The following is a 70,140-nucleotide window of genomic DNA, read 5'->3' on the forward strand; positions in this document are numbered from 1 at the left end:
CGGAAGACGGGTAAAAGAAAGGGTGTAAAGTGTCACTTGAAACCCCATCAGCCATAATGCTGTAAGCCACAGCACAGCAACATTTACATGTTTAGAAAAGAGGCTCTCACAGATGCAGAGAGGGAGGCAATTGGGGTGGGTGGGCAGCATTGGTGGAAGGAGGTGGCCTCTGGTGAAGGGACTAGTACTGTGACATTGCACACCTGAAACCCGATAATGAATGAATGACTCTGTGATTTCACAGCGACTTAAAAACTGAATAAATTTGCCTTTGTGCCGCCACGTGAGATCGACCCCGGAGGCAACGGAACCACTTTGGACACGAGCGGCGCCCCCAAAATGCCTCCAAACTGTGTGCTCGGAGCTACTGGCCCAGGCGCGGCCAGCGGGGTATGGTCCTTTCTCTCTCTGCTCTTTCTTTTTGAACGCAGCGAGGCAACAGCCGGTTTTTAGACTATGCAGGAAGCCCAGGAAAGCCGATGGGGCGGGACTTCCGGATCCGCCCTGTGCCGATGATATTTAAGCACAGAGCCATGTGGGGACGCTCCTTTGTGCCGCCACGCGAGATCGACCCCGGAGGCAACTGAACCAGCAGCAAGTGATGCAATTACCAAAAGAATTTTCCCTGGACTTCATATAAAAATCCAAATATCTCTTGATTGTCAGCAACGTGTAAATGTTCCTTTTTGGCAGGGCTTACCGTGGGGGGAAACTCCAAACAATAGTACTGAGTTTTTTGTTGAAGGGTAAAAGATTGTAGCGATAGAATTTTAGGCAGAATTTTCCCTGGACTTTATATAGAAACCCAAAACCGCGCGGCCGCGGCAGCCTAATGTCATCTAATCACCAGCAATATGAAATGGTTCTTTGTAACGGGTTGGACTTTGGGGGGACCATAATAGGGTTAAAGTTTGTAGTGACGTGTAATTTCTGGCTGTACTTTCCCTGGACTTTATACAGAAATTCAAAGCTGCGAGGCCGCTGCCATGGCCGCGCAACCTATTGTCATTTAATCATCACCAATATGAAATGGTTCCTTCTTAACTGGTCGGACTTTGGTGGGAAATCCTAACAAGAATAGTAAGTCTCTTGCTGAAATATTGAAGGCAATCAAAGTGGTAGCCATCTCTATAGACTGAACTAAGCCATATCCCCACGCTGAGAAGAAATATCCTTCTTTCTCGGGAAGAAACGCAGCATGGCGTTAACCATAGTATGATGTCCATTAAGCTGACACGGACCTGGTGGCGTGGGAATGGGATACAAGGGAATAAATTATTATGTACTTGGAACAGCGGGACGCTGGTGGAACCTCGAGCTGGGGCCGATACCAGCGTATTACTTTTGGTTCCAGAAACTGCTGGCAGACATTCTTCCAGACTATCAACTAAGCCAGAGCCCCACGCCGGCTGATGACGGGAAATAACCATCTTTTTTGGTTTGTTTTCCCTTTGTCAGGCAGCGTGGTGATTACTAAACAGGCATGATCTCGGTGGCGCGGGACGAGGGGGGAAAAATAGAAAAGTTATGTAACAAACAGCGGGACTTAATATCTGTACATTCTCAGCAATGGAGAGCTATCAAATGCTTCCTTGACAGTAGGACTGTCTTTTCTTTTTTGGGGGGAAACCCTAGCAACAATCCAAGATAAAGCGTAAACGAAGTGAAATTTATCACTTTCAAGGGTGGGGACTGGGGAGGTGGGAGGGGGCGGGAGGTATAATGGGGTGGTTGGTGATGGAATATGGGCACTGGTGAAGGGAAGGGTGTTTGAGTATTGTATAACTGACATAATCCTGAGAGAACTATGTAACCCTCCACATGGTGATTCAATAAAATTTATAAAAAAAAAACTGAATAAATTTATTTAGAAAAACAAAGTAGACATAGTGGATCACCCACGGGGCTGACCTGGGACACAGGCCCAGCAGTTGCCATAGACTCTCCAGTGGGACCCCCATGTGTCCTCCCTCACCCCTCCCCCACCAAATAAAGATTCTGCTCTCAGTAAGACAGCCCAGGGCTCAGGGCTGTGCAGTCCAGAAGTCCAGAACCAGTGACAAAGTCAGAATTCATTCTTCCTGTCAAATATGTGTAAGAATCTCACATCTAGGGCTGGAGCAATAGCACAGCGGGTAGGGTGTTTGCCTTGCACACAGCTGACCTGGGTTCAATCCCCAGCATGCCCTATGGTCCCCTGAGCACCACCAAGAGTGATTCCTGAGTGCAAAGCCAGAAGTAACTGCTGAACACCTCCAGGTGTGACCCAAAAAGCCAAAAAAAAATTAATAACTTTAAACAATAGTCTCACATCTGGGGTTTGAGGGCTGGCTCCCTGGCCTCAATCACCCACATTGCAATCATGAAGTCATGAGTTTGATCCCTGGTGCCCCCACATGTGCTCAGGGTGGGTCCAGTGCCTCTGCAGACGCTGAATCCTGCCCCGATGATGCAACTGAGTGTGATCACTGGGGCACAGGCAGGGGTGTGCGAGCACCACGGCTCAAGAGTGGGTGCCCTGGCGAGCCCTGCTGGTGAAGACTGTGAGCACTGAAGTGCCCAGCAGCAGATGACACTGTGAGCACCACAGCAACCCCCAGGGAGCACCACAACCAGCTCGTGTGGGAGCCCCCCACCCCAGGGAGCACCTGGCTGAGTGTGGCAGTACCGAAACCCACATGTGTGGGAGATTCAGCCCTTGCGGAAGCAGCAACCAAGGGAAGGGGAAGTTTTCTTTTTATTTTTTTTCCACTAATTCTCCATTTGGGAGGAGGCCACACCCAGTGGTGCTCAGGGACATGTGATGTCACTATTAAGCTGAGGTTTCCCTCATTGAGGGTCTTCACTCAGCCTTCCAAGCTGCAACCCCGGCCCTTTTGGGGGGACCACGGTGGTGATCAGGGACTGCTCCTGGCTCTGCACTCAGGAATCACTCCTGGCGATGCTCAGGGGACCCTATGGGATGCCAGAGATCAAAGGCAGGCTGGCCAGGCACCTTTCCCACGGTACTATGGCTCTGGTCCTACAGTCCCACAAATCTGGGGAGTTGGGATAGAGTCACAGGGCAGCAGGCAGGGCACTTGCCTTGCACATGGGAGACCTGGGATTTGATCCCCAGCAACACATTTGCCGTCCCCCCTCCCCGAGCCCTGCCAGGAGAGATCCCTAAGCACAGATCCCTTAACACTGCCAGATGGGGCCAAAATTTATTTATTTATTTCACTGTCACTGTATCACTGTCATCCTGTTGTTCATCGATTTACTCGAGTGGGCACCAGTAACATCTCCATTTGTCTCAGTCTTGAGATTTTAGCAGCCTCTCCTTACTCATCTTTCCCAACGATTGGAGGCTCTTTCAGGGTAAGGGAATGAGACATGTTATTGTTACTGTATTTTGCATATCGAATAAGCCATGGGGAGCTTGCCAGGCTCTGCTGTATTTATTTATTTATTTATTTATTTATTTATTTATTTATTTGCCTTTTGGGTCACACCTGGCAATGTACAGGGGTTACTCCTGGCTTCGCACTCAGGAATTACTCCTGGTGGTGCTCAGGGGACCATATGAGATGCTGGGAATCAAACCTGGGTCTGCCTCGTGACAGGCAAACACCCTACCCGCTGTGCTATCACTTCAGCCCCTGGGGCCAAAATTTAAATGGAAGAAAAAACAACAACTAGAGACTCTATGACATGAGTCTATGAGTCAGAATCACCAGCTAAGCCAGAGTCATCCCTGATCAGGATTTCTCCCTCACACAAAGGGATAAAGACAAAGAGTGAGGGGGTATGGCGCCTCCTAGCAGGTCAACCTGTACCTGCAGGGCAAGGACATCAGCAGCCTGGTGGTGACGTCAGGTTTCCTGACACCCCAAAATTGCCACTGTGCCTCTTGCAGGACCCCAACAACTTGGGACCAAGTTTCCCAAGAAATTAAATAGCCAACAGTTAGGTATGTGGGAGTCACACCCACAAACCACCTCTGGCTCAGCTATACAAGCTCATTTATCACCTTGCTTCAGAGACCCATAAACAAATCTCCAAAGAGATCAAAATCAGACCATTTAAGCGCATTAATGGCATGATTCAGAGACTCATAATTGAATCTCGAAGAGAACAGCACCCTCAGAGATGCCTCCCCACTCCCCACACCAGGCTGATTTCACTGGGATATTTAGTGGGGAGGGGCAGGTGTGTCCCTCCACCTGCCCCAAATGAACTCCGGCAACTGCCAGAATCCAATCCCCACCAGGCTCAGAGCTGACCTTCACAGGCTCATCCTGAGCTCCCCCCGCCCCCTGCTAAAAAAAAAAAAAAAAGTGTGCTGGACTAGTGACTGAAAACTCCAGGGTTCAAGAAGTTTGGGAATGGACTCCTCCCCCCATCTCCCTGCCCTCCTAGTTTCCTAGCAGTCACACCCAAGAACTGTCTCTGGGAGCCATTTAAGCGCCTTAATGACCATAATTCAGAGACTCAGAAATGAATCTCGGAAGAGAACTGCATGGATGCCTTTGGACCCCAAATTTTTTTTTTTTTTTTTGCTTTTTGGATCACACCCAGTGATGCTCAGGGGTTACTCCTGGCTTTGCACTGAGGAATTACTCCTGGCAGTGCTTGGGGGACCATATGGGATGCCGGGGATTGAACCCGGGTCGGCCGCATGCAAGGCAAACGCCCTTACCCACTGTGCTATCGCTCTGGCCCCTGGACCCCAAATATTTTTTAACAATTAGAATTCCAGGAGCACGTGATCACTTTTCATAGTTACACATATCATACTATTCATAACAAGCAATACAAAAGAAATTATTTAGCATCGCCTATGGGGCAAGTTTGAGAGGTGGTGGGAAAATTCGAAATAATAGTGGTGGGAAGGTGTGATGGTGGTGGGATTGCTGTTGAAATGCTGAATGTAATCAATTCTTGTGTGAACAGTTTTATGAAAATAAAATTTTAAATTAATAAACAAATAAATAAAGGCACCAATGGGGGTGGGGGAAGATAAAGGGTGGTTAAGTAGCCACCAACCCAGGAAACTGCCTCCACACATGTCTTCCACTGTAGTCACCTACGACACCACAATCACAAGAAACTCCAGACCACAAATGCCACAATGGCAAAGCAGCACAGAAAACCACCAGGCTTAGTGAGTGAAGACCTAGCCGGGAAGACTCAGCCAGTGATAATGAGCTGAGTAACCTCGCTGATACAATTCAGAGAGGAATTGTTGAAGATGCATAAGGAGCTCAAAGAAACAATGGAACAGCCCGCCAATAAAACACAAGAAGATGCGAGAGCATAAATGAGGAAACCACAAACAGCTAAGTTACATGAGATATTTTTTCCCCTTTTTGGGTCACATCCAGCGATGCACAGGGGTTACTTCTGGCTCTGCACTCAGGAATTACTCCTGGCGGTGCACAGGGGACCTTATGGGATGCTGGGAATCGAACCTGGGTCAGCCACATGCAAGGCAAACGCCCTCCCCGCTGTGCTATCACTCCAGCCCCAGAGATCTTTATCTAACAAACTATGTTTGATAATAAATTGTACTATTTCAAGCTGTTATAAAGAATATATATAGGGGAAAAATTAAAAGACTCTGACTTTGGGGTCCGGAATGATAGCACAGCAAGTAGAGCATTTGCCTTGCATGCGGCCGACCCGGGCTCGATTCCCAGCATCCCACATGGTCCCCCAAGCACCACCAGTGGTTATCCCTGAGTGCAGAGCCAGGAGTAACCCCTGTGCATTGCCGGGAGTGACCCAAAAAGCAAAAAAGATAAAGACTCTGACCTTGAGTTTCTAGGTTGTTATAGGCGAGGCACCCCCAAAATATTACACAGCCAGAGTTTTGTCTCAAATCAGAGCCTTCTTTTATTGAATATTGATGAGATAGACCATTACAAAGCTGTTCGTGGTTGGGTTTCAGTCATACAATGATCCAGCACCCACCCCTCCTCCAGTGTACATTTCCCACCACCAGTGTCCCCAGGTTCCCTCCCATCACCCACCAACAATGTCCCACCCCACCAGTCTCTCTCTCTCCTTTTGTGCATTATGTTTTGCAATACAGGTACTAGGAGGTCATGGTGTTTGTTCAGGGCATTCAGTGTTTTTATCGGAAAAGTAAGGCTGGAGCAGCTTTCCAATTGGGTGGCAGCTTTGGGGTGTGGATGTGACTGCCGAGGTTTCCGGAAGTACAGAGAGGTTGGGGGAGGTAGGTTAACTGCGGCTTTTGATCTCTTTTGAATTTATTTATGGGTCTCTGAGGCAAGGCCAGTAGAAGAGCTTACATGGTGGCAGTCCTGGTCCCCTCATTTGCCCTCCCACTCCCTTGTCTCCCATAGAAGGACCCTCCTGTCAGCAATCAAGCCCCCACCCAGGACAAGAAGCTCCCGACCCAGGACCCTGAATTCATCGCCCTGCAAAGGCCTTTGTCCATGTCAGGGACAGTCACAGGCTCAGGGATTAGGACCCAGAAGTCTGGGACCCATTATTCTACCCACCACAGTCCCTTGGGCCCTGCTCCAGTGCAGGAACCGAGAGTCTTCCCAGGGAGGGTGTTTCTGCACAGAGAGGATGATGGCGGGATTGAGGGAGGGACAGATGGATGAATGAATAGAGGAAAGGATGGACAGATGAACGAATGGGTTAAGGGATGGATGGATGGAGAAATGGAGGGAGAGATGGATGGGTGAATGGAGGGAGGGAGGGATGTGAGGGTGGATGATCTATGGTTAGGCATAAGGACAAGTGGATAGATGGACAGATGGAGGGTAGGTAGGTGGATGGATGAGTGGAGAGATGAATGGACAGGTTGACAGACAGACTAATCAGTGAGAGATGATTATTGGTAGGGCTTTCCAAATGGTTGTTACCACCCCTGGGGATGCTGGAATGACAGCTGAGAGGTTAGTTTTAGGGTTAGAGAGAGATGAGAGTAGAAGATACATACAGAACTAGATGATGAAATAAAAATGACAAAATTGGGGGGTGGTGCACACTCAGCGATGCTCAGGGCTAGCTCCAGATTCTGCACTCAAAAATCACTCCTGGTGGGGCTGGAGAGATAGCACAGCGCGTGGGGCGTTTGCCTTGCATGCCACCAACCCGGGTTCTATTCCCAGCATCCCATATGGTCCCCCGAGCACCGCAGGGAGTAATTCCTGAGTGCATGAGCCAGGAGTAACCCTTGTGCATCGCTGAATGTGACCCAAAAAGAAAAAAAAAATCACTCCTGGTATTGCCCCGGGTACCAGATGCAGCGCCAGGGTTTGAACCTGGATTGGCTGCGTGCAAGGCAAACTCCCTCTCTGCTGTACGATTGCTCTGACCGCCAAAGATAGTGGATTTAGATTGAAGGCAGATAAAGGTTGGTTTTCTTTATACACAGTAGGATAATTCTTCTGCATACCGTTCAGTCCCAATTTTTACTAACTAAAGTTTCTGGAAATCCAACGAGTCTCCTGGGTCGTTTTTCAGCCTCCTAGTTCCCCTCCCAGGTCTGGGCATTTCCAGCCACGCGCAGGAACCATACTCATGTCATGCCCGGATTTACCGCTAGAGGGCTCAGCGAGCTCATGCCGCTTGGCTTAGGCTGAGGCCAGGCTTGGCTCAGGCTGAGGCTGGGCCAGGCACAGGCCTGAAAGCAAAGCCGAGTGTGTGTGTGTGTGTGTGTGTGTGTGTGTGTGTGTGTGTGTGTGTGTGTGTGTGTGTGTGTGTGTGTGTGTGTGTGTGATGGAGACTGACCACCCCACTCCTCCTCCAGACAAAGTCCCCTGCTCTCTGTTCCCACGAGGCTTGCGTGCATTCCATCCCCCTGAGCACTGTCCCGGGTGATCCCTGAGCACATAGCTGAGAGTAGTCTTGGGCACCACCTGCTGTGGCCCAAGAACAATGAACAAACAAAAACAATACAAAGAGATGCGGGAGATGGCTCCGAGGGTCAAAGCATGGGCTCTGCCTACGGCGGCCCAGGGTTCAATCTCCAGTACCACACAGTCCCTGAACACCGTTGGAGTGGTCCACGACAAATAAAAAAGAAAAATGAATGAAGAAAAAAGAAATCCTAAGAGAAACGTCAGGAGGTGGAGAATTCCGAGGAAATGGGCTCAACAGGATCCTTGCTGAGGGACCACTGTCCTCCAGGACCCGAGGTCCAGGGCGTGGTGCGATGAGGAAGCTTATCGTTGCCCTGGGGAGGCCGAGGTTCTGGCTAAACTGACATCGGAGGATGCTTGCTGAGATGGTGCCCAGCAGAAATGAGCAGGAAGACAAAAGACGAGAAAGAGTTTAAGGCCTGGGAAAGAGTCGCTGTGGTGCTCAGTCTGGCAGCCTGCCAGTTGTGGGGTGACAAGACGTTGACTGTCCTGTCCTGGGATTTCCTGGCCAGCTTTTGCATCATGTCCTCCACGCTCAGCTCCATCTCAGCCCAACAACCTGCACCACAAAGTGACTTGGTCTGCGGCGGTAGAGGTAGCACAGCACGTGGCCAACCTGAGTTCCAGCCCCAGCATCCCATATGGTTGCCCGGGCAGGCCAGTAGTACCTCCTGAGAGCAAAGTCAGAACTAAGCCCTGAGCACTGCCAGGTTTGGCCCCCAAAACGAACAACAACAAAATAACCAGGTATCAGGCTGCCTCCGTTTCCCCACCCGGCCACTGGGGGGCGCCGCGGGTCCGATGAGAGCCCGGCCACTGCGCCCGCCCCGCGGAGGCTCCTGCGCATCAAAGTCTGGAAGGGGAAAGTCCTTCCCCAGCCGCGTGCGCAGGGGAATGAGTGGAGCCGCCCAGGCCCGCCCCGTGCTCCCTCGGGGCCGCCCCCACGGGGCCCCCAGGCCAGACGGAGCTGCGGGAAGAGCAAGTGCAGCCGAGAACCCCAGCATGGCCCGAGCCCCGCCGCTGTGGCTGCTGCTGCCGCTGCTCTGGGCGCCCACTGGAGCCTGTGAGTGACCCTCCCTGCCGTGGCCCCCCTCTATGCCCAGGGACCCTAGACCCCAAGGTGCCCCTGTTCCCGCCCCGCCCCGCCCCCCACCCTGCCACCCCAGAGCCAGCTACCTGGAAGCAGTAACTGCAAATCCCCAGGGTGATGTCCTCATTCTCTGGAGGATCTCCGGGCCAGTGACCCCTCAAAGTCCCGAGCCCTGGAACTTTCTCCCCAGGGTCTGCAGACCACCACTGCAGATGTTTGAGGGCCGGGCACATAGCTCCACTCCGGTCCCCAAACGTCTGGTTCTGGGGTGTCTGTTCACGCATGCACCCTGCTCAGTGACCACCTGCTGTGTGTCCTCAGACATTGCAGGTACCAGGGCGATCGCTCCCGAGACAGGCTGAGCTCAGACAGTTTTAGGATTTTGACCCCCTTCAAGGGTTCATGAGGCACCCCAGCTGTCCCCGGAAACCTGCTGGGTGGCGTTGGGGAAGGAGATGCGGAGGGCAGAATGGGAGCGTACTATCACTAAGGACTGCATCAGTGGAGTCAGGATCGAGATCGAGAGCCAAGTTCACAGTCCCCGACACGTGTACTCGGGGCCAGGGCGCGTCAGCGGGAGGCAGGAGCCTGGAGTCAGCGAAGCGTCAGGCGTTTCCCAGGGTGAGGTTGATTCAGTCTTTCTTTCCAAGCGGGCATTTGTCCCAGGAGCATCGGGCAGAGGGTTTTGTTCTCCTTGTCAATGTTGAGGACTGTCATTGCTGGGTCATCAGGCAGTTATTTCAGTTTGTTGTTACTATGGTTTGTTTTTTCCTTTTTTATTATTTTTTTTGGGGGGTGCGTTTTGGACCACATCTGGCGGTGCTCAGGGGTTACTCCTGGCACTGCACTCAAGAATCACTCCTGGCAGTGCTCATCACTCCTGGATCATATGGGATGCCAGGGATCAAACTTGGTTCGGCCGTGTGCAAAGCCAGCACCCTTCCCACTATGCTATCGCTCCAACTCCTGTTTTGATTTTATTTGGTTTTGGGGACACACCCAGAGTGCTCAGGGTGTACTCCTGGCTCTGTGCTCAGGGATCACTCCTAGCAGGACTCAAGGAGCCACATGAATCGCTGGGGATGGAACCCAGGTTGACTGTGTGCAAGGCAAGTGCCTCACTGCTGTCCCATCTCACCAACCCCTATTTTGAAGTTTCTGGCAGTGTCCCTACCATTACTGCAGAAGCCGAAGCACTTTTGTCTCCTGCCCACAGAGAGGGGGAGGGCTTCTTTTTCTTCATGTCCCCACCAGTACAGGTGGCAGTGATACCCAATAACCATCCTGATATGCATTTCCCTGATATTTCATCAGTGACGAAGAGTGTTTTTTGGTTGGTTTTGGAGTCACACCCAGAGATGGCCAGGGCTTATTTCTGGCTCTGTGTTCAAGGTTCATTTCTGGCGGTGCCCAGGGGACCATATGGGGCACTGGGGATTGAACCTGAGTTGGCTGTATGCAAGACAAGCACCTCACCCACTGTACCATCATTCTGGCACCTGACAAAAAGCATTTTTCACGTGTCTTGACCACCTGGATGTCCTCTATGGAGACTGTCTACCTAGGGCCTGGGAAAAGACTGAAAGGTTAGGGCACATTCTCTGCACATGGAAACCCTAGACTGATTCTCAGCACCTGAGTACTGAGCCAGGAGTAGCCCCTGAGCACTCCCTGAGGTGACCCAAAACCAAAGAAAAAAAAGTGACATGTCAGTTCAGCTCTTCTTTCGTTGGTTAGTGGTTGTGGGTTTGCAATACAGCAAAAATGTTCAGCAGCACCTGGTGGGTTGGAGTCAGCCCAGGCTTTGCAGAGGCCGGGGCTCAAATCTGACCTCTAACCTTATCCACTGTATGAATGCAGCTGCGGAGTCTGTGCCTCAGTTTCCCTCTCTATGAAACGGGACCAACAATAGAATTTGGCTCCAGAAGCTGCTGGGAAACTAAGTGCGATGTCAGGGGGACCCTCGGAACAGCTCTGATCTGTGGGAGCAACTCAGGAGGGGGTCACTGTCCTTATTCCTTTTTTACTAACTAGGAAGAAGGACCAGAGAGGCGCAGGAACTGCCTGAGGCCTCCCAGCAGAGTCTGAAAGTTGTAATCAGCCCCTCCTTCTGGTGCCAGGATCCCCACCCTCTCCCAAGCCTGAGTAATCAATATTCCCCTGGAATAATGATACCATTTTTGGGGCTGGAGAGATAGTTCATTGGGAAGAATGCTTGCCTGGAACCTCATTCAATTCCCAGCACCCTGTATGGTCACCTGAGCCCTGCTGGGAATGATCCCTGAATGCAGAGTAAATTCCAGACACCACAAAGTATGGCCGAAAATCCAAAATATAGTAACAATAACAGTAATGAACAATGCCATCATTCACTGATTCTGAGATCTAGCAGATGGCCCCTGACCCCCTCCTCTAAGTGGAAGGCACTGACGGACCGAGTCTGCAGTGAAGAACAATGAAGGACATATTTGTGAGTAGACTTAGCTGCAAAGTGCACGTGTGTAGGCGGTTTAAATCAGCAATTTCAGCCTCTTGACCATCAGTGGCCAGTGCACTGGGCTTTGGGCTGGGTGTTATAAACCTCCTGGATAGATCAGTAGTTCTCAACCTTTTTGTCTGCCCAAAGACAGCAGTTGCAGTCATTGGTTTAAAAGACAAATGAAGCTTGTCACACAGATGGAGAGAGTAGTAAGGCACTTGCCTTGCATACAACTGACCTGGGTTCAATCCCTGGCGCTCTGTATGGCTTCCTGAGCCCCACCAGGAGTGATCCCTGAGCGCAGAGTCAGGAGAAACCCTGAGCACCACCAAGATTGGCCCCGAAATAAAAACAACACAATATTCCTTAGAATTTAAAATACTGGTGATGCTGATGTCAATCAAGGAAATACGGTAATAATTAAAAACTGGTCCCAGCACCAAGGTAGATAGACTCAGCCGATGTCCCTGCCCTCTCTGCTGCCCCCTCCCCTCCCCCCCCACACACGCACCTGCGCGTGCGCACGCACACACACACACACACACACACACACACACACACGGCCCTCTATCCTCCTTAGGTGCAGGTGATCACCAAGGTGAGCAGCTTGGGGGAGAAAGGAGGCTCTTCGTGGGCTGAGCCTCATCAGCTATTCCCGCAGGGACCGAGAAGGTGTCGGTGGTGGCGCCCGCCGAGGTCTACAGCTTCCTGAGCTACACCGCGAAACTGCCCTGCAGCCTGCGACCCCTGGAACCCAACACCACAGAGGTGTCACAGATCACGTGGGTGCGACAGGACCGGTCAGGAAAACGACGCATCGTGGCTGCCTTTCACCCGCTGCGGGGCCCCCACGTCTCCGAACCTGACCGCGTGGAGTTTGCGGCCGCTCGGCAGGGCGCAAACCCACTGGACGCTTCGCTGATCATACGCGGGATGCGGCCCGAGGACGAAGCCAACTACACTTGCGAGATCACCACATTCCCCTGGGGGACGGGGAGCGCTAGCACCTGGCTCCGCCTGTTCTGTGAGTGGGGAGGGGCGGGGCCTGGGGGTGGGGCTAGGCCTGGGGGCGGGGCTAAGTGTAATGGGTGGGGCTATCTATAGGGCGTGGTGCATTTGATGGGCGGGGCTAAGAGTAGTGGGTGGGACTAACTACCGGGCGTGGCTGAGTATAGTGGGCGGGGCTAGGTCTGAGCCATGGCTAACTCTAGGGGTGGGGCTAAATGTAGTGGTTGTACTAAGTACAGGAATAGTGCTAAGTATAGCGGGTGGGGCTATACTTAGGGCTAGGGGCTAGAGCTAACTATCGGGGTGGGGCTAACTATAGGGATGGGTCTAAATATAGGGGTGAGGAGTTAGGTATTGGGGCGAAGCTAACTATAGGGGTGGAGTTAAGCCTAGGGGTGGGGCTAAGTGTAATGGGTGGGGCTATCTATAGGGCGTGGTGCACTTGATGGGCGGGGCTAAGAGTAGTGGGTGGGACTAACTACCGGGCGTGGCTGAGTATAGTGGGCGGGGCTAGGCCTGAGCCATGGCTAACTCTAGGGGTGGGGCTAAATGTAGTGGTTGTACTAAGTGCAGGAATAGTGCTAAGTATAGCGGGTGGGGCTATACTTAGGGCTAGGGGCTAGAGCTAACTATCGGGGTGGGGCTAACTATAGGGATGGGTCTAAATATAGGGGTGAGGAGTTAGGTATTGGGGCGAAGCTAACTACAGGGGTGGAGTTAAGCCTAGGGGTGGGGCTAACTACATGGGGCGGGACTAAGTATAGGGGTGGGGTTAGGCAGAGAGGGTGTGGCTAGGTATGGGGTGGGACTAAGTATAGGGGTGGGGTCAGGTATAAAGAGTGTGGCTAGCTACAGGGATGGGGCTATGTTTAAGAGGTGCTGCTACATATAGGGGGTGGGCTAAGTATAGGAGGTGGGCTAGGTTTAGGGGTGGGGCTGGGCATGAGGTGGGGGTCGGCATAGGGGTGGGGCTTCGGGGAAGGACGCGGCTGGAATCTGGAGGTTAGCAGAGTGGGGAGAGCGTGGAAAGGACGGCTCCTTCCCCTCAGAGATTCTCTGCTAACGGACCAGAGCAATAGAACAGCAGGCAGGGCGCTTGCACTTCAGTCAACTCGGGTTAGACCCTCAGCATTCCGTATGAAATGCTGAGACAAGCAAAAAAGCAAAAACAGGAGTCACCCCTGGGCATTGGCCCGCTGTGACCCAAAAAGCAAAAAGAAAAAGGAAATGTTCTCTGGGAAGGAAGAAAGAGGCAGAGTCATAGAGAAGGGAGGGGTCGCGGATGGGGGGGACGGTCAAGGGAGGGGTGCCGAGGGTCGGAGAGAGTGGACGTCCTAATTGGTTGGGAACAATCTGGGAAATTGTACAACACAGCCACTAACACCAAACCCTCACTATCTACACCCGGGCCACCAACACCAAATCTTCACTGTCTACACCCAGGCCACCAACACCAAACCTTCATTGTCTATACTCGGGCCACCAGCACTCAAAGCCTCACTGTCTACACCTGGGCCACCAATATTCAGACCCTCACTGTCTACACCTGAGCCAACAATACCACCACCAGCAAACCCTCGTTGTCTACACATGGGCCACCACACCACTGTCCTTCTTGGTCTCCTCCAGCTCATTGGTATTAGCCCTTCCTGCTCTCACTTTGCCTCTCCTTGGCTACTGTCTACACTGCCTCACCTATGTCTCCACACACTGCCTCCACCTGCTGCCTGGGTAACTCTGACCCAGCTGCCCACTGTCCCACACTGATGCCTCTTGTCTGCCCAGCAACACCCCAACCCAATCTGTGCCCCTTTCCGCATCTGCACCCGCAGACTTAACCCCCAGTTAGCTGCTGGTGACGATCTCAGAAATTTCCTGTCAGAATGTGGGAAAATTTCCCTAAGATTTGTTTGTAGCCTTTTTGCTTCTGACATGGTTTCTGGTTCTTTTTTAAAGAAATATATGTTTTTTATTCTATAATAATAAATTTTAAAAGAATACACCAGATACCTTTCCTTTCTTTTTGTGTTTGTTATGGGGCCACTCCTGGCAGTGTCAGGGTTCGCTACTGACTCTGCATTTAGGGATCAGTCCTGGTAGTATTCAGGGAGTCAGAAGTGGTTCCAGCTTGGAACATGCAAGAGGAGGTGGTGGAGGAGGAGGAGGAGGAGGAGGAGGAGGAGGAGGAGGAGGAGGAGGAGGAGGAGGAGGAGGAGGAGGAGGAGGAGGAGGAGGAGGAGGAGAAGTACCAGGGACCCACAGTTCCTCCTCCCAGGCCTCCAATTGCAGCCATTCCTGTGGGACTTGAACCCCACCTATGTGTAGGCTTCTCAGGGCGTCTCCCCTCTTTCAGCCTCGATGTTCCTTTTGTGTTGTTTGTTTTTCATTGTTCGAGTCACACACACAGTGTTCAGGGACCCCACTCCTGGTGATGCTCAAGAGGAGTGGGGTCCCTGAGGTGCTGGGGAATCAAGCCCCGGTCAGCTATATGCAAGGCAAGCACCCTCCCCTCTGTCCTATCCCATCAGCCCAAACTGCCTGTTGCTTTCCCAGACGCCCCCCAGGTCTCCATCTCCCGCTCTGATGTCCCCGGGCAGCAGGGCCACAAGAAGACCATCCTGACCTGTAATGTCCACAGCAACCCAGAGCCCAAAGGCTATGAATGGAGCACGTGAGTCCTGGGGCCTGACTCCCAGATCAGAGCGGGGAGGCTGGGGGACGGCCCGCTTGTCAGAGGGGTTAGTCTGGGGAATGGGGTCCTGGTCTGAGAGGAGCGATAAACAGAGCATATCCGGAGGGAAGTTACCTTTGGCCCCTATTAAAGCTGTCTGGGTGCGGGCAGGGAACATAGCTCTGTGGTAAATAGGTGCCCACCTGTGTGAGGCCCAGGGTTCACTCCCCAGCTCCCCACATCCACAGTATCCTCTCAGTAAAATAAAGGTGTCTTGTATATGCGGTTTTGAGGGGCTCGGCCAGGGCGGCAGGTACCCCAGCTCTTCATGGGGCCTGCCCTGTGCCCCGTCCTTACCTTCCCACTCCAGATCCTGGCTCCCAACTCAGCACTGGACTGTGCCCGGTCAAAGATCACCGGCACCCCAATAGGTACATCATTTGCCCAGGTCACAGCCCTGAGGGCCGGAGCGGGCACCATGGAGGCAGTAACTGATAATGGGCTGTTGGTCACGGGGACACTCCCCCCGAAGTGTCCAGGCTAAGAAGGTGGCTTTCCTCTGAGTAAGGCGTAAGCTCCAGGGAACTTAGCAAGTTCTCTCGGGGCCACCAGGTGGAGACAGAGGACAGAGAGAGCCGGGGACCAGAAGCTAAGGCGGGTGAGGGACTAGACAAAGGACTAGAAAGTTCTGGATGATTACTGAAGTCTGAAGGCAGGGCCTCAGCACCCCTGAGCTGTATAGGGGAGTGAGAGGAACAAGTACTCTAAATACCCTTCAACTTGGGTCACACAGGGGGAGGTGCTGGGTTCCTCAGTCCCTGTCACTCTGGGCTCCAGCAGAGGCCATGTTCTCACCCACCTGTGTCCCCCGCCCCCAGGACCACGGGCCCCCTGCCCCCCTCTGCTGTACCCCAGGGCTCCCGGCTCCTGATCCAGCCCACCGAGGAGTCCATCAACACGACCTTCATCTGCCGCGTCTCCAATGCTGTGGGGACGGGCCAGGCAGCCAGGAGAGTCTTGCTCCCAGGTGAGGACCAGGGGGGAGCCCGGAGACACCCCAGGAGGTGCTGCCCCTGGGGAAGGAGCCCTCAGCCATGAGATGCTCCCAGACTCCTGCCGAGGTCTTTACCTGGACACTCAGAAAGGCCTTTCCAGGAGCTGAAACCAAACTCTAGCTATTGTGGCTGCTAGAAGCTCCACTCAAAGTTGGCTGAGCAAAACAGAACAGTATTAAAAACTCACCTTCTTGGGGGCTGGAGCGATAGCACAGTGGGTAGGGCATTTACCTTGCACGCAGCCGACCCGGGTTCGATTCCCACCTTCCCATGTGGTCCCCTGAGCACCGCCAGGAGTAATTCCTGAGTGCATGAGCCAGGAGTGACCCCTGTATATTGGCGGGTGTGATCCAAAAAGAAAACAAAAAACTTTTTTCTTGTTTGTTTTAGGGCCACACCTGACAGTGCTCAGGAGTTAATACTCCTGACTCTACACTCAAGATCACTCCTAGCGGGTTTGGGGGACCCTATGAGAGGTTGGGGATCGAACCCGGATCGGCTGCGTGCTGGGCAAGCGTCCTACCCACTGTGCTATGGCTCTGGCCCCAGACATCAAAACTTTGTGTAGCTTTGCCCAAAATCTCAGGACTGGCTCTCATTGGTTCAGCTTAGGTCACATGATCCCCAGGAACCAGTCACAACAGTCATGCAGAATAGAGTGTTCTGATTGGTCAGCCGTGTTGAATGAACCTCAGCACTCTAAAGGAGTGAGAGTGGTATTTGCCCCAAGAATGGAGGGGCGTTGTTTGCTGGGAGGGGGTACCCCAACGTCTTCCATCTTAAGCCCCTGCTGCCTCCTCTTCCACCAGACCCTGCCAGTGAAGAGCCGCACTCCAACTGGCTGATGATCAGCCTCCTGATTGGAATCACGCTTCTCCTGGGCATCGTGGCAGTGTCTGTGTTTTAGTGCCGGTGCTTCAGCAACCCCGTGAGTGGCCTCCTCTCTCGAACATTCTCCACTCGCCCACCCAGCGTGAAAGTCCAGCGCCACGGTCACTGAGCACCTCCATGTCCCAGCCTCTGTGCTCGGCCCAGCACACTGCAGCCCACCCCAGAGTAGGAAGGAAGGGAGGGAGGAAGGGAGGGAGAGGGGAGGGAGGAAGAGAGGAAAGGAGAACCCTTAGGAGGAAATGCTTGGTCAGAGATATGAAATGTTAGCAGCTAGATCATAAGGCAGTTCTGGGACCCTATTGCTTGTTCCCACCATCCCCAGTGAAACTGCCTCATGTGCCGGCTGGTGGCACCCTCCTCCAGGAATTCCTCCCTCATGCTCCAGCATCACAGACCAAGCACTCCAACCCTGCCCACTCTAGGTCATGCTATGGGGGCACGTGTGTCTGCCCCATGGACTGTGAGCTTCTCGAGGGTAGGACTCTTAAGTTTCATGCATTCCCCTCCCTCCAGCACTAGGCGTGTGCTCCCCTGTATGAGTCATCCTCAGAGCCCGGCGGCCTGTGCTCAGTCTCACCGTCAGGCCTTACTGATGAATCACCAGCAGAGGATGGGCTCCCTGTGACTCAGTCTCTTCATCTGTAAAGTGGGACCTCCCTGAGCACTCAGGGCAGCCCTGACCCCTGCATGGAGCACACTGTCTCCCTCACCCCCGGCTGTGTCTCTGTGACTGTCGCTCTGTGGGTGTCACATCAGCAGAGTAGGGAGAGGAGCATGGGGAGTGTTGGTGCCCAGCTGGGTCTCCTGCCCCGGGAACATCCCTGGCGGGAGGAAACACTCAGGACTGACTGGGGAGCCCCTGGGGGTGAGAAACTGAGGCCCAGAGAGGGGAGCCCAGGGCTCAAGGTCACACAGCTCCTGAGGGTCAGGGCCAGACCCGGACCCCACCCAGCTCCCGAGGCCACACTCTGCTGAATGGATTCATGATGAGTAACAGGCCAGGACAGGGCTTAGCCAGCATCGATTATACTGATTTATAATCAATGACAGGGCCAGGATGGGGCTAAGTCAGGATTGAGAGTATTGGTTGATTCAGTCAGCTTAATCGATGGCTGAATAAATAGCAGTACTCCTGTCACTGTCACCCCGTTGCTCATCGATTTGCTCGAGCGAGCACCAGTAATGTCTCCATTGTGAGACTTGTTGTTACTGTTCTTGGCATATCAGATAAAAAAAGAGAGAGAGTATTAGCTGATAATTAATAATAAGGGAGGTGGGGCTCAGCCAGTATTGAGTGTTGATTGATAACTAGTAGTGGAGGGCAGCTTGGTGGTGGGGCTCATGACTTGCAGAAACAAGGCCCGGGGCCGGAGCGATAGTATGACAGGTAGGCGTTTGCCTTGCACACGGCCAATCCAGGCTCCGTCCCGGCATCCCATATGATTCCCCGAGCTCTGCCAGGAGTAATTCCTGAGTGCAGAGCCAGGAGTAACCCCTGTGCATCTCCAGGTGTGACCCAAAAAGCCAAAAAATAACCTGAAAAAAGCACAAAGCCTAGGATGAATCATGATGTATCAGTGGATGAAGACTCCCAATTCCATTGTCGAAACATGGGACCCAGGGGCTGGAGCAATAGCACATCGGGTAGGGCATTTGCCTTGCACATGGCCGAGCCGGGTTCAAGTCCCAGCATCCCATGTGGTCCCCTGAGCACCGCCGGGAGTAATTCCTGAGTGCAGAGCCAGGAGTAACCCCTGAGCATCGCCGGGTGTGACCCAAAAAGCAAAAAAAAAAAAAAAAGAAAAAAAGAAACATGGGACCCTGAAGGGAAGGGGGTGCCCATGTGGACAGCAGAGCTGGGGCTTAGGGTCCCAGCACCCCTGCACCCCTGGGTCTCCCTTCGCTGACCCCACAGCTTCCTCACCCGTCTCCTCTGTGTCCTCAGGTCCTGAAGAAAATTTGCAAGTTTGGGTAAGTGGGGGGTGAGGGGGCAGGAGTTCTGAGCCCCCAGCCCAGTCTCAAGGTACTGTCCCAAGAGTACCAAGTTGTCCTGGCAGCAGGGTGGGCAAGCGACCCTCCTGGGAGATTTACCCAGGAGTCCCCGGAGGGGGGGAAAGAGTCTGGTCGTTGGGTAGGTGCAGGGTCTGGGAATCTGCATTTAATAGGCGCCCCCTCTCTGGACCCTTCGTTCAGACCCCTGGGGAAGCTGTCCGGTGTCCAGCAGCAGCAGAGACAGGCCTGCAAGTCTGGGATCCCGGAGGGAATCGGGTTTGGTGGGCTTGAAAGGCTCAAGTGTGAATCTTCTTCCTAGGCTGCGCCTGTGATGCTGCCCCCGCCAAGAGCAAAGCCTGCGCTCCCGAGACAGACCGGCAGAGGGCGCAAGGCACCAGGGGCGACCTTTGACTGCCGCGGCCACGGGCCCCTCTGCTGGACGCATTCCCAGGAAGGAGCCAACCAACCTCCAGCCATGACCCCCAGAGTGGCGCTGAGAGCCGGAGACATTTTAAAAATTATTTATTTATGCTTCTGCTTTGGGACGGTCGGTGGAGAAAATTAAAAAGATTTTCAAGAATTTGATTCGGGGGTGCTGGAGTGATAGCACAGCGGGTAGGCATTTGCCTTGCACGCGGCTGACCCGGATTCGCGTCTCAGCATCCCATTTGGTCCCCTGAGCACCGCCATGAGTGATTCCTGAGTGCAAAGCCAGGAGTAACCCCTGTGCATCGCCGGGTGTGACCCAAAAATAAAAAAGAAAAAAAGAAAAAAAAAAAAGAATTTGACTCAGACCTTGCGTTTCTCCATCTCCGAACCTGCCAAGCCCTGAGTGACAAGCCCTGGCCACTTGCTCCGAGCCCCAGCTGGAAACTGAGGCTGGGCCTCGGGCCCAAACTGCTGCCTGGGGGCATTCGTGGAGCGAGCCTCTGAAAATAGTTCTGGCCGGCGTTTCTGCGCATGTGCTCCCAGGAGAGCCAGCGCATGGGGGTGACCCCCCACATCCCAGGGCTAAGGCCACTGACACGCCCAGAAAAGCAGAATGTGGTTTCCAAACTCAGGAGCAGGGGTGTGGGTGCAGGACAGATGCCCCCTGAGAACAAGATGCACACAGCCCAGCCCCCAACACATCCCATAAATGTTACACCCCAAGATTATGAGGGGGTCTTTGGTGGGAAAGAGGAGGGGCCGAGGCCGCAGAGGGTGTCACGGTGGGGGACGAGAGACCCTGATCTTAGGATGTGGGTGCTGGGTTCCCAGATACCTAGAGAGAAAATATCTGATTTTCCTCTTTCTGACTTTTGTAACTGGGTCACACGCGCTCCCCCACACCAAGTCAAACCCCATGAGGACATCGGGGCTCCTGCTAAGTGAGCACCACGGGGCTAGGAGGAGCGGGGAGATTACACACATGGATGCCCAGGAACTAAAATGTTTGTGTCTCTATTTCCCCTTGGGCCATTCCCCCCCCCCAGATGCTTAAGGTCACATCCAGCTGGTGGCTGGCGGGTCCCTTCTGGCGTGCCTGGGGGCTATGCAGTGCCAAGGATGGACCCGGACACTCTGTGGAGCGGTCATTCACCGCCCCAACCTTCCGACTTTTAAACTAACCAGTTTGGAATGATACACCAAAACAATTTTCCTGTGAGCCTTGTTTTGCTTTGTGGCCACACCCAGCGACGCTCAGGGGTGACTCCTGGCTCTGCCCTCAGGAATCGCTCCTGGTGGTACTTGGGGGACCAGAAGGGATGCCAGGCATCCAACCTGGGTCGGCCATGTGCAAGGCTAGCGCCCTCCCCGCTGAACTATGGCTCCAAGCCCACTGTAAGCTTTACTAGGGGGCGGGGGGGGGGGGGTACATTAACAAACCCAGTGTCCTGAAACATACACTCACTCCCACGCGTCTGCACCGCAGGAATCCGCACTTGGTATCTCAGGGCTGAAAGCCAGCTGGGGTGTGACAGATCGGGGCGGGAGAGGGGGGATGGGGGGGTGGACAGGCAGAAGCCTCTGAGTTTCCTTCTCCAGCTGCACAAAGCACCTGCATTCCTGGCCAGGGACCCGTTCACGACCCCCTATCTCCCTCCTCCCCTATATCACACCCCGCCCCCTCCTTTGCCCTCCTGCTCTCTCTCTCCCTTAGAGGGACCCTAGTGTCGGCCATCAGGGCCCCCCAGGATGTCCAGTAGAAGATCCAAAAACCCTGAACACTGTTTAGCCCCTGAATTTTTACTAAATGAAATGATATTATTTTCATCAGGGGGCCGTCTTGTTTATTTGTCTGGGGGTATATCCGTCGGTGCTAGGAGCTTACTCCTGGCTCTGAGCTCAGGGATCTCTCTTGGGGGCCTCGGGGAACCCTTCCAATGCTGGGATCGAAGCCAGGTTGCCCGCGTGCAAGACAACTGCCCTCCCCACTGTCCTATCGCTTCAGCCCCCGCGTCCGTGGAGATTCAGAGAGCCGTTTAGGTAATTTTTCCACAGCCTTGTGAAGGGCGAGCATTTGTGTCATACCGATATTTCCCACTGGAGGGCGCAGTGAGTTCGCTGTCTCTGAGCTCCGGTGAGGGCCAGGAAGGGACACGGGCCTGCAAAGGTCAGATCAGGTCAGAGCAAGAGCAAGAATCTGTGCGTGCTCGCACGTGCGTGTGTCTGTCCATCCGTCTGTCTTTTTTTTTTTTCTTTTTGGGGTCACACCCGGCGATGCACAGGGGTAACTCCTGGCTCGTACACTCAGGAATTACTCCTGGCGGTGCTCGGGGGACCATATGGGATGCTGGGAATTGAACCCAGGTCAGCCGCTTGCAAGGCAAACGCCCTACCCGCTGTGCTATCGCTCCAGTCTCCATCCGTCTGTCTTATGGACACTGACAAACCCACTCCTCCAGCCGACGTCCACTGATCTCTGTTCCCACCAGACCTGTGTCAATTCTCAGAGAAAGCGAAGTCGATCATCCCCTAAGAGAGACAGAGGAGAGATGGCCCAGCCTGGTAGGTGGGAGGTATCCAGGAAAGCTTCCTGGAGGAAGGGGCAGCTCAACTATAATGCAGTGTGAAGTCAGAGTAAGAGCATCGGGAAAGCTTCCTATTTGCACGTGAAGAGAAGTTCCTGTCTTATCAATGTGTCTGGCAGAAATGAAACAGGATGCAGAGGTGTGCCCTGTGGCGAGCATTCCCAGAAGGGCACATACTCTAGAGCGTAGACTTTGCCCCAGTTGCCAGGAGCCCCTTGGTGTGTCCCTGAGTCATCAGAGTAGAAAGTGGACCCAGGAAATGAGTTTCGTTTTCCTGGGCCTTGAGAGAACTTGGGACTTGTAAAGGGGTCCAAGGAGGGCAACAACTACTGAGAATCACCCCAGAAGTGTTGGGGGCCAGAGGACAGGAGGGAGGGAAAGTGCCCAGCTGTGGGGTGACCGGAAGGAGGCTGCCCTGTCCTGTCCTGGGGTCCCCGTGCCAGATTTGGGGCTGAGCTTTGGAATACAGCGAGGGAAAGTCTCACCCTCGCCTATGTCACCCCATTGTCTGCTCACCCCTCCTTACATCCTCTCAGGGATTAGGACCAGGCTGGTCCCTGTGGCTCCCCGGCAGGAGGGGCTGACCCTGAGGGTCTGGCTCTGCACACGGCACTCCAGGGCTCCCACCGGCCCATGGCGGCAGTGTCCAAACAGGGGGGCACAAGGGGGCCCAGCCCCAGGGGTCCTTCATGATCGCAGCCTCTGTTTTTTGTTTTTGGGGCCACACCCAGTCGTGCTCAGGGGTCACTCCTGACTCTGCACTTGCTCCTGGCAGTGCTCAGGGGACCATCTGAAATGCCAAGCATCAAACTGGGTTGGCGGCATGCAAGACAAATGCCCTCCCCACTGTACTAGTTCACCGACCCAGGATCTACTTTCGTAATTTAATTTTTATTTTCTTGGTTTTAATTTGGAGGCCACTCCCCGTGGTGCTCAGGGGCTGCTTCTAACTCCGTACTCAAGGATTACTCCTGACAGCACTTGGGGGACCATCTATGTGCCGCAGATCAAACAAAGGGCGCTGGACGCTAGGTGAAAGTCTTGCCCCTGTATTATCGCCCCCACCCAGTGAATATTTTTTTCTCTTTTTTATTTTTGGTTTTAGAGCCACACCCAGCAGTGTTCAGGGCTTACTCCTGGCTCTACACTCAGTATTTACTCTTTTTTGTTTGTTTGGGGTTTTTTTTTGCTTTTTTGGGGGTCACACCCGGTGATGCAAAGGGGTTACACCTGGCTCTGCACTCAGGAATTACCCCTGGCGGTGCTCAGGGGACCATATGGGACGCTGGGACTTGAACCCGGCTCAGCCATGTGTAAGGCAAACGCCCTACCCACTGTACTATTGCTCCAGCCCCTCAGGATTTTCTCTTAATGGAACTCAGGAGAACAAATGGGGTGCCAGGGATCAAATTTGGGCCGGACAATGCAAGGCAAGCACCCTACCTTCTCTCCGACTCCTCAGTGATCATTTTTTCTGGTATTTTATTTTTATTTATCTACTTATTTATTTCTTTCTTTTTGGGTCACACCAGGTGATGCTCTTGGCTCTGCACTCAGGAATTACTCCTGGTGGTGCTTGGAGGACCATGTGGGATGCCAGATGGAACTCAGGTTAGCCCTGTGCAAGACACTGTACTTTCCGCTCCAACCCCTCAGTGATTGCTTTTTAATATCACCTCACAGGTCTATTTGTTTCCTTGGTAACTTTTCTGTTTGTTTGGGGTGCCATGGGTGGAACCCGTGTAAGTATGCAAAGTTGTGCCTGGTGGAGAGCATCTTCCCCACCCTCCCCAGTAGAGAGGGAGGGGGACACAGCCTGAGGTGAAAATGACCAGTTAAATGCAGAGCTGTGAACATCTGAGGGGAGTGTAGGTGTGATTGATCATTTACATCTGGAAATTTACATAGATCATTTACATAGAACGTCATTAGCATAGGACATTCTCTTGGGTAGGAAAAACTCTGTTCCCCAGGGACATCTGCGCTGCTTTTATCTTTCCCTCTGGCTGTATAATTTGTCAATACTTGCAGGCAGGGATTTGGATAAACACAATAAGAGACAAAGATCCCAACTCTTAGTTCACTGGGTTCTGAGAGCAAGCAAGACTTTTACCATAAATCCCAGACTAAGTCCTCAGGCCAGTTCAGCTTGTCCTTCCCCATGGGGGTCCTGTCTCTTAAGCTGCAACTGCTTGCATCAAGACCATGCATTTATGTTTCTAGACTGTTCCATCTGGACGCCGGGGTAGCTTTGCTGCTCGCCCCAGGTCCATCCCAGTCCTAGACCTCTCTGTTGGGGTGTTAGGAACTACAGCAGCTGAAGCCTGAGTCTAGTAATTATGACCGATGCCCAGGAATTGATATGTTTCAGAGTTATGAACTCCCAACTATTAGAAGCATAGCATTAACGGTCTTTCTGTGTTTAACCAAAGAACACTGCTCTATAGTAGCACTGTAGCACTGTCGTCCTGTCCCGTTTTTCATCCATTTGCTCTAGCGGGCACCAGTAACGTCTCCATTGTGAAACTTGTTACTGCTTTTGGCATATCGAATATGCCACGGGTAGCTTGCCAGGCTCTGCCATGCGGGATACTCTCAGTAGCTTGCCGGGCTCTCCGAAAGAGATGGAGAAATCGAACCTGGGTAAACTGCATGCAAGGCAAGCGCCCTACCCACTGTGCTATTGCTCCAGGCAGCTCTATAGTAAAATATAAAAAAAGCTATAGGGGAAATAGAAAAGCAGGTACAAATATACAGCACTTCAAATACAAAGCACTTCAAACACAAAGTTCAGATTACTAGGAAGTTTCGTTTTATAAGTAATCGAGACTGACTTGGGGAACTGTGACAATGAGAGGTAAAACACAAAGGAAAGATTAAAGATAAACTTTAACTAAATGAGGGATGCTAGCAAGATCAGCATAAATTTCTCTGGGAGGAGGAAAAGGAGCAATTCACTGAGAAAGCCTAAAACACATGTTGGTTAACCAGTGCTGGCGTGGATGTGGAGAAAAAGGGACACTCCTTCACTGTTGGTGGGAATGCTGACTGGTCCAGCCTTTCTGGAAAACAATATGGACAGTCCTTTAAAAACTAGAAATTGAGCTTCCATATGACTCCGCAATACTGAGCAGTTTGGGCCATATAGCAGCAAAGGATAGGGTTAATGTTTTGCTAACTTGCTTGATTGCTTTCTGTAACTTGCTAAATTGCCTTCTGTAACTTGCTAACTTGCTTGATCACTCTCTGTAAAACAATACCTTGCAGTATGACCTAAGCTACACAAAACAAGGACCTGTTTCAGGAAATGAAACTGCCCAGATGCCTGGTAATGTCCAGGAAAGGCACGGACTTATGGCAAAATTTACTCTAGCAAAGCAGAATGTCACTGATGACCCCCCTTGATCCCGAAAAATGAGGATGTTGATCTAAGTGACCTGGGAAAAATGAAGATGTTGATCAAAGTAACCTTGGAAAAATGAGAAAAATGAGAATAATGATCAAAGTAATCTTATTTACTAAGGTGTATAAAAAGAGCCTGAACTCTGTATACAGGGCTCTCTTTCTCTCTCTCTAACCCTCCTCTGCGTAGGAGTGAGAGCCCCAGCGCGCTGGCCTGAATAAATCCCCTTGCTGTTGCAGAAAGAGCAGTTTCGGTTTTGTTCCTTCGCGCCTCCCCCGGGCAGAGATCTGCTCGACCCTAACAATACCACGTCTGGGAATATATCCTGAGGGTGCAAAAAAGCACATTAGAAATGACATCTGTACCTATATGTTCATGACAGCACTGTTCATAATAGCCAAAATATGGAAACAACCTGAATGCCCTAAAACAGATGACTGGTTAAAGAAACTTTGGTACATCAACACAATGGAATACCATGCAGCTGTTAGGAGAGATGAAGTCATGAAATTTGCTTATAAATGGATAAACATGGAGAGTATCATGCTAAGTGAAATGAGTCAGAAAGAGAAGGATAGACATAGAGGGACTGAGACTGACACCCAAGGACAGTAGATACAAGGGCCAGGAGGATTGCCCCATAGCTGGAAGACTGCTTCATGAGCGGAGGGGAGAAGGCAGACGGAATAGAGAAGGGATCACTAAGAAAATGATGGCTGGAGGAACCAGTTGGGATGGGAGATGCATGTCGAAAGTAGATAATGGACCAAACATGATGACCTTCTCAGTGTCTGTGTTGCAAGCTATAATGCCCAAAAGTAGAGAGAGATTATTGTGAATATTGTCTGCCATGGAGGCAGGGGGAGGGTGGAAAAGGAAGAGGTATACCTGGGATATTGGTGGTGGGGAATGTGCACTGTGGAGGGATGGGTGTTTGATCATTGTGAGATTATAACCCAAACATGAAAGCTTGTAACTATCTCATGGTGATTCAATAACATTTAAAATTTTTTTTAAAAAACCACATGTTGGTTAATATCCAATAACCCGGGACCTCACACATGCCTGTCAAGTGGTCCCTAACCCAACATTTTTATTTCTCTATCAAAAAAAGTTTTTGGAACTCAGTTTTAGAGATGAGAACAGGGAGGCAGGAGAATTATTGCTGGTTGCTTGGGATTGGTGGGCTGCAGATTGAGGAAACTGAAATCCAAGCCAAGGAGGGGGGTCACAAGCTAAAGTCCCCGCCCCCCACTCTGCCACTGCCAAGTTGGAGAGAGCAGGGGAGTGAGGGAACCTTCTAAAGTGGCCAATCCAAAGGGGAACTTGGGGGCTGGAGCAATAGCTCAGCGGGGAGGGCGTTTGCCTTGCACTCGGCACACCCAGGTTCGATTCCCAGCGTCCCATATAGTCCCCTGAGCACCGCCAGGGGTAATTCCTGAGTGTAGAGCCAGGAGTAACCCCTGTGCATCCTGTGTGACCAAAATAAAAAAGGTGGGGGGGAACTTTCTAGAAAGTTAGAGGGATGTTCTGGAACAAGAAGCAAAGTTGCCAGTGGACCAAGCAATGAGACAAGCAGGGAAATGGACACCTTTGGGAACCTGGAAATGTCCCCAGCTCTGTCCTTGAGCATATGACTGTCCCCACTCTGTCCTCTCAGTCCTCTCTGTCTGTCTATCTGTCCCCGGCTCCCTGCTGCTCCCTGACCATCAGCACCTCCAGACGTGGGTTTCCTGGGAATGCTCTGGGCCCCTCCCCAAGAGTGACCCCTGCAGGCCTGAGTGTCCGGATCGGGGACCCCTGCTGCACCCTGAGTCCCCCAATATTCCCTGAAGCAGGAGGAATGCCCCCTCCTGCTCCCAGCACGTTGCCGTGTCGGCCTCACAGCGACAATGGTTTGATTGTCCTGGGCTGTGGCCAGCACGGGGCTTAGCAGGATCAGAATTCAGCCCTGCACACCCTCCATGAGTGGACCTTTCCCGGGAGACTGAGGCCCTGAGAGGAGAAGCAAGTTTCTCACAGCAGCCCGGGGCTCTAGGCCGCTGCAGAAGGACCACAGATGGGTAGGAACCGGGATCGGTCCCAGCCCTCTCAGCCCAGCCACCAGCGTTAGCAGGAGTCCTGGTCTTGGCCAGAGAAATTGCACAGCCAGAGAGCATGAATTCAACCCCAGACATCCTATATGGTCCACCAGGAGCGATCCCTGAGCTCAGAGCCAGGAGTAAGATCTGCGCATTCCAAGGAAGGGAGGGAGGGAGGGAAGGAAGGAAGGAGGGAAAAAGAAAGGGAGGGAGGAAGGAAGGAAGGAAGGAGAGAAAAAGAAAGGGAGGGAGGAAGGAGGGAGGGAGGAAGGAAGGAAGGAAGGAAGGAAGGAAGGAAGGAAGGAAGGAAGGAAGGAAGGAAGGAAGGAAGGAAGGAAGGAAGGAAGGAAGGAAGGAAGGAAGGAAGGAAGGAAGGAAGGAAGGAAGGAAGGGAGGGAGGAAGGGAGGGAGGAAGGGAGGGAGGGAGGGAGGGAGGAAGGGAGGGAGGGAGGGAGGGAGGAAGGGAGGGAGGGAACTGGTCTTTGGGCGCACCTATTTCCTCAGCCGGCCAGTAGGGGGCGTCGGTGCGGGCGCAGGCCAGGGTTGGGGCGCCCAGTCGAGGCTGCAGACGATGTGCCTGAATTTCCTTGTCCCGCCCTTGGCTCTGGGCGGTGCCCGCAGGGTTTCTGGGCCATCATCACCATAAATAGCTGTCCCCTGGACGGGGCGACTTGAGGCCGGGAGAGACACCCCACTTGCAGAGGCGCCCAGAATGGTCCCGCCGCGAAGCCTGGCCTGGCCCTTGTGCCCGCTGTGCTGTCTACTTTTGCTGTTGCAGCTGTGGCTGCCTCAGAGGCTCCCGGAGGCCCGTGAGTGACCCCCACGCCCTGCGCTCAGGTCCCCTGACTTCCCCAGGCTGGAGAGCCGCCCTCCTTCCAGGGCCGTAGTCCAGCCACCCCGGGATTTAGGGGCAGTGGCCGCAGGGCCCGGCTTATAGCCCCTGGGATGGGGCAGCTCTAGCCCCAGTCTCCCGCAGTGGGGAATCGGTGTGGAGAAACAGCCTAGGGGGACCCCCGCAGGAGAGAGAGGGGGGCTCTGAAGAAGAGGGGATCCACCTCAGAGTGACCAGCAGCAACCCCTCGGGCTGCTGGACATTTCTCCCCAGGGGCCCCTTGATCAAATACCAATACGTGGAGGGGCCAGGGACACAAAAGTTCTGACCCAGCTGTGTAACTCTAGGGTGCCCGTTTCTGATGCACCCCATCATCATAAATGCACCCCACTCGGTGATCACCTCTAGCTGTCCCAGAGGTGGCAGGCCCCAGGGACCCTCCCGAGTTTCCTAAACTCAGAACAGGCGGGGAAGGTCCTTGCCATACATGTGGCTGACCCGGGTAAGATAAGATTCTCCCCCAGCCCTCACCACGACATATGGACCCCTTGAGGCTGCTGGGAGTGATCCCTGAGAGCAGAGCCAGGAGTAAGAAGCTTCTTGCAGAACTGGTCTCAAGGCTAGGAATTCGGGGCTGGAGCAATAGCACAGCGGGTAGAGGTAGGGCGTTTGCCTTGCACACAGCCGACTTGGGTTTGATTCCCAGCATCCCATATGGTCCCCTGAGCACCGCCAGTAGTAATTTCTGAGTGCATGAGCCAGGAGTAACCCCTGTGCATTGCCAGGTGTGACCCCCCCACACAAAGAAAAAGGTTAGGAATCCTGCCCATGAAACTTTGTATCATTCCCTGAAATATGAGGGATAATCCAGCTGTAGAGAATATTCTTGCTGCGGTGTTCATCTCATTGTTCTGGGTTTTTGTTAGTTGGTTGGTTGGCTTTTTGGGACACACCCAGGAGTGCTCAAGGGTTACTCCTGGCCTGTACTCAGGAATTGCTCTTGGCAGTGCTCAGAGAGGCCTGGGATTGAACCTGGGTCAACCGTGCAAGGCAAGCGTCTACTTGCTGTACTAATACTCCAGCCCCATCATTGTTTTAGTCTTTTTTTTTTTGGAAGGGGAGGAGTCACACCCCTGCAGTGCTTAGGGCTCAGTTCTGGCTCCACAGTCAGGGATCACCCGGGTGGTGCTGGGGGACCCTATGTTGGCCACATGTAAGGCAAGTGCTCTGCCCATTGTATTCTCTTTTTTTTCCTTTTGGGTCACACCCGGCGATGTACAGGTGTTACTCCTGGCTCTGCACTCAGGAATTACCCCTAGTGGTGCTCAGGGGACCATATGGGATGCTGGGAATCGAACCCAGGTCGGCCGCGTGCAAGGCAAACGCCCTACCTGCTGTGCTATCGCTCCAGCCCCATGCCCGTTGTATTCTTGCCCACACTCCCCACAGTAGACAAATCAGCCCCTAATCCCACCCCCGCCCCAGTTGACTCAGCCACTTTACCCCGACCCTTCACACACTATAGAACCTCTGAACTTTATTTTGCTCAGGGGACCACACCCAGCAGTACTCAGGGATCAGTCCTGGCAGGGCATGGGATGCAGGAGATGGAACAGTGTCAGCATCTTGCAAGGCCAGTGCCTTATCCACTGTACTAACTCTCCAGCCCCTAAATCCCCTGGATTAAGATGAACACCAGGTGGGCAGCCTGGGGGAGGGGGGCTCCTCCCCATCTTGAGTGTCCCCCCTTCAGCATGTCTCACTTCCCTCCAGCCCCTCCAGCCAATGAGGTGGTGGCCGTGTGGGCCCCCCGAGAGGTGCGTGGTTCCCTGGGCGACACGGTGACGCTGCCCTGTAACCTGCGATTTCCGGAGTCCAAACCCCAGAACGTGACGCAGATAACGTGGAAGAGGTGGGCACCGTTGGTAGAACCCAGCATCGTGGCGGTCCTCCACCCTCTGTATGGCCCCAGAATCCCGGAGTCCGGCCACGTGGTGTTCACAGCTGCCAAGTGGGGCAAAAACCTGCTAGACGCTTCGCTGTCAGTGCACAGGCTGAGCCCCGAGGATGATGCCAACTACACGTGTGAGATCACCACGTTGCAGAACGGGAGCAACAGCGCCACCACCTGGCTCCGCGTATTCTGTGAGTGAAGGGGCGGGGCGGGGCGGTCTTTGGGGGCGTGGCTAATAGTGGGCGTGGTTATTAGGGCAGGGCTCGGAGGCGTCACCTGGTGGGGAATTGATTCTTTACTTTTTGGGTCACACCCAGCGATGTTCAGGGGTTACTCCTGGCTCTGCACTCAGGAATCACTCCTGGCGGTGCTCAGGGGACCATTCAAAACCGGCTTGGCGGCGCGCAAGGCAAACGCCCTACCGGCTGTGCTATCTATTGCTCCAGCCCCAGGCAGTGGGGAATTGAAACACACACACACACACACACACACACACACACACACACACACATACACACTCGACACACACCATCCATCCCCTGTCAGCTACACACAAGGCAAATGTCCTACTGGCTCCAGCCCCTTCCCCAAATGATTTTTTTAAAAAATAGTGAAAAAAAAAAAATAGTGAAAACCACTGGTCTATCCTGGCCTCCCCACCCCCGGGTCACTCAACACTATACACCAGGGGTCTAGAGCCCTGGTTATGGAGTTGTCTCTGTTTTCCGTATCATCTAGGCTGGCTTCTGTCTCTGTGAACACCCTTCATTTCCTGTCCTCTTTACACTGACCCCCAGAAGAAGGGTCTACATTGTTCTTCCGGGTACAGAACCCACTGCCCTCTGCCCTGATACTGTCTACACCGGCTCCCCAGGGGCTGCCTACCTGCCCCACAGCTGCCTCCCTGCTGCCCCTTGGCTGTCTACATGACCCCGACCCCATCTGCCTGGTCCTCCCCTCACAGCATCACCCCCACTAGTGCCCCCAGATCAGGGCCCCAGTACAGCCAGATGTGGGTCACAGCGGGGCCCCATCTGAGCATCCCCCGTGGTGTGTGCATCCCCTGAGTGTCCAACACTACGCCCCAGGAATCGCCTGCACCCCAGATTCGCTGTTCAGGGGGTGCCCATGTCTCTATCCCCACCCCAGCGCTGCCCGCAGAAGCAGCAGAGACGGTTCAAGACTTCCACAGCCCCCAGCGAAAACCGTACAGAGAAAGAAGGCAGCACAGAGCACTGCTCTACCCAGTCCTTCCCCAAAGCTCATCCCAGCTGCCGTGTTGGATCCTTGGGATGGACCCTGGTGGGCTGGGCTCTCGGGGGGGCTCCCCTCCCAGGGGACACAGGAGGAAGGGGTGGGCAGATTGGACAGTGCAGATCCAAACTCGGGCTCCCTGTGGTCTACACTGGCTCAGCCTAGAGCATGTGCACACCCTCTCAGCCTGTCTCTCTTCCATCTGCTCTCACTGCTCTCACTCTGCTTCCTCTGTGTGTGTCCCTCCCACCCCACCCCCGTGAAGCCCCGCCCCCTGGAGCCTGGGATCCGCCCACTCTACTGCCGCTCCCCCAAAGCGTCTACACTGAGCCCAAAAGGAGAGTCCACTTAGCAACGTTAGACATTCCCCACGCCCATCATCCCAACTGTCTACACGGCATACTCCCCAAACCCTTGTCTGTGGCTACACTGATTCTCTCAGACACTGTCTACGTTGAACCCTTGGGTGTTCTCACTGGTCTGAGGGTGAGAGGGAGCTACATGGACTGCCCGAGCAGCCCTCCTCACGCACTAGATGTGATGCTGTTGTTCATCTTTGAGAGCACTAATAGTGGGAAGAGAGGCGTCCAATGAAGACCTTACAGGACTTGTCAGAGCCTTGAATGAGCTTATGTATAAGGAGGGTCCCAGACTCAAGGCCTGAGCATGGCACCCCCACAACTGCTGCCCAAAGAAAGAGGGGCATCCTGGACCCTTTTCACCCTGCTGCCTCCCTCCCTAGGACCCTCAGGTTTCCCTTCCCTTCCTCCAGGCCTCCCCTCTCAGCTGCACTTGTGGGACCTGAGCCCCACCTGAGTGTGGGCCCCATCTCTGTCCTCTCCCCAGATGCCCCCCAGGTCTTCATCTCCCGCTCTGATACCACCGGGCCGCAGGGCCGTAATGAGACCACCCTGACCTGTCACGCCCGCAGCAACCCAGAGCCCAAGAGTTACAACTGGAACACGTGAGTCCTGGGGCCTGATCTGGATCTGAGGGGGGCGGCTGACATAGACTCCAGGCCTGAGGGAGGAGGCTGAAAGATAGGGTCCTGGTCTGAGATGAGGGAGAAGCCAAAAGGAAGATGTTTCACTTGTCGAGAGGGAACTCAGCTCAGTGGGAACCAGGAGCCCACATGTGTGAGGACTTGGGTGCACTGCCTAACACCCTAAACATGCATAATTATGTTTTATAAAATGAAGGGGTCTTGCACAGTTTCTGAAGTGCTCAGCCCAGGCGGCAGGTGCCCCAGCTCTTCCCAAGGTCTGCTCTGTGCCCGTCCTCACCCTCCTGTTTCGGACCCCACACTTCCCATGCTGCACTGGGCCATGTGGGGTCAAAGATCACCTGCACCCAGTAGGTGGGACATTTGCACCATCACAGCTCTGATGAGGCAGAGATTAGAACAAAGGAGGCAAAAACAAGTAAATGGGTACCAGGTCTGAGGTGATGGGGGCACTGGGAACCTGATTAAAGGAAGTGATTTTCCTCGGAGTGACATGGGAGTGCTTAGCAGAGTTGGGCCTTGAGTTCTGTTCCAGCAAGTTCTCTCAGACGATCAGGTGTGTGTGTTGGGGAGTGACAGGGGAAGCAGGAGCCAAGCGACGGAGGTGAGAGTAGAGGCTCTGAGGATTGGAAGGTTCTGGATGGATTCTGAAAGCGGGTCTCAGGACCTGTTGAGCACTTATGGGGGAGTGAGAGGGAGAGTCGGGGGAACTCCAGGTACCCCTCAACTTGGGTCACACAGGGGGAGGTGCTGGGTTCCTCAGTCTCTGTCACTCTGGGCTCTAGCAGAGGCCCCATTCTCACCCACCTGTGTTCCCCAGGACCACGGGCTCCCTGCCCCCCTCTGCTGTACCCCAGGGCACCCGGCTCCTGATCCAGCCCACTGAGGAGTCCATCAGCACAACCTTCATCTGCCGCGTCTCCAGTGACCTGGGGACAGGCCAGGCAACCATGAGAGTCCTGATCCCAGGTGAGGACCAGTGGGGAGCACGGAGACACCCCAGGAGGTGCTGAGCAGGACTGTCTCTGAGGGAGGAGTTTGGAAGAGTCCCTAAGTCTTCTTGCCATTGCTTTCTGGATACTCAGAAGGAATTTCCAGGATGATGAGGCAGAACCTTAGCTATTGCAGTTGCTACAAACACCACTCAAGCTTGGCCAAACACCATGAAACATTATTCTTTACTTGGGCTGGAGGAAGCCAGCTTGAACCACACCTGGTGGTGGTCAAGGATCACTCCTGTGGGCTCAGGAGACCAGATGTGGTACCTGGGATTGAACCGGATGTGCCGTGTGCAAGGCAAACACCCTACCTGCTTTACTATCATTCCCCAAAGTGTTTCATTATTTAAAGACATTTTTAGGGGCCAGAGTGATATTACAGCAAATTAGGTGCTTGCCTTGCACAGAGGTTCAACCCCCAGCACTCCAGATGTCTGGGCCCACCAGAAATGATCCCAGAGTGCAGTACCAGGTGTAAGCCTTGAGCACCACCAAGTGTGGACCAAAAACCAAAACAAACAAACATACAAACCAAAAGTCACCATCAGGTTTGATTCAATCTAGGTTGTAACTGTGAGTTACAACTGTGAGTGTAAATAAGGAACTTCTGGTGTTTTGTTTCCACTTATCTCTTTCCTGGCCTTTCTCAACGATGGGATTTCATAAAGCCAGGAGTCAGTCCCCACAGCCCTCCGTAACCACCCCCAAGATTTACAGAATCTTATACCACTGTTTACTCATGTGGTCTGGGAGGCATCAACGCTTTAAGTAGCTTGACCCAGTCTTAGGACTGACTTTCATTGGCTCAGCTTAGGTCACATGATCCCCAGGACCCGACCAATCAAAACCGCCATGCAGAATACAGTGTTCTGATTGGTCAGCTCTGCACCATAGAGCTCTATGGAATAAGAGTGGTTGCCTATAGGATTGAGGGGTGATGTTTGCTGGGTGGGGGGTACCCCAGAGTTTTCCCTCTTAAGTCCCTGCTTCCTTCCCTTCCAGAAGCAAAAAGACCTGAACCCACCAGTGAAGAGCCAGGCTCAAACTGGCTTAAGATCGGCTTTCTGGTTGGAATCACGCTTCTCCTCGCTCCCGGCATCATGCATGCTTTAGTCAGTGCGCATCCCGAAACGAAGGCACCGGAGTTCTCTCCTCTCAAGCATTCCCCATTCACCTACCAACTGTGAAAATCCCAGCGCCACGATCACTGAGTACCCACCATGTACCAGGCTCTGTGCTCGGCCCTGGGCATGGCAGCCTCTCCCGGAATTGTTCCCAAAGCCACGGAGCCCCCCCCCCCCGTTTTGCAGACACTGGACACTGTGGTCGGGGAGTCTTGTTGTGGGGTCTGGGTTTAACACTGACTGAGCACTGGCAGACTCACATCAGCTCCCGGCTCAAATTCAAACATGGGCTCCTTGGCCTGGGGACAGAATGCAGAATGACACCCCACTCCCTGTGCCCCCATATCCATGGCTCAGGAGACATCCTAACTGCTCTTACAGAAGGAAGGAAGCGGGGGCTGGAGAGGTCGCTCAGTGGGTGAACCGGAGTCCATCCCTAGCACCGCATATGTCTCCTGAGCACTGTCAGGAGTGATCCCTGAACACTCCCTTGGGTGGTGGGGATCCTCCTCAGCAGTGCTCGGAAGTCTAGAACTGCTCCCAGGAACCAGCAGATGGGCTGAGGTGCGGCTCCTGAGGATGCAAGGTTCAAGCCCAGGATACCCCATTAGTGTTTGTTACCCCCCAAGGCAGTGTCCAGAGGTTTAGGTGGGGCTGAGGCCCCTGGGGATGGGAGGAGGGAGGGAGTGAAACCAGAGACAGGGGAGCAGTACCCTGATCACAGGACACGGGCACTGGGCTCTCAGATACTCAGGGAAAGCCAGTCTGCTTTTCCCCTTTTTGATTTTTTGTAACTGGGTCACACCCACATACCCACACACCCACATCAAAAACACATCCTTCAGGGCCAGAGACTACGACAGTGTGAGGAGGAGGGGTTGCTTTGGGGGCCACACCAGGTGATGCTCAGGGGTTACTCCTGCCAGTGCTCGGGGAGTGGCGGGGAGGAGGTGCATCTGGGATGCCTGGGATGAAACCCGGGTCAGCTGTGTGCAAGGCAAACACCCTCCCATGCAAGGCAAGCACCCTTCCTGCTGCACTATTGCTCTGGTGCCTTCTCTTGCCCACTGTTGACCTGGATTCAATCCCCAGCATCCCATCGTTCTCCCTGAGCACCACAGACACAGGAGGAAGAGCTGAGAAGCATCCAGTGTGGCCCCTGAACAGGCATATCCAGGGTCCTTGTTACATGAGCAGGCAGGGAGGAAGGGGGGCGGAGCTCTCTTGTCCACAACTGTCCAGCAGCTGCACTAAACTGCCCAGTTACCAACGACTCAAATAGGAATATTTTGTCAATATTCCTATTTTTTTCCCACCTTTTATTTTTCCCACTTCATTTATTGTGGTGTTTGGGCCACACCAGGCAATGCTTTGGGGTCACACCTAGCTTGGTGCTGGGGGGTCGCGGCAGCGCAGTCAGGCCTCCTGTGAAGCCTGTGATAATTCTTCTGAACCATCTCCCAGGCCCTTCCTCCTGTTGAAGAGTCACGTGATATGCCAAAGCCTTAAACACTTACACCAAGGCAGGACCCCAAACTCAGGAACCTGGAACACAATCACGCCTGCCTTCCACAGACCAAGAGTTGGGACTGGCTCTTGCCATGGTTCAGAGGCTGGGGGAGATGGCTCAGGGGCACATGGGACCCTAGGTTTGATCTCTAGTATCACACAGTCCCCTGAACAGCACTGGGAGTGCCCCCAAAACTAAAAAAGAAAAAATAAGGGAAATAAAGGAAATTCTAAGAGAAACTTCAGGAGGCAGGAGGTGTTCTGAGAAAACTGGCTGTGGGGGCTGGAGTAATAGCACAGCCGGTAGGGCCTTTGCCTTGCACGCAGCTGACCTGGGTTCGATTCCCAGCATCCCATATGGTCCCCCGAGCAGCACCGCCAGGGGTAATTACTGAGTGCAGAGCCAGGAGTAACCCTTGAGCATCACCGGGTGTGACCCAAAAAGAAAAAAAAAAAAAACTGGCTGCGCCACAGGCTCTGTCCAGGAAGGGGTTAACCTGGGCCTGTGATGCCTCCTGGGTCCTGCAGGCCTGGGCAGAAGGCTGGAGACTCTGTATTCTCCCAGAGAGGCTCTGGCCTCCAGGGCTGAAGGTGCTGGGAACCCATATGGGATGGGTGTTTGAGTATTGTATAACTGAGACATAAGCCTGAGAACTTTGTAACTTTCCACATGGTGATTCAACAAAATAAAATTTAAAAAAAAAAAAAAAAAGAAAAGAAAGCGCCAGATCCTGGCGAGGCAGAAGGGGGACAGACATCACCGGGGTGGGGCGGGGAGTAGGACGGAGTATGGGAAAGACTCTTTGTATAAAGGAGAATGTTTCAAGCAACAAGAGCCACCAGCCTGGGGCCAGAGCGATAGAACAGCGGGTAGGGCGTTTGCCTTGTATGCAGCCAACCTGGGTTCAATCCCCAGCATCCCATATGGTCTCCCAAGCACTTCCAGGAGTAATTCCTGAGTGCATGAGCCAGAAGTAACCCCTAAGCATCACTGGGTGTGACCCCAAAAGCAAAAAAAAAAGAGCCACCAGCCTGTCCCCTCTTCCCCAGGCTAGGACTGAAAATCAAGGAACTGGATTATCTACCCCAGGCACTAAGTGTCTCGTCTCTTCTCTCCTCTCTCTGTTAGCCCAGAGAGTTTTTTCTCTAATAAACTTTAATTTTTCTTTTATGAAGCAAAAGGAATAAGCACTAGGGAGGCAGAGAGAGAGACAGAGAGAGAAAGACTTCAAAAATGAGAAATTCCAGGGGCTGGAGCGATAGCACAGAGGGTAGGACGTTTGCCTTGCATGCGGCTGACCCGGGTTCAGCATCCCATATGGTCCCCTGAGCACCACCAGGAGTAATTCCTGAGTGCAGAGCTAGGAGTAATCCCTGTGCAGCGCCAGGTGTGACCCAAAAAACAAAACCAAAAAAAGAGAGAGAAATTCCAGACTAGCACACTTGGTTTTAGGGCCCCCCTGGCATCTCCTGTTGGGGTCAGCAGTGAGGACTTACCGCTCTAACCTCTAAGCTTCATTCCTGCTCTCCCACAAATTCCTACCCAGGGGGCTGGAGTGATAGCACAATGGGTAGGGCATTTGCCTTGCACGCAGCCAAGCCGGTTCAATTCCCAGCATCCCACATGGTCCCCTGAGCACCGCCAGGAGTAATTCCTGAGTACAGAGCCAGGAGTAACCTCTGTACATCGCCAGGTGTGACCCAAAAAGAAAAAAAAAATCCCACCCAAACAAGGCTGCTTTGTGACTTTCTTTCCTTGAGGGATCATCCTTGAAGGACTAATATTCGGGTTTTCAGTCAGCCCTCACGGCCATCTCCAAACTGCAGCAAGGAGGGATTCTGCAGAGGGCTCCGTGGGGTGGCGGTGAACGCCCTGTGAGAAATGTAGCTCCCTGGACCGGGCTCTCGAGAATCAGGAGGTGGGATGAGTCTAAAGACAAGGTGAATAATAGTATCAATGGACAACCAAAGCCTGGCCCGCTGGGTGCTGGGTGCTGGGTGCTGGCTCTCTCATGGTTCAGAGGGCTGGGGGAGATGGCTCAGGGGCACGTGGAACCCTGGGTTTGATCTCTAGCATCACAGAGATCAAATCCCAGGCCTGGTTCCGGGATTCAGCCGCCCACAGCCCAGCAGCTGTGAGCCTTAGACCCAAGAGACAAAGTCACCACTCCTGGGCTCTGGCCAAGGGATGGCTGGGAGGCCACAGCCCAGGTCCCCAACTCATAAGGGCTGGGCCTGGGTCTCTGGGCCACTCCTGCTGCCTGAGCCATGCATTACTGCTTCCCACACCCCAGCCCTCTCTGCCTCACCCCTCCCCTGGGGTTCAGAGATTTCTGCCTGCTCCAAACCTGGGGATTCAAGAAGACGCTGAAGCAGACAGTCAGGGAAAGGGACCCCTCGCCCCCCAGGGCAATGAGATTTTGGGGTGTCATAAAACCAACTAGCCCTGAAGTGCATTAACAGCCATGATCCAGAGACTCACAAACGAATCTCGGAACTGAGCAGCTGGCTGCAGGGATGCCTCTGGACCATGAGCTGGGCTGATTTCACCGGGACCCCTCAGATGGGAGCAGACATCCTCCTCTCCACCTGCGCCAGATGAACCCCGGCAGCCCCAAACTTCCAGAAACCACTTGACACCCCCTCATGGCTGATCTTCATCCCAGGATCATCCCAGGCCCCCCACACAAGAAAATAAATCCACTAAAAAACCCAGGTATGCGGGACAGTGACTGAAAACGCCAGGCTTCAAAAGGTCGGGACTGGGCCATCTCTTCCCACCTCCCTGCCCCTCCGGGGTCCTGGCTGTCAGACCCAAGAACTGCCTCTGGGTGCCATGTAAGTGCATTAACGGCCATGATCCAGACTCACAAACGAATCTGGGAACCACCGCGGAGCTCCCTGCAGGGATGGCTCCAGACCCCAATTATATTAATTTTTAGAATTCCAGGCACATGCGCACAACATCTCATACTATTTTTTGTTATTGTTTTTTGTTGAATCACTGTGAGCAAGACCCTTATTATCTTATACTTATTTTATACTCTTCTTATACTATTCATAACAAGCAATACAAAGTATATTATCTTGTATCTATCTGCGAGGCAGACTTGTGTGGTGACGGGAAACTTCAAAATAATGGTGGTGGCCCAAAAGGAGAGAGAGCAAAAGGGAATGCCCTGCTACAGAGGCGGGGTGGGGTTGCGGGGAGGAGGGATGGTAGGAGGGATGGTAGGAGGGGTGGGGTGGTAGGAGGGATGCTGGGACCATTGGTGGTGGAGAATGGGCACTGGTGGAGGGATGGGCACTCGAACACTGTATGACTGAAATGCAAGCACAGAAGTTTGTAAATCTGGGGGCTGGAGCGATAGCACAGCGGGTAGGGCGTTTGACTTGCACGCACGCGGCCGACCCGGGTTCGATCCCCGGCATCCCATATGGTCCCCCAAGCACTGCCAGGAGTAATTCCTGAGTGCAGAGCCAGGAGTAACCCCTGAGCATCGCTGGGTGTGACCCAAAAAGCAAAAAAAAAAAAAAAAAAAAGTTTGTAAATCTGTAACTGTACCTCACGGTGATTCACTAACAAAAACTTTTTAATAATAATAATAATAATAATAATGGTGGTGGAAAGGTGTAATGGTCATGGGATTGGTGCTGAAATATTGAACATAATCAATTACTGTGAACAACTTTATGAAAATAAAATTAAAAAAAAACACTAGCCCTGATGCTGCCAGGACCCACCTTGTGGGCACAGGAACTAAGGCCCTACAAGACCTTTACCTGGCGCCAGCATAGACCCAGAGAAGGCTGGACCCCCTCTGAGAAAATCTCCAGCAGGAACAGAGGCCAGGAAAGGAATTTCCAAGAAGAGCATCCACTGCTCCCGACTCTACCCCTTGGCAGCCCCCTCTAGCTACGGACTCTTATCTAGGTAGAAAGCCCACACCTGGGGCAGCTTGGGAAAAATTCTCCAAAAGCCAACTTGAAGAAAGGAGGCACGTGCCTAATGCTGCTGGCCCGTGTGACCCCGCATCTCCCCTCTTGAGATACGGACCTTCATATTCTAACACTGGGGAATGTGCTGGGGTGCTCTCTCCACTCAGGAAGCTCTCCCACTCTTGGGGCTGAAGCAATAGCACAGCGGGTAGGGCGTTTGCCTTGTATGCATACCGGGTTCGATTCCCAGCATCCCATATGGTCCCCCGAGCATCGCCATGAGTCATTCCTGAATGCAAAGCCAGGAGTAACCTCTGTGCATCACCGGGTATGACCCACAAAGCAAAAAAGAAAAAAGAAGGTCCCCCACTCTGTTTCAAGACACTCTCTCTCTCTCTCTCTCTCTCTCTCTCTCTCTCTCTCTCTCTCTCTCTCAGGGTCACACACGGCGATGCTCAGGAGTTATTCCTGGCTCTGTACCCAAGAATTACTCCTGGCAGGGATTGGAGATCGAACCCGGGTCAGCCGCATGCAAGGCAAATGCCCTCCCCTCGGTACTATCGCTCCGGCCCCATCGAGAAGCCCTTTCTTGAACGCTTTACTCTCTCTCTCTCTCTCTCTCTCTCTCTCTCTCTCTCTCTCTCTCTCTCTCTCTCTCTCTCTCTCTCTCTCTCTCTCTCTCTCTCTCCTTCCTCAGAATTTCTAAATAAAACCTATTCTTACTTCACTGCTCAGCTCCTCCTGAATTCTTTCCCGGGAGACAAAGGCAAACAGCCGGGAAGGCCTGGGGAAAGGCTGGAACTGACCTTCCTTCCCCGCAAAGAGCAAGGCTACAGCACACTCGGGTCAGCCCTCGATTTCCGCAGCCTTCCCCCCACCACACCCCCGGGCAGAGTAGATCTTCTACCTCTATCCCTCACACTTCACATGTCACCCAGGGACCCCCACAAACTGACAGCCTTCTGCTCTGTGCACGGACTCACACTGACCCCAACTCGTCTCTGCCCGCAGGCCGGGGACCTCGTCTGGGACTGATCTTAGACACTGTCTATCCGAGGGTGATGGAAGTGCCTGCCGCAAAGTGACCCTCATACCTGACACTGGGATTTTGAGAATTAAAAGGACTAGTTTTGGGGCCGGGTGATAGTACAGCAGGGAGGGCTCTGGCCTTGCAAGTGGCCAACCTGTGTTCGATCCTCGGCATCCCATAGGGCCCCTTGAGTACTGCCAGGAGTGATTCCTGAGTGCAGAGCCAGGAGTAACTCCTGAGCACCACCTGTTGTGACAAAGAAAGAAAGAAAGAAAGAAAGAAAGAAAGAAAGAAAGAAAGAAAGAAAGAAAGAAAGAAAGAAAGAAAGAAAGAAAGAAAGAAAGAAAGAAAGAAAGAAAGAAAGAAAGAAAGAAAGAAAGAAAGAAAGAAAGAAAGAAAGAAAGAAAAAAGAAGGGAATTTTTTTTTCTTTTTGGGTCACACCCGGCGATGTACAGGGGTTACTCTTGGCTCTGCACTCAGGAATTACTCCCTACCCGCTGTGCTATTGCTCCAGCCCCAAGAAGGGAATATTTTTAAGGGCTCTTTTGGGGGGACCAGGGGGCCGGAGCGATAGCACAGCGGGAAGGGCGTTTGCCTTGCACGCGGCCGACCCGGGTTCGATCCCCGGCATCCCATATGGTCCCCCAAGCACCGCCAGGAGTAATTCCTGAGTGCAAAGCCAGGAGTAACCCCTGAGCATCGCTGGGTGTGACCCAAAAAGAAAAAAAAATCTTTTGGGGGACCAGGGAGGGGCACACTGGCAGTGCTCAGGGTTTCCTTCTGGCTCTGTGCTCAGGCATCACTTCCAGAAGTGTTGGGGGCACTGGGGCTGGAACCTGGGTCTAGCATGCGCAAGGCAAACACCTTTCCTGCTGTACTCTCTCTCTCTCTAGACTGAAATACCGGGGTTTTTTTTTTTGGGGGGGTTGTTTTGTTTTGTTTTTGTATGCTTTTTGGGTCACACTCGTCAAGGTACAGGAATTACTCCTGGCAGTGCTCAGGGGACCATATAGGATGCTGGGAATCAAACCCGGGTCAGCCGTGTGCAAGGCAAACGCCCTACCCACTGTACTATCGCTCTAGCCCTATTTTTGCTATTTGGGTCACACCCAGCAATGCTCAGGGGTCACTCCTGGCTTTGCACTCAGGAATTACCCCTGGCCATGCTCAGGGGACCATATGGGATGCTGGGAATCGAAACCGGGTCAGCTGTGTGCAAGGTAAATGCCCTACCGCTGTACTATCTCTCTAGCCCCAATACCATTCTGTAAGTGAGAGGTCTGATTCAGGCAATTAGACAGGGAAGGGCCCCCATGGCAGTGAAATTCCCGGGAAGTAATAAAGCCACTAGTCCTAAGGCCATCAGACCCGCCTGTGAGCACAGGAACTAAGGCCTGATAAGGCGTAGCCTGACACCAAGGGACCCAGAGCAGGCTGACTCCTCTCTGAGAGAAGCTCCAGCAGGAACAAAGGCCAGGAAGGAGCTTCAGAGAAGTCCCTGCACCACTCCCAACTCTACCCCTTGGCAACCTCCCAGCAACGGACTTCTACCTGGGTAGAAGCCCCACATGGGGCACGTTGGGAAAAACCCTATAAAAGCCACTTTGAACAAAGGAAGGGCACATAGGTTGCCTGAGCCCATGTGCTGCTTGTGCCCATGTGGCCAAGCACATGTGGCGCCCTGGGTATGTGTGTCACCCACATCTCCCCTCTTGAGATGTGTACTTGCATATTTCCATCTAATGCATGTCTGGAAAAACCCGAGTCATCTTCTGTTTTTTTTTTTTTTTTGGGGGGGGAGGTGTCACACCCAGCGATGCACAGGGGTTACTCCTGAATTTGCACTCAGGAATTACTTCTGGCGGTGCTCAGGGAACCATATGGGATGCTGGGAATCAAACTCGGGCCGGCCGCATGCAAGGCTAACGCCCTACCCGCTGTGCTATCGCTCCAGCCCCCTTGTTCTCTCTAGAGCACGTTACTCTCACTTTCTCTCCCTCCTTCCCCTTCCTAAAACTCTCCGAGTAAAATCTGTTTTTACTTCACTTGCTCCTGAAATTCTTTCCTGCGAGACAGAACAGAGAACCTGGAAGCCCTGGGTAAGGCCTGCAGCTGACTTTCCTCCCCTGCAAAGAGCAAGCGCTGGTCCCCGCCTGAGTCTGCGCCTCTCGGAGAAATTGGTGGTGCCGAGAAAACCAAGCAGGTGTCAGGTGTGGCTTGACGCCACCTGTGGGGCTGGCCCGTGCCCTGCAGGAGCTCATCACAGACTCTATCAGTCCCAGCTGCTTCCAGGATGGCAGAGGCAGAGACGGAGAAAGTGACTGTCTCACCTCCCTGCCTCACATAAGCCACCTGCGGGGGCCACCGACTTCAGTTTGCAAACCCTGCCTGGAGCAAACAGAGGGACAGAGACAAGACAAGCGAAGAAACAGGAAAGGCCCATTGTTTTGTTTGGGTTTTCATTTGATCTACTTTCTATTTTTTATTTTGTAAGGTTATTCACAGTAATCTATTACATTCAATATTTCCACCCCAATCCCGCCACCATGACGCCTTACCCACCACCATTATTTTGAATTTTCCTAGCCACCACCAAGCCTGCCCCAACAGCACGCCCTAAGGAATTTATTTTGTGTTCCTTACTGTGAATAATCTCTAAAAATGATCAAAAAAAGGTTTCCTTAGGAGAAAGTGTGTGAAGATTGTTGTTTCCCACCCTGGAGCCATTGAGCCCTTATGTAAGAGATTGCTAACATGTTGTTACAGGTTGGGCCTTGTGTGCTAATATTTTTTTTAATTGAGATTGGTCGCCTTCCACTTTACATCCTATTCAATGTGTGCTACTCCTGGTTTATCAGTAGTATAGAGTATGAACGTGTCGCTCCAGGAATTCTAAAATTTTAAATAGGAATGTAAAAAATTTAAATTGTAAAATTTTAAGTAGGGTGATAGAGCTGAAGTTAATTTTTTTTCTTTTTGGGTCACACCCAGCGATGCACAGGGGTTACTCCTGGCTCTGCACTCAGGAATTACTCCTGGCGGTGCTTGGGGGACCATATGGGATGCTGGGAATCGAACCCGGGTCGGCCGCATACAAGGTAAATGCCCTACCTGCTGTGCTATCACTCCAGTCCCTGAAGTTAAATTTTTAACTTGATGATGTACTTTGGGGTTCAGAGGCATCTCTGAAGCTTACTGCTCTCTTCCGGGATTTAGTTGTGAGTCTCTGGATCATGGCCATTAATGACTTATATGGGGCCAGGCCACCAGGCTCCTGGAAGAACAGGGAGATGGGGAGAGGTAGCCCATTCCTGACTCCATGTGTGCCTGGAGATTTCAGTCACAAAACCTGCGTACCTGGGTTCAGGAAAGGCTTATTGGGGTACACTCCCAGGGAGGTCCTACTCTGGTGAGGTTGGGGCAGGGTCTCACCTGGGAGAAGCTGGGGGTGGGGGATGGTTTAAATCTCTCTGGTGGGAAGGGAGATGAAGGACAGCGTGTTTTCTCTGGCAGGAAGGAGACAAAACGAAGGTGTGCTCTTTGGCAGGTGGGAGGCAGAGGTTGGTGTAGTTGGTCCGGCATTCCTTTATCCACAGGGGGTGGATGGAATGCAGCCTGGTAGGACGCAGTCTGGGCCCTGTGCCCGGGGAGAGGGCAGAGTGATCTTGAGCAAATCTTATGGTGAGAATTTTGTTTTAGGGGCTGGAGCGATAGCACAGCGAATAGGGCGTTTGCCTTGCACACGGCTGATCTGGGTTCGATTCCCAGCATCCCATATGGTTCCCTGAGCATCGCCAGAAGTAATTCCTGAGTGCAGAGCCAGGAGTAATCCCTGTACATCGCCGGGTGTGACCCCCCTCAAAAAAAAAAAAAAGAATTTCGTTTTACAGGAGTTAGGAGGACTGTTCAATGGTTGGGACCATAAGCTTGTGTGGGGGAGGGGGGCGGTGTGAAGGTAAGTAAGATAGAGAAGAGACCAGTATGACAGACAGTAACAGCTGGGAATGATTGAATGATCACACTGGGCAAGATCTGAGGGTTAAAAGTAGGTAAAGGATACTCTTTTTGGTTTTTGTTTTTTGGGTCACACCCGGCATTGCGCAGGAGTTACTCCTGGCTCTGCACTCAGGAATTACTCCTGGCAGTGCTCGGGGGACCATATGGGATGCTGGGAATCAAACCCGGGTCAGCCGTGTGCAAGGCAAATGCCCTATCCTCTGTGCTATCGCTCAAGCCCCCAGTAAGGGATATTCTTGATAACCTTTCAGTATCAGTATAGCACACCTGAATACCCAAAAGGAGAGAGGGAGAGAGACAGAGACAGAGACAGAGAGACAGACAGACAGATAGAGAGAGAGAGAGAGGAGAAAAGCAGAAAAGCACCTGCCGTAGAGGCAGGCAGGGGGTGGGGGGTGGGAGGTGATGGGAGGGAACCTGGGGACACTGGTGCTGGGAAACGTACACTGGTGGAGGGATGGGTGTTGGGATGCTGTATGACTAAAACCTAATCATGACCAGCTTTCTTTATAAAGGTCTATCTCACAGTGATTCAAAAAAAAATATTTAAAAAAAAAAGAATTTTTATTTTTATTTATTTATTTATTTATTGGGGGGGGGGGGGCGGACACCCAGCAGGGTTCAGGGGCTATTCCTCTGTGCTGTGGTAATGTTGGGGGCACACAGTGTGGTGGGGAGGAAATAAACACAGGACAGGCACTTCACCTCCCCTGCATCTCTCCGGATCTGTTTTAAATTGGGGTTCCTGTTTCCTCAGCCCCGCGTACTCGGGGCGGCTGGATGAGCCCATCCCTAGACGGTCTGTGAGTCACCCAGGCCTGTTCCAGCCTCGCTCAGAACTGGCTGACATCTGGGACTGGACCGATAGGACAGCGGGTAGGGCGTTGGCCTTGCCTATGGCCAACCTAGGTTGGACCCTCGGCATCCCGAGACCCGCCAGGAGTGGTTCCTGAGTGCAGAGCTAAGAGTAAACCCTGAACATAGCCAAGAAAGCCAAAAATAAAAAGGAACTGACCCACGTCAGCTTCGGCCCTTACCACCCCACCCCCCGACCCACATGACTCCCAGCTTCCTCCATGCTCCCGTGTTTATCTCATGTCCACATTTGCATGTGCTGTTGATATGCCAGGCAGACCTCACCCATACCCCACCCACCCCAGCATCCTCCTCTTCACGGCTTCTTCTCTCATCTCAGATGGCCCCTCTTCCAGGAAGCCCTCCTAGCACCCTCAGGCTCCCTCTCAGTCCCCTGGACTTCGTCATTTTAGCACTCATGATTCATTCTGGCTCATCCTTATTTGGGTATGAGTCTGTGAGCCCCACTGAGGAGTAAGAATTGAGGAAAAGCTATCTCAGTTACTGCCAGGACCCCAACACCTCCTAGCACCAATAAGTGTGGGTATTGGAGTAAATGAATGAATGAATGAATGAATGAATGAATGAATGAATGAATGAATGAATGAATACAGGGTGCTCTTGGAATGTGATGTGAAATGCTTCAGAATGAGCCAGATCAAATCCCATCTCTGGGGGCTGGGAGGGTGGCCCAGTGGGCCAGGGCCCAGGCTTTGCATGAGAGAGCTCCGGGTTCAATTCCCAGCACCATGTGATCCCCAACATCTCTATTTTTGGTGAGGGGGGGTGTCACACCCAACGATGCTCAGGGTTTACTCCTGGCTCTGCACTGAGGAATCACTCCTGCCAGTGCTCGGGGGACCACCTGGGATCCTGGGGGTGGGGATCAAACCCAGGCCGGCCATATGCAAGGCAATCGCTCCGGCCTCCAAGTGGGTTTTATTTTGTTTTGTTTTGCTTGGGGAGCCACACCCTGAGGCACATAGGGATTACTCTTGGCTCTGTGCTCAGGGTTCAGTCCTGGTGGTGCTCAGGGAAACTTATGGGGTGCCGGGGCTCGAACTTAGCTTGGCCACATGCAAGGCAAGTGCCCTCCCCACCGTACTATCTCTCCACACGTCTCTGGAAGTCACAGCTCCCTACCCACCCTAAGCACCTCAGGTGTGGCCACAAGAGCAAAACAAACCAACCCCTTCTCTGCCTGCTGGTAGAATCGCCTCCCTCCTTGAGCCTCAGTCTCCCTGTCTGTGAAGTGGGAGCAGTTGTGTGGGGGCTGGGGGGTGCAGATGATGTTGTGGGTGCCCAGGGCGGCCTGCCGGGCCGGGGAGGAACTGTACTGGCAGCATGAGGCTGTTTCTGTTGCTGCTACTGTAGCTGTTGACAGCGGCGCCAGGGGGAGGAGTTTGAGAGAGGTGAGGGAGGAGGCCCAGAAAGCCCCAAACTTCCCAGTCACCCCAGAGAACTGGTCCAACCAGCCAGCACAGGGGCACCCGCCCCAGGGAGCCCGGCTGACTTCTGGAGCCTCTAGAAAGGGGGTTCAGGGCTCGGCCGGCCCTGGCCATGTCCCACAGGCACCCCCGGGACCCCCACTGAGCTGGCCTGCTTCAGACAGCCAGGGCCCAGCCCTCTGCGCCCCCCCAACTACCCAAGGGCAGCCAGCAGGGGGCCCCTCGGCCTCCCACAAGGCAGCACGATGGAGATTCCCACGGGGGCCCAGGGCCGAGTCTCAAAGGGCCTCCTGCTCTCAGGTAAGCAGAAAACAGGGGGGTCCCTGGGCTGAGGGGAGAAGGTGGGGACTCAGCTTAGGATCGTGGGGGATGGGGTGGGTATATTGAGGGGGGTGTCTTAGAAGATGGCAGGGAGGAGGAGGGAGAGATAGCACAGTTGTTAGTGCGCTTGCCTTGCATGTGGCCAACCCGGGTTCGATCCCCAGCACCCCACATGGTCCCCTGAACCCTGCCAGGAGTGATCGCTGAGCACCGCTGGGTGTGGCCCAAAAACAAAGAAAATAAGATGATGTAAGGGAAGATGGAATTATGAGAGTAAACTGGGGGAGGAGAGCAGCAGAATCGTCAACCAAACCTTTTTTTCTGACAGGGCTGGGGCCCCGGCCACCCAGGCTCAGAGGCTATTCCCGGCACTGTGCTCAGGAGCCCTGGACCCCTGTTGACGCTTGTTGAACCGTTTATGGTGCCAGGGATAGAAACAGAGTCAGCTGTGGCCTAGGCGAGTGCCTTAATGCCCCTCCTACCACCAAATCCCTTTATATGTGGAACTTTCTAGAAAGGCAGGATCATGAGGGCAGGAATTTCTTTGTATCTGCTTATAGTATGATGCATCCCAGTACTTAGAATTTCAAATATAGCTTATATCTGTATGCCTGAACTATTGGTCTGCTGGAGGGATGAGTGAATTGATTGATTGGTTCAGAGAGCCCAAAAATTTAGTGCATGACCACAGAAAATCTAACAGATAAAACTTTGCAGTAGGGGGACTGGAGTACAGCGGGTAGGGCGTTTGCCTTGCATGCGGCTGACCCGGGTTCAATCCCTGGCATCCCGTATGGTCCCCTAAGCACCGCCAGGAGTAATTCCTGAATGCAGAGCCAGGAGTAACCCCTGAGCATTGCTGGGTTATTAAAAAAAATTATAAAAGCATTATAAAAAAAAAACAAACTTTGCAACAGGGACTGGAGAGTTAGTCCAGGAGACAAGGTGCCTTGCGCTCTGCCCATCTGACATAAGGTTCCCTGAGCACCACCAGGGGGTCCCTCCGGAACACAGAACCAGGACGGGCCCTGAGCACACTGTGGCTGAAACACACGCACAGAGGTTAGAGGGATAGCACAGTGGGTAGGGCGCTTGCCTTGCATGTGGCCAACCTGGGTTCAATCCCCAGCACCCTAGATGGTCCCCAGAGCCTGCCAGGAGTGATCCCCTGAGCACTGCAGGCTCTGCCCCACCCCTGACTCACACATACACACAGAGAAACATACACACTCACAGAAAGACACACACACACACACAACACACCTCCCCCAAAATGGCAAATTGCTGGTATCTGCAGTGTTCTCCCTCCTACACCCAAAGCCGCCCTCTGCCCCCTCAACCCCACGCCCAGCCTTGCCTCCACCAACCAGCAGAGTCCCCCGCCCCCAACCCCAGCAGGAGGAGCCCAGAGCCTCTGTGTGCCCCCCATCTCAGACCCCCCGGTGCCCTCCCACAGCCACCATCCTGGCCCTCTGGCTGGCCCCGGGCTCCACCCTCAGCATCAGGAAGATCCCGGAGCATCCTCACAGGAACCAGGACCTCCTGCTGTCTGTCGAGGGCGTCCCGGACACCTTCCAGGAGGTGGCCTGGTACCTGGGGGAGGAGCCGTCGGGCAGCACCCGGCTCTTCTCCTACTTCCCCGACCTGCAGCTCCCGCAGCGCGACGGCAACGCCATGCAGAAGCGCGACATCACGGGCTTCCCCAACGGCTCCATGCTGCTGCGACACGCACAGCCCGAGGACAGCGGCACCTACCGCGTGACCGTCACCATCAGCCACGCCTGGTCCCTCAAGGCCGAGGCCCAAGTGCAGGTGGCCGGTGAGTGCCGGGCGGGATGAGGGGGCGAGGGGAAGGCTCAGACTGGTGGCCCGCCCAGGCCCCCTCGCTCCCTGCTTCACCCGGTCCCCCCTCGTTGGTCAAGCGCCTGGTGTGGGGGGGTTGAAGAGATGGAACAGCGGGGAGGGCATTTGTCTTGCAGGCAGCTGACCCGGGTTTGATCCCAGAGGATCCTGCCAGCCCCGCAGGGAGGGATCCCTGAGTGCAGAGCCAGGAGTAAGCCCCGAGCATCGCTGGGTATGGCCCAAAAAGAAAAAGAAAAAAACTAGAAAGCCAGCTGGGAGCCAGACACCCCCACCCCCCAGGTGGCTCTATCGCCCACTGAATTCACTCATGGAACCATGCACCTGAACCAAAATCTGCCCCCAAGAATGCAGCTGTGGGGGCTGGAGCGATAGCACAGTGGGTAGGGCGTTTGCCTTGCACGCGGCCGACCCGGGTTCAATTCCCAGCATCCCATATGGTCCCCTGAGCACCTCCAGGGGTAATTCCTGAGTGCAGAGCTAGGATTAACTCCTGAGCATCACCAGCCAGGTGTGACCCAAACATTAAAAAAAATTAAAAATTAAAAAAAGAATGCAGCTGCATCTCTTTTACACCTTCAGGCTGAGAGGGGAAATGCTTTATTAAGCACCAACATGGAGCCTGAGCGATGGCACAGCGGGTAGGGCGTTTGCCTTGCACGCGGCTGACCCGGGTTCGATTCCCAGCATCCCATATGGTCCCCTGAGCACCACCAGAGGTAATTCCTGAGTGCAGAGCCAGGAGTAACCCCTGAGCATCGCTGGGTGTGACCCGACAGAAAGAAAGGGAAAGCGCTAACTGTGTGCCTGGCCTGGAGAGGCCCAGAGAAACACACAGAGTGGGGCTCCGTCCTGTGCTCTGAGAAATGAAGCGGATCAGTTACCCCAACCCACATCAGGCCCCCTGGGAGGCGGTCGCATGGTCACGTGACCTTCACCACCCTATCCACTGCATGCAGAGTTCAATGAGGACCCCCCAGCTGGCCCTCATGGAATGTGCATTTATCATTGACCAAAACTTGATGAATTGACACATCACTCAATCCTCATGTTTGTATTTGATTTGGGGCTCGGGGGTGACTCCCAGTGCCGGGAACCTCTCCTCACTCCTGGGGGTACTAGAGGAAGGTGGAACACAGACTCCGCACAAAGGCTGCGAGTCCCAGCCCTCTGCACCTCCCTTACTGGCCCCATGACTCAACTATTTTTTTTTTTTTTGCTTTTTGGGTCACACCCGGCGATGCTCAGGGGTTACTCCTGGCTTTGCACTCAGGAATTACTCCTGGCAGTGCTCAGAGGACCCTATGGGATGCTGGGAATCGAACCGGGTCAGCCGTGTGCAAGGCAAATGCCCTACCCGCTGTGCTATTGCTCCAGCCCCACCATGACTCAACTATTTTTGATTACTCTGTTCACCATTTTTTTCCCCCATATTTGAGTCAGGGAGCCATCTCGGGGAGTCCCACACGCAAAGCCGGTGCCCGGCCACTGTGCCACATCTCCACTCAGCTTGCTGGCTTGGCTGATCTTCAGGCCCTACCTAGCAATGCTCAGAGGCCACTAACTATTACTTGCTCCTGGGGGGTGTTGGGGGGAACCGCACAGGACCAGGGACCCAACCTCTGCTGGCAAAGTAGACGCCCCCTCAGGGTTCTCTCCCTGAGGCTGAATTCAGCATTTCGTTCATTTGGGGGTGCGGTGGGGTCACACCTGGCTGTGCTCGAGGGTCAGTCCTGGTGGGGCTCAGGAGACTGTATGTGGTGCCGGGCATTGAACCCAGACGGACCCTGTGCAGGGCAAGCGCCCTCCCCACTGTGATATGGCTCCAGATGCTCTACTTCACGAGGACGAGACTCCGCTGAGGAATCCTCTGTCAGTGTCCCGGCACCTCGCCCGGGGCCTCTGCGGGCATCGGTCTGGACCTCAGCGGGCGCCACCCACCCGCTGCTTGCCACCAGCTCTGGCTGGCAGCGGTGGGGGGGGGGGGGATGCGAACCCAAGCAGCCTCCAGAAAGACCCAGACAGGAGCTCCACAGCTTTTTCCAAACCAGGCCTGGAAATCTGCTTGTGTCTGGGACACAAGCTGAGGGTCTCTGAGACAACCCCCCCCCCCCCCGCTGCACCCGAGGGCACACATAGCAGGGCGAGGAGGTGCCATTGCCACCCCCCAGCCCAGAGCTCAGGGTGACTCAGGGGCCACCGCCTTCCCAGCCCCCTGGAGCACTGGAATAAGTAGCAGGAAATGGAGCTGGTTATAAAAAGACAGCACTTGGTCATGAAAATCAATCAGGGCGCTTGCAGCCGCCACGGAAGCTGCCGCGGGGCTGAAAAGGAGCTGATTGAAGGATGCTGAGCAGCTCCGAGATCCCCCGGCACAGCTGGGACCCAGGCTGTAGGGGTGCTGTACCTCGAATCAAGTCACCCTCCAAAAAGCCATGTTGAGGGGCTGGCAAGGTAGGACAGGGGTTAAGGCACTTGCCCTGCAGGTGGGTCACCCTGATTCCACCTCCAGCACCTCAAGTTTTCCTCCATGCAGCACCAGGAGTAACCCCTGAGCACTGCAGGTCCAACACCCCCCCCCAAAAAAAAGCAGGAGGAAGCTCTGGATTGGGGAGATGGAGGCCCATGGAGAGCCACGGCCGGTGGGTGGTGGTACGGTGGCCCCCTGGGACCTCACCCAGCCCCCCTCTGTCTTTCAGCCACAGAAAAGCATGAAGATCCACCTTCCACACACCTGCCCATGAGCACTGGGCTCCTGGCGGCCATCATCGTCGGCTCGCTGGCCCTCGGGGCCCTGGTCCTGGGCAGTTTTGCTTCCCTGCTGATGACACGAGGCTGCATGGGCCAGAGCCACAGGTATGGGGGTCCTCACCTGCCTCCCCCACCCCCTAGGCTGCGCGGTGCCCAGGCTGACATGCTGCCTCCCCAGCCCAGACTGGACCTGCTTTGACCAAGAGCAAATCAGGGTGGGCGGAGGGGCTAGCCGAGCCTGCTCCCATCTCCAGCACCGAAGGGTTCTCCAAATACCACCTGGAGCGACCCCTGAGCACAAAATCAGGAGTAGCCCCTGAGCACTTGGGGATGGGGCCCAACCACCACCCATCAAGAGAAAGAGAGGAAGAGAGAGAGAGAGAAAGAGAGAGAGAGAGAGATCCATAAGGGATAGGTCATGGAGTTGATACAGGTTTGACCCCTGGCATCCCTTATGGTCCCCTGAGTACCTCCAGGAGTAATTCCTGAGTGCAGAGCCAGGAGTAACCCCTGAGTATCGCTGGGTGTGATCCAAAAAGTCCCTCCCAAAAAAGGAAGAAAGAAAGAAGAAAGGAAAGAAAGAAAGAAAGAAAGAAAGAAAGAAAGAAAGAAAGAAAGAAAGAAAGAAAGAAAGAAAGAAAGAAAGAAAGGAAGGAAGGAAGGAAGGAAGGAAGGAAGGAAGGAAGAAAAAGAAAAGAAAAATAGAAAATCAACCCAAGCAATAGTACAGAAAATAAGGCACTTACCTTGTATGAGGCCAACCCAGGTTCAATCCCAGCACCCCATAAGGCTCCCCGCTAGGAGTGATCCCTGAGAACTCAGACAAGAGTAAGTCCTGAGCACTGCCAGGTGTGGCCCAAAAACACATAGCAAGAAGAGACAGAATCAGCCACTGTTAGGAGCATGGAAATTGGTGCGTCTGGTCCCCCAGAATCCAGGTGACAGCCATCAGTCCAGTACCTCCACTCCCTGAGACCCTGTTCCTCTCCTGGCTGTACCTTTGCTTGAGCCTGCTGCCACAGGGCCTTTGCACAGGTTCCTCCCTCAACTGCAGGAATGTTTTTCCTCATTACTTTTGCTGCTGTGGACCTTTGCTCAAATGTCACTTTCTCCTTTAGCTCCACCCAGGCCCCCCAAGATCTTCCACCTCTGCCCCATCTTCATTTTCCTTCCCTGTCCCCTGGCCACTCCGTGCCTCGGTTGGAATTCTCCAGAATCTGGCTCTCCTCTAAAACATCTGCTCCCAGACATGAGGAGTCTTGACCAGGCATGTTCCCAGCTATGACCCCGGAGTCTGTGACAGTGCCCAATCTATGGTCAGATATCTGGGGTTTGGAGGTAGTGCTTAGAGCCCAGTCCCGTGCCCTGGGGGTCGTGAGGTGCTGAGGGATGGAACCCGGGGCTCCTGCATGCGCCATTCCAGTCCTTTGAGCATCTCCTGGCCCTGAGATATTGCTGAGCAATTTTGGGGAGCATTGTGCCAGGGGCAGCTTCCCGTGGATGATCAGATGAGCAGATAGAAAGAGGCACAGGGGTGAGGCTGGAGCAATAGTACAGCGGGGATGGCACTTGCCTTGCATGTGAATAACCAGTTTGATTCATCCCAGAGCCCACCAGGAGTGATACCTCCCTGAGCACTGAGACTAGGAGTAAGCCCAGAGCATCTCTGGGTGTGGCTCTAAAACCAAGAAAGATAATAGGAAGGAAGGAAGGAAGGAAGGAAGGAAGGAAGGAAGGAAGGAAGGAAGGAAGGAAGGAAGGAAGGAAGGAAGGAAGGAAGGAAGGAAGGAAGGAAGGAAGGAAGGAAGGAAGGAAGAAAGGGAGAGGGAGAGAGGGAGGAAGGAAGAGGGAGAGAGGGAGGAAGGAAGAGGGAGAGAGGGAGGAAGGAAGAGGGAGAGAAGGAAGGAGCGAAGGACAGAAGGAAGGAAGGGAGGGAGGGGGAAGAAGAAAGAAGGAAAGAGGGAGAGAGAAGAAAAGAGAAAGAGAGAGATAGGGAGACAGACAGACCGGGAGTGCGCAGACCCTGTACATGACATTGACAAACTCGCTTCTTGGCATCGGGTGGCAGCTGGGGAAACTGAGGAAGGGCATGTGGCTGGGTGCTGGGGAGGAGACAGAGGAGCGATGGGGCCCCTCATCTTGGCTCCTCTGCGGTCCAGACCTTCTTCCCCTCTGGAGCCTGGGGGCCAGCAGTGCCTCAGGGTCCTGCCCACCTGCCAAGCCTGTCACCCTCCTAACAGCAGCTCGTCCCTGCCTGCAGGAGCACAGACTCAGGGAAAGCGGAGGTGGGCCACAGCCACAGCACTGGTAAGCCAGAGCCCACTGTGCCCTGCGTGGGACCCCCAGGGCTCGCCCACCCCCACTCGGGGCCTTCCAGACTCAGCTCCTACAATTGAGCATTTCAACCCGCGCCCCAAACCAGCCTCTCCCCCTCAATGACACCATCACCTGTTCACTCTCCCGGTCACACCTGGAGACCCCAAGCCCGTGTCCCAGAGCCCCCAGCCCCCTCATCACCCGGGCCTTTTCCCTCACTCCCACTCACCCCGGGCAGGGCCTCCTAATACTCTCACCTCTTACTCCGGCTCCCCAGTGCTCTGGGGATCAAGTTCATTTCCTTCCCATGGTCCTCGGCCTCCCCCATTTCTGACCCACCCTGCCAGGCCTCCCAGGCTTCAGTGCTCCTCCAGCTCCCATTCCTCTTCTCATCTCCTCGCCTCCAGTAAGCCCTCCTTGACTGACCCAAAGATGCCTTCTGGGCACCATCACCCTAGTCCTGTATACTCTAGGTGACCCTGTATCCCCTATCGGGCTGTCAGCCCCCACAGGACAGGGCCAGGCCTGCCTCAGTCTCTGCCAAGAGCCTGATACAGGGTTGGGCAGGAAGAGGGTTCAGCACAGATGTTCAATGTATGTATGTATGTATATATGTATGTATGGATGGATGGATGGATAGAAGGGGGATGGACTGATGGAGAGATGGGTGGATGGATGAGAGAGGGGGCATGTGGATAGATGGATGGATGGATTGATGGAGAGATGGGTAGATGGATAGAAGAGTGGGCATGTGGATGGATGGATGGATGGATGGATGGATGGATGGTGTGTAGATGGATGTGTGGGTGTGTGAATGGAGGGAGGAATGAATGAATGGGGGAAGGATGGGTGGGAGAGTGGGGGAAGGGATGGACAGATGAATGGATGGATGGATAGGAGGGTGGATGGATGGAGAGATGGGTAGATGGATGGGAGAGTGGGCAGGTGGATGGATGGATGGATGGATGGATGGATGGATGGATGATGTGTAGATAGATGGATGGGTGGATGGATGGGTAGATGGATAAATGGGTGGGTGGGTGGAGGGAGGAATGGATGAAGGGGTGGATGGATGGGTGGGAGAGTGGGAGGAGGGATGGACAGATGAATGGAAGAATGGATGGATGGGAGGGTGGATGGATGGGTGGGTGGATGAGAGGCTATATATATGTATGGATGGATGTATATATGGATGGATGGATGGATGGGTGGGTAGATAGATGGAGGTATGGATGGACAGAAGGAGGGATGGATGAGTGGAAAGGTGGATGGATGTGCAGATGAGTGGATATATGCATGGCTGGGTGGAGGGATGAGTGAGTGGGCGGGCTACAGGCTCCCCGCCCCCACCCAACCTTTTTTACTTCAGATGTTGACAATGTTTATGAAGTGATGCCGTCTCCCACCATCCTGGTGTCCCCCCTCAGCGACACGAGGTCCCTGAAATCCACTGTGGTGAGTCCCCACCCAAGCCCTCTAAAGCCACAACTGCCGAGCGCCCCCCCAACCCCCACCAGCTGTCTGCAGAACCCCCCAGGGGCCTGGGGGCAGGCAGTTTGGCAACTGTGACACTCAAGTTTTCCAAGGGAAAGGAAAGACCCTCGCGGGGACCTGCATGGCCCAGAGAGGGGCCATGGTGAGGGGGACTCCAGGTCTAGCCAAACACCACAGGCCAAAGGTCACAGGGGGCTGGCTCACCTATGCCTTCCTTGCAGCCTCTGCCACCGCCGCTGCCCCTCCAGTTCCTGGAGCCACAGAACCAGCACTACCAGGTTGGCTGTGGTGGGGGGCTGCGGGGAGGGGGTTGGACCACGGGGCTTGCTGTCCTCGCCAATCTGCCCCCAAACCGGGCTGTCTGGCTCCCCCAGGAGCCCCGTCACAGCCCCGCTGAGAGGGAGCGAGGGTTGCAGGGGTTCGGGAGGGAATGCAGTGCAGAGAGAGACGGGAGCCACCCCAGGCCACGCCAGGGCTCGGCCCTCCTGGCCCCGCTCCCGTCCACGGCTGTCGCTCCTCCTCCCGGCCCCCCTTCTGTCTCCGTGTCTCTCACCCACTGTGTCCCTCTCAGTTGCCTCAACTCTCACCCCCACTCACCACCCTCTCTCTGCTCCCCTTCCAGGACCTGCTGACCCCCGACCCTGCCCCTTACTGCCAGCTGGTGCCAGCGCCCCCCTGACGGGCTCACACCCACAGTCTCACCGGGGCAGAAGGGGACCAGGCCATGGACCCATGAAAAGAGGCAGTCTGGCCTCGGGAGGGGACTCTGCGGACTTCTGAGTCTGCAGCCCCGCGCACACACGTCATATCCCTGCAGAGACCTGGCCTGGGCTCAGAGTCGCCCCCATCTGGGTGCGAAGGGGATCGCAGGCCTGCTCCCAACCTCTGAGAGAGGACCAGCCTGTGCCCCTCGTCACATCAACAGACCCTTGGAGCCACTGACAGAGCCCAGAGCCCAGAGCCCGAGTCAGGAGTGACCCTGAGCACAGAGCCAGGAGTCAGCTCTGAGCACTGCGGGCTGTGGCCCCCAAATCATCCAAACAATAAAAGCCGGTCTCAAGGACCAGAGAGATGGCTCAGAGCCAGCCCAGGTTCCACCGTGGGCCTGCAGTTGGTCCCCAAGCACTGCCTGCGCAGAGCCACAGAGTGATCCCTGAGCACAGAGGAAAATACCCTCTGAGTGCTGCAGAGTATGACCCAATGCCCCCCCACCAAAATAAAAGTCTCAAAAGCTATGGCCAACCCCTGCCTTGCCCCCTCAAACCTCCCTGAGCCCCTCAGGAAAGCAAGTCCCTCCTCTCCACCACCACTCTGGGTGCCTACTGGGGTCTCTGTCACCCCTTAATTTATTCTTTAATTCTACAATAAAGAAGCCATGTTGCTGTAGATCTCGCTGTAGGGTGCTGGAGCTCTGGAGGGGTGAGGGGTGGGTGGTACAGACAAAGCCTGGCCTGACCACCAGGGGCAAAGGGGGGAAGGTGGCGGGAAACGCAATCAGAAATCAGGACTGATTTCCGCCCTGGGGTGCAGGCCATCAGAGCACTGAGCTGGGCAAGAGAGAAAGGGGGGCCTTGGGGAGGGGGGTTCTCCTGCAACCTTGAAGGAGGGGAGAGAGCCGGGGTGGGGAGAGAGCCAGGGTGGGGGGCTCCTGGCAGAGGCCACGGCAGGTGCAAGGGAGTAAGCCCTGAGGCCCCAAATGAAATAGTATCTGATCTTAATTTTTGTTTGGGGGAGCTACGTCCTGTCCAGCTCAGGGGCTACTCCCAATGCTGGCTCCCGGCCGTGCCGGGGCTCAAGCCCAGTCCCCCCGCCCCCGGTGCAACACATGTAACCCATGTGGCTCAGCTCTGAGACCTACTCCCAGCCTCTTCTTTAATCCTTGAGAAAAGCGGTTCCTTTGCAGGGGGCGGGGGAACAGAGGAAGAGTACAGCGAGAAGGGCACTTGCCCTGCACACGGCTGACTTGGGTTGGATCCCTGGCAACCCCCCTATGGTTCCCCCAATACTGCTAAGAGTGATTCCTGAGTGCAGAGCCAGGAGAAACCTCCGAGCATGAGCACGGAGGAGGAGAAGGGGAGGGGGAGGGGAAGGAGGAGGAGAAAGGGAGGGGGAGGGGAAGGAGGAAGAGAAGGGGAAGGAGGAGGAGAAGGGGAGGGGGAGGGAAAGGAGGAGGGAGAGGAGGAGGGGGAGGGGAGGGGGAGGGAAAGGAGGAGGAGGGGGAGGGGAGGGGGAGGAGGAGGAGAGGAAGGAGGAGGAGTCCTGGAAGTTCAGGTCCTGAACTTTCCAGATCGGCTACCAGGTCAATGTGCCCCCAGACTCCAAGCCCTGCTCCCTGGTTTGGGCAATGAAGGCAAAGGAAGGTTGTAAGGCCCTGGGGCCCGTTTTCTCATGGGGGGGAGGGGGAGCAGTGCTGCAGGCCACGGCGAGGGAAGAACGGGCTGGGTCCACCCAGATGCCACCTTAGTCTCTGGTTTCTTGATGCGGTTTTTGATAGTCTTTCCTCCCTCCCCTCACCCTCACCCCGTCCCCGGCTTCCGCTGCGACCTGCAGGCAGGCTGCAAGGAGACATGCAGCCAGCAGGGGCAGCAGAGGATCGCGCAGACCAGCCTCCAGCAAGCCCGACCCTCCACTCCTGTTCTTCCCCCCTCTCTTTTATGTTTTTGTGATTTGAAGGCCGCACCTGAGCGCCGCCACCTTCCCCTGTCTCAGTTCTCTTGATTCGCTCCTGGGTGCCCGGGGACCCTCTTTGGTGCCAGGGATGGAACCCCGATCTGCCCTATGCAAAGCAAGTGCCTTAGCCCCTGCTCTATCCCTCCGACCCCTCTGCCCAATTTTTTTTTTACTGACTTCTGGACCCCAGAGAGTCTTGTTGTCCAGGCCAGAAATATGGGTGCCCAGTTCCCTTGGGGCAGGCACAGGAGCCAAGCTCAGCCCTCCAGCTTCTCTACAGCCCAAAGCCAGACCGAGTGGACCAGCTGCAACCGGCTCCCATCCTCCCATCACAAGGAAACCAGGGCCAGACTCAGGCCAGAGAATACAGCGTAAGGTCCAGGCAGCCAACGCCAGCTCAGTCCCTGCAACCATAGACGCTCCGCGGAGGACCACCGGGGTACAGAGCCAGGTGTGACCCGAGGATTCCACCTGGTGTGTTTCCCATCCCCACCCCCCCCCAAAAAAAAAACAAAAAACTTTTTACTCTAATAAAGACCCAGGCCTCTCCTAAAACTCACACCCCAGTGACATCTGTCATTTCCTGTACCTGCAGCTCGGTTCAACGCATGCCCCTCATTTGCGCATGCGCGCCGTTTCCCTTATGAATATGTATGAGCTCCTGGGGCGGAAAAAGGCTACTAGAATATGTATGAGCTGTGACGTCATTCGGCCTCTGCTGAGCAGAAACACAGCTCTGCACTCCCTTTCTGCGACGTTGTACTGCGGCCCGGCCCGTGCTGGTGGACGTCCTTGTCCATCCCCACTGAAGGGCTTTTCGTGACAGCCAGCCACACTCCTCTTTCGTTTCCAGTTGTTGCTCTGCTTTTTCGGACACAAGGTTAAAACCCAGCAGGGCCTGGCATGGGCTGCCTCTGTCGCGCGAAGGTCCCACGGGTAGAGACCCTCAGAGCCAGACTACTCCCGCGCCTCTAGTTGCCACTCATTTGTTTGGGTTTTTTGTTTGCTTATTTTGAGGCCACACCCGGCGATGCTCAGGAGTTACTCCTGGCTCTACACCCAGGGATCACTCCTGGCAGTGCTGGGGGGGACCCTACGGGGTGGTCAGGGATCGAACCCCAGTCTGCTGCGTGCAAGGCAAGTGCCCTACCTGCAGTACCTACCTGCTCTGGTCTCAGTTTCCACTGATTGACAAGCACCAGCTTAGTCAAATGAACCTTCCCACAACCCATTCCCCGGGGGGGTCCAGTCTAATGGGGGAGTCAGCACTGAGCCCACAAGTGCAATAATGATCGTCCGTGTTTATGGAGCCCTTACTCCGGCATTGGTGTGCTGCAATGCTTCATCTTCACTGACTCGTTTTTATTTGATCTTTTGGTTTTGGAGGCACACTGGGTGATGCTCGGGCGTTACTCCTGGCTCTGCACTCAGGAATTACCCCAGATGGTGCTTGGGGGATCATATGAATGCCAGGAATTGAACCCAGGTAGACTGTGTGCAAGCCAAGTGCCTTCCCCGCTGTCCTCTAGCTCTGCCTTCCATTGACTCATTTTTAAAGACGGACACACCAGGGCTTACTCCTAGCCTTGCGCTCAGGGATCCCTTCTGGTGGGGTTCAAGGAACCATACGCAGTGTTAGGGGGCAAATGGGGGAGTTCAGTGGCATGCAGTGCAAGGGCCTTATGCCTGTACTGTACTCTCTCCAGTCACCATTGACTTCATTTCTCTGGGTGGTTCTGCATGGGAAGTACCATAATGATCCCTATTTTACAGGTAGGGAAACTGAGGCTAGGCAAGGTCAGCCTGCCACAAGGTGCCAATGGACACACTGGTAGGACATGGTGTCCTCCTAACACCAGTGCTCTGCTTCCAGTCTACAAGGAAGGAGAGATGGAGGATTATGTATCCCATTAAAATGGGGGGGGGGGGCAGAGTGATAGCAAGTCGGAAGGGTGTTTCGCCTTGCAAGTGGTGGACCTGGATTCAATCCCTGGCATCCCAAATGTTTCCCAAGCACTCCCAGGAGTAATTCCTGAGCACAGAGCCAGAGTTAATCTCTGAATATCACTAGGTGTGACTCAAAAAAGCCAAAAAAATAACAAAATAAAAAGTGGGGGGGGGCTGGAGCGATAGCAGCAGGTAGTGTGTTTGCCTTGCATGCAGCCGACCCGGGTTTGATTCCCAGCATCCCATATGGTCCCCGGAGCACCGCCAGGAGTGATTCCTGAGTGCAGAGCCAGGAGTAATCCCTGAGCATCGCTGGGTGTGACCCAAAAAGCAAAAGAAAAAAAAAAAGTTGGGTAGACTGAGTGTCCAAACAAAAGAATCTGCCTTCTGCAAGAGGGCACCAGGAAAAGACCATCTTGGCTGCACAGCGTATCCCCAAGGTTCTAAAGGGTCCCAGGCACTGTGTTTGCCCAGGTAAAGAGACCCCCTCACGGGGCCTGAGCCAGAGCACATCGGGTAGGGTGCTTGTCTTATACTGGCTGACCTGGGTGCGATCCTCAGATGGTCCCCTGAGCTTCCCAGAACTGATCCCTGAGTGCAGAGCTAGGAGCCCTGGGTACTGACAGGTGTGGAAGAAGAAAGAAGGGAAGAGGTGGAGGAGGAGGAGGAGGAGGAGGAGGAGGAGGAGGAGGAGGAGGAGGAGGAGGAGGAGGAGGAGGAGGAGGAGGAGGAGGAGGAGGAGGAGGAGGAGAAGGGGGAGGAGGAGAACACACACACACACACACACACACACTCGCCGACCCGAGCCTCTTTGCTTGCTGTGCCGAGCGCTGACCACCAGAGGTCACTGCCCGCCGCCGCCAGCTTGCTCTGAGTTCGGCCCCGCCAGATTCTCAGGGCTTCTTGTTTTACAAATGAGGAAGTGGCTGCCCGGGGAAGGAAGTGGGCTGGGCCGTGACCAACAGTGTTATGATTCATGGGGAAAACCCTTCCCGCCCCAGTGCAGACCCTTTGTGTGTAAAAGGGCATCGCGCAGGTCACCCGGGTGGCGGCTGGGAGCGGAGGGCACGGCGCTCACCAGCGCCCCCGCGCGGTCGGGTGGGGTGCAGGCTCTGCCCCAGGCCTGCCAGAGGGAGGGGGCGGGTTTGCATTCACCGGGGAATCTGGGCGCAGGACTTCGCGCCCCTAGACGACCCCTAGTGCGGTCGAGACTCACTGCTGGTCAAGGGTCTCAGGGACCAACCCCAACAAAGTGCCGGATTTTTTGGTTTCGGGGCCACACCTGGCGACACTCAGGGCTGAGTACTGGCTCTGCACTGGGGAATCACTCCAGGAGGGCTGGGGGGACCACACCAAATGCTGGGGATGGAACCTAGGTGGGCAGCGTACAAGACAAGCACTTTACCGCTGCACCGCTCCTGCCCTTCCCAGCTGCATCTTAACCATCCCGGGACCCACCCCCACCCACCAGCTCCTGACCTTGCTCACTCTCCAGTCTCAGGGCCTTTGCATCTGCTGTACCTGCTGCCAACCGCCCCCCCACACACACACACACACAGACCCCACTCCACCCCACCCCACCCCACACATACACACCCTGTAGTCTAAGCCTCTGTCACCTCCGGCTCAAAGATCGGTTGCTCAGAAAGGCCCACTTGGGGCTGGAGCCATAGGACAGCAGGAAGGACACTTGCCCTGCATGTGGCCACCAGGGTTCAATCCCTGGCATCCCCTAGGGTCCTGGAGCCCCGCCAGGCATGACCCTGAGCACAGCCAGACATGGCCCCAAAACCAAAAAATTAATGAATTAAAGAGACTGACCTCGCCCCCCAGAGATAAGAGAGACAATCCCCTCCCCTCTACCCTCCCCCTCCTCTGGTCCCATTTGCTTTTCTGCTGCTCTCCACTTGCCCACCCCACCGCCCTACAGCCCTACAGGCTCTATCAGCCTGTGGTATCACCCCCACGGACTTAGCCCCGCTGGGAAGGGACACCACTCTCCCAGCCCAGCCTGGCACCTCGTCAGGCCTCGATAAATATTTGTGCAGTGATTGAATGCCTTGGAAAAACCCAGGTGAATAAGCAGGGAGCTGCGGGGGGGGGGGGGGGGAAGCGGCGAGGGGGGCATCCAGGCTCCCTCCTCCTCCCATCCCCCGGGCCCCAATAACTGGCGCCCTGGGTGTACTTTCTTGGGGGGAGAGGAGGGAAGGGACACGGGGTCCTTTTTCCCCCAGATCAAGGTCCTTGGGGGGGAGGAGAAAGCCCAGACCTTGCCCTCTGGGCACAGGAAGCCACACCCCAGATCAGCTCCTGGAGTAAATATTGCCAGACGCCTCCGCCCTGGGACAGATAAGGCGAGAGACAGTCGAAACCTCTCAGGCTGCTCAAGAGATCTCGGGGTCTGACCCCTGGCGGCCACGTGTCTGCCGCGGAGGACAGGCCAAGAGGCTGCAGGGGGGTGTGGGGTGGGGGGCAAAGGGGGGTAGGGGCGGCACAGTTTCTAGCAAATATTGATCAAGTCTTGGGCGAGGTCTGGGACTGGAATGTGGCAGGGCCGGGCTGGCTCTTTAGGGAACTCGGGCAGAGATAAGGACCCGGGGGAGCAGACAGGGTCGGATTTAGTAACTCCTCCTGCGCCAGCCGCCAGCCGCTGGCCCTGCACCTCAGTTTCCTGTCTGCGGAATGGGCTTTCTCGGGGTGGAGTCAGTGGTGGCCAAGTGGGATTAGTTCCTGGCTCCTCCTCCCGCCCACACAAATGGGATCCCACGCCTGGGACAGCTCAAAGGGCTCAGAGCACTGTTTGAGGGAGGGTCTGACTCCATCCCCGGCATCATCGCAGGAGTGACCCCCACCCACCCCTAGCACTGACCTGAGGGTGGTCCCTGAGCCCTGCCAGTCGTGGCCCCAAAACCAGTAAGAGAAAACTGTGATTCCATGTAATGGGTGCAGCTGCGCGTGTGAGTGGCTCTGAGCTTTGTCCCTGGCCCCGGGCACCTCCGATCACGCTGGAGGCCACCCTGGCAGGGTGCATGATTTAAAAAAAAAAAAAAAAAAGAGGGGCTGGAGCAATAGCACAGTGGGTAGGGCGTTTGCCGTTGCACGAGGCTGACCCAGGTTCAATTCCCAGCATCCCATATTGTCCCCCGAGCACTGCCAGGAGTAATTCCCGAGTTCATGAGCCAGGAGTAACCCCTGTGCATCGCCGGGTGTGACCCAAAAACAAAAAAAAAAAGATAAAAGAAAAAAGATTCTTTGAGTCATCTCCAGTCTTTGTGGGTTTCAGTGGGGGGGGGTAAAATTTTTATTATTTTTTCGTATTTGGGCCACTCTCCGTGGTGCTCAGGGCTTAACTCCTGGCTCTGGACTCAGGGATCACTCCTGGCAGTGCTCCAAGGGACTATATGCAATGCCAGGGATTGAGCCCGGGTCAGCCATGTGCGAGGCAAATGCCCTCTCTGATGGACTATCTCCCCAATCCTGGTACACAATTTTATTTATTTTTAATTTTATTGGGGTTGGAGAGATAGCACAGCGCGAAGGGCGCTTGCCTTGTACGCAGCCAGCCCAGGTTTGATCGCCAGCGTCCCATAGGGCCCCCCGAGCACTGCCAGGAGTGATCCCTGAGCAATGCCATGAGAGGCGCCCACACAAAAAGTTTTATTGATTCTGTTTGCAATACTATGAATAATGGACTCTCCTGTACATCATTCAAAACCGCACCCCCCTTCCCTCCTCTCCTCGAGAAGATAACCCGAGGCAGTGGTTTCTGTCTTCCTTCCCTTTACGTGCCACCCCCCACCCCCGCCCCAGCACCCAAAAATGGGCCCCAGGGCCTCATGCAGCCCTGCTGGAACCTGCTTCCACGGGGCAGCCGGGACCAGGGCCGCGGGGCTAGAACCATCAGTGGCAAAGGAGAGACAGGTGAGCCTCAGCGTTTATTTAACCTGACGGCACCCCAGGCTGTCCTGAGGGCCTCGACCTACTGGCTGGGTGACCATGAAGATGGTTCACAGCGGGTGAACGGAGTGATAGCACGGTGGAGGGAGAGGGCGTCTGCCTGGCACACTGCTGACTCGGGTTCCACCTGAAAACTGCCAGGAGACATTCCTGAGTGCAGAGGCAGGAGTAACTTCAGAGCATTGCTAGGTGCGACCCAAAAAGAAAAAAAAAAAAGATGATTTAAAGGACTTGGAACCTAGGCACAGGGCTGGAGCAATAGCACAGCAGGGAGGGCGTTTGCCTTGCATGCGGCCGCCCCAGGTTCGATTCCCAGCATCCCATATGGTCCCCTGAGCACCACCAGGAGTAATTCCTGAGTGCATGAGCAAGGAGTAATCCCTGAGCATCACCGGGTGTGACCCAAAAAGAAAAAAAATTTAAAGGACTCGGAGCCTAGGCTTAGCATAGCATGCGGAACCCTCTCTTTGATCCCAGCCACTGTATAGACCCCCCAGAGCCCTGAAGGAATTATCCTTTTTTCTTAATTTTTTTTTGTTTTGGGGGGCTGGAGAGATAGCACAGCAGGTAAGGTGCTTGCCGTGCACACAGTGACTCCGCCAGGAGTCACTCCTGAGTGCAGAGTAACCCCGGAGCATGGCTCGGTATGGCCCCCAAAACACAAAGCAAAATAAATTTTTGGTTTGGGGCCACGCCAAGTTATTTATGCCCAGGGATTACTCCTGGCTCTGTACTCGGGGACCACTCCTGGCAGGGCTCAAGGGACCCTCTGGGGTGCTGGGGATCGAACCCAAATCTTCCTGCATGCAAGGCAAGTGCCCTCCCAGCAGTGCTACGGCTCCGGCCCCCAGTGATCACTTTAAGGACCAGTTTCTGGGCCACACACAGCCATGCTCAGTGGCTACTCCTGCCTCAGTGCTCAGAGCAGTGTTTCCAGTGGCACCACGGGGTGCCGGGGTTTCTGTCTGGGTCTCATACGCTGGTCCTGTGGCTCTGCGGTTCCCAGGGACTCAGGCCTGACTCTGGGTCCCGGGCATTGCTGGCGGGAGCAGGGGGGTGGCTCGGGGCGGGGGGGAGGGGGCATCTGCCTGTCCCATTAAGGGGCCCAGCAAGGCCCCAGAGTCCCGACACACAGCAGCGCCCCCTAAATGCTACTGGGGTGGGATGACAGGCCTGCAGACCCCGTGTCCCCCTGACTCCCGCCCCCCGGGGTCGGGCACGGAGGGAGCAGCTGAGGCCTTCCCCGGAACTGGACCTGGAGGCGGGTCGGGCTGAGAAGGCCAGGACCAGGGGCGGGGGCGTCACTCAGGGAGGGTCACGGCCTGGTCACGCTCCCAGGTGACGCTGGCCAGATCACCTGACACCGGCGCCTCCCGGGAGACTCTCCTCTCTGTGCTCTCCACCGCAGGTGTCTGGTTCCACAAACACTCAGCCCTGCCTCCACACCCCCTCCCGCCACCGAGACAGCCATGTCCTGCCCTCCCCAGGACCCGCCGTCTAGTCAGGCCAACCAACTCAAACCACAGCCCCCTCCCCAACCCCCTTCTCGGACAGTGAGGTGCCAGGGTGGTCAGGGCTGGGACTGGGGGAACCCCAGGAGCACCTGGTCTAGTCTGGCAGTCAGGGAAGGCTTCCTAGAAGAGGAGGCGCTGGGCAGATGAGGACGAGCAGGGGGCAGCAGATGCCGAGTGGACGGAGGAATGGCACCGAGAGCTCCCAGAGACACGAGGGCTCTGTGGGGCCAGGCTGGGGTTTGTCCTGGGGGGCCCTGGGGAGCCACAGCAGGTCCTGAGCACTGTGGGCAGGGTGGGGGCAGATACCAGGGAGGAGCAGCAGAAGACAAGGGCAGGTGGGGCCAGGAGCAGAGCAGGGGCCACAGGCAGGACGAGGTGGGCACCTGATGGGGGGGGCATGTGGGGATCCTGGTCGGCTGTGCCGCAGGGCGGGTGTGAGGCTTCGCCCCAAGGAAAGGTGGGGGTGGGCCATCCCTCATCAGGGGGTGGGAGGGAGAAGTAGGGTCTGGAGGTCAGTTTGGGACAAGGTGAGGGAGACGCGCCAGGGACACCAGGGAGAGGCCTGAGTGACACCGGATAGGGGCGGGCAGAGGACAGGAAGGGTGAGGCGAGGCCAGGGCACAGGGGCTGCGGGGGGGCCCTCCCACTCCCCAGCCCCAGCCAGCAGGGGCATCTCAGGGCAGGAGCTGACCTGGTCAGGTGAGCGGAGGGCCAGTTCCGGGGGAGGGTGGCAGGGGGATCAAAGAGCCCATTTGTCTAGAACAACCTTCCCAGCACCCCCACAGCCCCGCCGGCTCCCTCCCGGCCTGGCCCCGAGGAAACATCACACCCCCCCTTATTTGATCCCCCTGGGGGTCTTCCTCTCCCCAGTGGATATGAGCTCCGTGTCCAGCTGCCCACTCCCAGCCCTGGTGTTTCACTCACGAGAATCTCATCAGCTCCCGGGGGGCAGTGGGGGCCCCTGGGGGGGGGTCTAACCTCACCCTGGGGATAGGAGGGCCCCTTCAGGGGGTCTGACCTCACCCTGGGGGTCTTTGGTGCCCCTTCAGGGGGTCTGACCTCACCCTGGGGGTCTTTGGGGCCCCTTCAGGGGGTCTGACCTCACCCTGGGGGGTCTTTGGGGCCCTTTCAGGGGGTCTGACCTCACCCTGGGGGTCTTTGGGGCCCCTTCAGGGGGTCTGACCTCACCCTGGGGGTCTTTGGGGCCCCTTCAGGGGGTCTGACCTCACCCTGGGGGGTCTTTGGGGCCCCTTCAGAGGGTCTGACCTCACCCTGGGGGTGTGGGGCCCCTCCAGGGGGCCTGACCTCACCTGGGAGCATGGGGGGTGCTGCTGCCTTCAGTCCCATCCCACAGGCGAGGACACAGAGGCCCGGGTGGCAGGGAGGGTCGGCCTCTCGCACTCGCCATCTGGACAGTGACACCAGCCGGGGCGACGTGCAGGCTGAGCCCCGGGATCACAGCGGAGGTGACACTCCCCCCCAGGAGCAGAGAAAGTGGCCAGGGAACCAGCGCCGCTGTGGGCGCGGAGCAGGGGCCAGGAGATGGCCCGTGGCCTTGCTAGCTTCACCCCCACACCCCATCTGGTCCCAAGTGACCCTGAGCACAGAGACAGGAGTAAACCCTGAGTACTGCAGGACCGGGCCCCAGTGGAAACAAAAAAACAATCTCCGCTCCGGCAATAACTGGGCAGGTGAGAGCCTGGCCTGGTGCCTCAGTTTCCCCAGCTGCTAACAGAAGGCCCTGACGGCATCTGGGATCCCCTAGATGCCCCCAGCAGAGAGGCGGGACGCTGGTGGTCACTAACCACTGGATTCTTCCTCAGTAACCGCCCCCCAAACTCACCAGGGGATCCAGGGGGAGAAACAGCCCGAAAATCTGCCCCAACCCCTCGTCTCCCCCCCACCCCCCGACAACCTGGTTCTTTAGCTGGTATCACACCTGGGCGTTGGGCACAAAGGAGGTCGGGCAGTGCCCCAGGAGGCCGGGCCGGGTCGTGGCCCCTGGCCGGCGCCTGCCACGCCCACGCGGGCACCCACACGGGGCCCCAGATCCCGGCGACTCGATCCCTCCAGATTCAGATGATCTCCCAGGGCTCCCAGCTCCAAATCACCAGACCGGGCCGGTCCCGCACCAGACGGAGCCCAGAGCCCGCCAGGGAGGTCCCGGAGCCTCGGACGCCGCCACCCCCCATCTCCGAGACCGGGTCGGGGGCGCAGCATGGCCCCGGGCGGGTGCAGCTGGCTTCTCCTGAGTGGTGAGCAGGGAGGGAGCCCCCCCAGAAGCTCAGGCCCCCCAAAGGTCCCTGGAAAGGGAGGGACCAGGCTGGGCTCAGGAGAGGGACGGTGTGAGCCAGGACGAGCAGGGGGGACGCAGCACCCGGGCCCGACCCAGCATCAGAGGGGGGATCCCGGGGGGCCTGGGAGCGAACCCCGCTCCTCCCCCACGCACACATCGAGACCAACCCCCGCCCTGAGGTGGGGGACACCCGCCTTCTCCTCCTTGGCCTCTATAATGGGTCTGAAGCCCCAGGCCCCCCGCACTGGCGATGGGCATTCCTGCCCTTCCTCAACACCCCACGTTCTAGAGGCTTCCGTGCTAGGAGCCGGCTAGGGGAGGGAGGGAGACCCCCTTGTGACCCTGATTTTAGAGGCGAGAAAGCCGGGGTTCAGGGAGGGGAAGAGGCAGGCCCACAGGGCAGGACTGGGCCGCAGGTCCAGCGGCCTCCCCCGGGGTCTGGGGAGGGTCCCCCACCCTGCCGGGTGATCCCACGCTATTCCGGGTTCGGGTTCGGGGCTCCGCGTGTGAGCTGACAGGGGTGCGTTTCTCTCCCGCATGACAGGGCCGTGGAGGTTGGGGGCCAGGGCTGCGGGGAGCCGGCCGGACCCCCACGTGGCCAGTCTGGCGGTTCTGCGGGCAGGAAATCCCAGGGGAGGGGGTCGAGGGAATCTGTGGGTCCCCCACGGTGTCTGTGAACCCAGAGACTCCCCCGCCCGGCCCGACAGAGACCCCCACGCCCAGCCGAGTGCCAGGGACAGACAGGGGCGCTGGCCCTGCTCAGCCTCACCCCACCCCCTCCCCGCAGCCGCCTTCCTGGGTGCGGGGGCGGAGATTCTCATCACGCCTGAGCCGGCCCAGCCCGCGGAGGGCGACAACGTGACGCTGGCGGTGCAGGGCCTGGCCGGGGAGCTGCTGGCCTACAGCTGGTACGCGGGGCCCTCCCTCAGCCTGGCCTACCTGGTGGCCAGCTACATCGTCAGCACCGGCGACGAGACGCCCGGGCCCGCCCACACGGGCCGAGAGGTGGTCCGTGCCGACGGCAGCCTGGACGTCCACGGGGTCCTGCCCGGGCACTCGGGCACCTACATCCTGCAGACGCTCAACAGGCAGCTCCAGACGGAGGTGGGCTACGGACACTTGCAGGTCTATGGTGAGAAACACCTCCCAGGACCCCCACCCCAGACCCCGGTGGGTGCCAGAGAGAGGAGCCTTGGGCTAACTGCATGCTTGGCATGTGGGATACCCCGATTCCTCATGTGCCCCAGGAGCAGACTGAGCACAGAGTTGGGAATATCCCACCGCACCCACCCACCCTCAATTTTGAAATTTGAATCAAAACCGTCCAAGGAGAGAAAATAAATCTGAAATAACTCTTGAAATGCTCACCTCCTCCAGGCTGGCCTCCAGGATGACACCCGCCTCTTAGCCATCTGTTCTTTGCCCCTCTGCCCCAGGGGTTGGGAGATGGGGGGGTGGTCTCTGAGGGTAATGCCAGGATGCA

At 55.1% G+C, this 70,140-nt stretch overlaps 2 protein-coding genes across 2 annotated transcripts in view; both read left to right on the plus strand.

Annotated features, from left to right (window-relative positions):
* Positions 1–47,776: 47,776 nt before the first annotated feature.
* On the plus strand, positions 47,777–56,952 carry CEACAM19 (CEA cell adhesion molecule 19). The gene is made up of 7 exons (XM_004607832.1): positions 47,777–47,831; positions 49,309–49,671; positions 52,418–52,568; positions 54,724–54,770; positions 56,149–56,234; positions 56,495–56,551; positions 56,896–56,952. The coding sequence occupies exons 1-7, from the start codon at positions 47,777–47,779 to the stop codon at positions 56,950–56,952; spliced, it is 816 nt and encodes a 271-aa protein (XP_004607889.1).
* An 11,627-nt stretch (positions 56,953–68,579) lies between these two features.
* The window catches only part of CEACAM16 (CEA cell adhesion molecule 16, tectorial membrane component), a 9,646-nt gene continuing 8,085 nt past the window's right edge, over positions 68,580–70,140 (plus strand). The window contains exons 1-2 of the mRNA XM_055146201.1: positions 68,580–68,616; positions 69,445–69,789. Coding sequence (XP_055002176.1) covers positions 68,580–68,616; positions 69,445–69,789 — 382 coding nt within the window. The remainder of the gene's footprint in view (positions 68,617–69,444; positions 69,790–70,140) is intronic.

The sequence above is a fragment of the Sorex araneus genome, chromosome 8, assembly GCF_027595985.1.
Source record: "Sorex araneus isolate mSorAra2 chromosome 8, mSorAra2.pri, whole genome shotgun sequence".
Classification (NCBI taxonomy): Eukaryota; Metazoa; Chordata; class Mammalia; order Eulipotyphla; family Soricidae; genus Sorex; species Sorex araneus.

Excerpts from the sequence above, each read along its gene's own strand:
- CEACAM19 (XM_004607832.1), top strand. The coding sequence starts at position 47,777 with ATGGAGATTCCCACGGGGGCCCAGGGCCGAGTCTCAAAGGGCCTCCTG. Across the intron at positions 56,235-56,494 it reads GGTCCCTGAAATCCACTGTG|CCTCTGCCACCGCCGCTGCC; the intron begins GTGAGTCCCCAC and ends CCTTCCTTGCAG. Across the intron at positions 56,552-56,895 it reads CACAGAACCAGCACTACCAG|GACCTGCTGACCCCCGACCC; the intron begins GTTGGCTGTGGT and ends CTCCCCTTCCAG.